This window comes from Panthera pardus, unplaced genomic scaffold (assembly GCF_024362965.1).
Source record: "Panthera pardus isolate Hobbes unplaced genomic scaffold, ASM2436296v1 HiC_scaffold_17, whole genome shotgun sequence".
NCBI classification, from domain to species: Eukaryota; Metazoa; Chordata; class Mammalia; order Carnivora; family Felidae; genus Panthera; species Panthera pardus.
The window spans coordinates 80893542-80965630 of record NW_026526732.1 but is presented as its reverse complement, the minus strand read 5'-3'; the positions used below and the strand labels follow the sequence as shown (position 1 = coordinate 80965630).

At 35.3% G+C, this 72089-nt stretch overlaps 2 long non-coding RNA genes and 1 other non-coding gene across 4 annotated transcripts in view; all 3 read right to left on the bottom strand.

Annotated features, from left to right (window-relative positions):
* Positions 1-3198, bottom strand: part of LOC109263270 (uncharacterized) — a 3902-nt gene extending 704 nt beyond the window's left edge. The window contains exons 1-3 of the long non-coding RNA XR_002078129.2: positions 2855-3198; positions 1390-1485; positions 1-104 (exon numbers count right to left, since the gene is read on the bottom strand). The exon at positions 1-104 is cut by the window's left edge and continues 704 nt beyond it. This is a non-coding gene — a long non-coding RNA (uncharacterized LOC109263270). The remainder of the gene's footprint in view (positions 105-1389; positions 1486-2854) is intronic.
* A 20430-nt stretch (positions 3199-23628) lies between these two features.
* On the bottom strand, positions 23629-71194 carry LOC128777682 (uncharacterized). 2 transcript variants are annotated; one of them, XR_008422975.1, is made up of 3 exons: positions 68142-71194; positions 34235-34305; positions 23629-25042 (listed from the first exon to the last, which is right to left on the bottom strand). It is a non-coding gene; the product is annotated as an uncharacterized LOC128777682 (long non-coding RNA). The 2 variants fall into 2 exon arrangements; XR_008422974.1 differs by lacking the exon at positions 68142-71194 and having other exon boundaries at positions 34235-38902.
* LOC128777868 (U6 spliceosomal RNA) lies at positions 27175-27280 on the bottom strand. Its single transcript, XR_008423185.1, has one exon. It is a non-coding gene; the product is annotated as a U6 spliceosomal RNA (small nuclear RNA).
* Positions 71195-72089: the final 895 nt, after the last annotated feature.

Sequence of the window (72089 nt, the reverse complement as noted above, 5' to 3'; positions counted from 1 at the left end):
GTAGGTTTTATTATGTTTCTTGAATCTGGGTATTCTGTGTCTTCTATCAATTCTGGATAATACTCATTTATATATTTAACCACTAGCTTTTTCCATTTCTACTCCTGTAAATAATAAGACATAGCATTGGCTCTTATATTCTGCCCACTCTGTCTACTAACCTTTTTTCTACATTAATCCACTTTGTATTTCTTCCCTGTTTCTAGAGAATTTCTTCATATATAAGATCCAGTTCACTAGCTTTCTCTTAACTTGTATCTAATTTTCTGCTTACTAATTCCACTGAGCTTTTAATTTGCATTATTTTTATTTCTGAACAATATATTTAGTTCTCTAAAATAAATTCCAGATAAATTTTGTTAGTCTCACCCTCCTTGACCATATTTTCAATTCCTTTTTATTTGTTTAAATGTTTTAATAATATTTTATATTTTAAATTTGATACATCCCAATTATTTAAATCATGCTTTTTCCAGCTATGCTATTTATTGTTTCTATTAACTCTTGCTAATGGTGGACTATTTTCTCATCTTTTTGTGATTTGAAGTATAAAACTGATATGTGTATGACCTTCAAGTATGAGAACCAAGAGCGGTCTGAGCTGAGTAGAGATTTCTTCAAGGGGGATATGAGTTAGCTTTTGCCAGGCATAACAGCTTTATGGAAGTAGGGCCACTCTGACTGTATTTCTTAGAGTGAGATTTTCTGGGTCAAATGGGACAAAGTTTTGCTTTCCTCCTTGGAGCCAAGTCCAGCAAAGACCAGTTCCAATGTTATGTCCCTTTGTTATTTGGCGAATGTCTTTTTCAGTTTCACTAAGTTGTAGATTTTTGATGTAAACATCATTACGGGTCCCCTTCCCCTCTTCTGCTGGGGTCAAAGGTTATTTGTTTTTTCTCATGTACTCTTCAAAGACCTTAAGACCCAAAGATCTAAGGTCCTGGTATAGCCAAATGTCCTCAAGACACCCCAGTGTTCCGCTTGTGATTTTTAAACTATTTTGTAGTTGCCCACTTCTTTTTTATTAAGGGTTTTCTTCCTTTCTTTTAGGCACAAATTTATAATTTAAAAGTTGTATGTTGTATTTTTTCAACCTGTTGGTGTTTTGTAATGGGGAAATTAAAAAAAATGTAAGGTTAATTTATTTTTGAGAGAGATAGAGAAGCAGAGAGAGGGAGACACAGAATCCGAACAGAGCCCAACACTGGGCTCAAGCTCACAAACACGGGGCTCAAGCTCAGATCAGGACCTGAGCTGAGTCAGATGCTTAATCGACTGAGCCACCCCGGCACTCCGTGGAATGGGAAAATTTTTAAAGTGAATTGCTGGAAACATAAACCTATAACCTTGTCTATACATGACACAAAGTCACAGATTGAAGTTACTTACAGCGACCATCGTGGAAATCTATTCTTTTCCAGTGCAAAATAGAGGAAAGATTATGCTCCTATGCCTGACAGTGTACTCTGCTCTTCTCTTTTCTCTCTTGGCATAAAAGATAAGGAACAAAGTCATTATGTAATTAAATTACTTTACAACAAACATTTACATAATCGATGTATTCCATGTATATCAATCAACAGAACTAGGACATAAATATTGTGAATTTTTAACATATTTGATTTGAAAAATAAGCAAATGTAAATTAATGCCAATTTTACTTCTGTTTTGGATTTCAGAAATCAAGTCTCCAAAAGAATATCCAGCAGACTAACTCCGTGGAGACTCTCTCCTCCATGCAAAATTCATAAACGTTAAAAAAACCACCTCTGCCCTTGGTTATTTTCAATTAATATATTTCAACACTTTGCCAAGATAAATGATGACAAGTATTTTTCCCTTGTTTACAGGGAGAGAGAAGATAACCTCATATGATTTTTCTTCAAGAGAAAGAAAGTATTTCCATCATACAAGTTTTGTTACTTTTAATCAAAATGACAGGATGAACACTCTTGACAGCTAATGATTGACAAGACAAGTCTCAGAGATATGACAGGGATCTGCTACTCTACATTACTTTTGTTGCACATCTCAATGTAAGGTCATTTCTCTTCTTTTTCAGATATGGATTATAATTTCATTACCTAATAAAACTAAGCAAAAATCATTCAAAACATGTTGCTACTCTTCTGTTTGCCTTAACGACAAAATAAAACATTAGAAGAGTTTTTATTTCTTTGTTGAGATAGTAAAAAATACACACAATATAATCAAGTGGAGTACTTTCTGTTTTTCTAGTGTAACGTAAAGAGAAGTAAAATCTGATCTACCTTAACCTGTGTTGCAGAGATCAACATGAAATAGCATGATGAAATAGAAATGTAATAGACTTAGACATTTACTCCTGGCTCTGCTATTCACTACTTAGGTGTCCTGGGAAAATACTGAACCTGTTACTACCTGAAGTTCCTCAATTATAAAAATTATTTTAAAAAATTAAAATACCAAACTGATAGAATTGTGGTGAGAGTTGACTAGATAAATCACCTGGAAGGTAGACTCTTATCAGTTACCTTTTTCTATGAAAGGTGTTTATGGAGGGCAAAACATAAACACACATACACATACACATATACATGCGAATGTGTACTTATGCATATGGGTTTATGTATTCATATATGTATATATCTTTGTGGATATGTTTGTGTATGTATATATCCAGGAAGCATTTCACAAAGAAATGTTCAGTGACTCATGACATAATTAATGAACAAAAAATTGGAATAACTTGTAAGTCCCTGAATAAATCATTCCTTGGGGGAAAGGATGCTCACCCTGTTCAGAAGGATAGGGTGTTCACTAGGGTTAGGGAGAAATGACTTCAGTTCTGATGAAAATTAGAAAACACACTTACCACAATCAAGGCAAAATCTGGACTCCAAAAAGAATGGGGGAGGGGTGGAATGGAGAAAAGAAGAACCACAGGTGTTATTATTTGCAGTATAATTAAGCCTTCACAAATCATAGTTCAGATGGCAATTTGTGATTGAGGATTATTTGAAAGCATCTCAACTGCAATGATCATTAAGGTATACTCTATCATCAATCTATTTAACAATAAATATCTGGAAGAGTTTTTAACTGGAGACTTTATAAAATAGCAGAAGCATGTATTTAATATGCCTGTGGAATAGGAACTATATATACACTGTTCAATATTAATAGGATGAGCTAAACATAATTACATAGAACACACTACAAAGCATATCAATGATGCTTTTTTTTAATGATGCTTTGATATAAGCATCTCACTCTTCCTCTCATGAAACATATAAAAATACCTATGTCATGAGTTCAAATGCACACAGGAGCCATGCAGGTATCATAAGTATATAAATGGGATGAATATTAGTTAGATAATAGAAAGTGACATAATAAGCTGGAAGTATTAATGCCACACTAAAGCATTTACATTCAAGTTTTTGAAACCTGTGCTAACTAAACAAACCAGTGTTGGGTGATATTTGGTAGAGGACCACCAATTGTTAGCCTGCTTTATTCAAACAGGGCTAGATTCTCCTGTTCAACTGATCTTCCCACATCCAACCTTTTTCTTGCCATAAGCTATCTTCTTTTGAAATGGTCACTCCTTTTATCCAAATCATTTGTGACTAACTGCAGGTGAATGAAGTTTTCAGTTGAATTAAGTTTGCTATTATGTAGAATCTTTCTTTTAACATCCACAGTTATTTATCAATTGTGCACAATTTCTATCTCTTTCTGGAGTCTTTTTCTGGAGACACTTTACTGGCTGTCTCCATGCGTCCTTTCTGACTTTTCTCAGTGCTAGCAACACCAGAACCATTCTCTTTATAAAAGAAACAAAGAACTTCCCTGATTTGGCAACAACTCTACCCCATACAAGCCTTTCCACCCCCATCCTTTGCACAGAACTGTTCATAATGCACTGCTTTGGTTTACCACTGGTATACATTCTTGCTGACCATAGTGGACTGAAGTTTCAATAATATAGAGCTCGGTCTTCTAGGTAAGGCTCCTCTTGCTAAAATATATAGTCCTACATGAAAGTATGTATTTTCTTAGACATGGGAGAAAAAAGATAACTTGATTTGACAATGGAGGACTAGACTGTGGAGGACCTGAGTATAAAAGTTTGTCAGGGTTTAGAAGGTGATTGGGAAATATTGCTGTGGTTTATTGTAGGATTTAAAATACTAACACTCTGGACTTCTGCAAGAGGGCAGCCTATGAAAATCCTGAAATCACTTCCTCCCACAGACACACCAAATATACCGCTACATATGAATAATTCCCTTTGAAAAAGATCTGAAAACTAGATGAACTGCTTCTCCACAATAAAGGATAAAAACCACATAGAGATGGGACAGGAGAGCCAGCACCAGTATCACAAAAACAAAAACAAAAACAAAAACAAAAAACAAAAAACAAAACCTACCCCTGATACACAATAGTGAGGGATTTCACCAAGACAGTGCAAGAAGTTGGTGCCCCACACCGGATATCCCACCCCCTGGGATCTGTACCAGACAGGTGAACCCCTAAAAAGTGTGGTTTGAAAAACTAATGGGGCTGATGTCCGAGTGATCCAACATGTTATAGAAAACTGACATTCCTCTTTCAAAGGAATCTTGTGCACCTCACTTGTCCAAGATATCAATGAAGAAGCAGCAGTTTGAAAAGTGCCTAGACAATTTGTTAAGGAGATTCATTTACTAATCTAAAATCATCTTGTGGAGGGGCGGGGGACAGTTGAAACTCCCCGGAGACAGAGATGCTGGCAGACATAATTTTTGCGCTCTCCACCTACCCTACTAGTACAGGTGTGAACTTGAACATGGCACCCTCCTGCCTCCTTACTAACAATGTGAGGAGTGGAATTTTCAAGCCACTGGGATATCAAAGGATGTGATTTCTCTCAGTCTCTGGGTAGCAAGAGAAGAGCGCTAAGCTAAGGGACAAGTAAGAACCCCCACAAAGTAACCAGGGCTGTTTATCTGTGCTACGAGCATTTCTAACGCCAGTCTGTCTGCAAGGTATGTCTTAGAAGTTACTTTACTCATATTTAAAAAGTTCCTTTTACTAATTCAAAAAGCAAAACAACTCAAGTAATTCTCTCACAAACCAACACCAATTTACATGCTGCTAGTAATACTATGCAGCTGGAAGAAACAGCAACCCTGGGGACCAAAAGAACTTCAGGATGTTTTGTATAAATGCCAGTTAGTTTTCCATGTTGAGCTAATATCTAGAGACCAAGTTAAGAACCAAGGCTAACATTTCAAATACAATCTCAGTAATTTTTTTCCAATCCTTTTTTATTGTTTCCACATTTTTAATGTTATTTAGAGATATACAAAGCTGAAATTGCTCTCAAATTGACTAAAAAAATTGTTCCAAAATTTTTACATTTTTTTCAAAAAGTGCAATTTAAATGTATATATATCTATCTTGGCATAATCATGATAGGCTTATACACAGAGATTAAATCAAAAATGAAAATCTAACTTTGGGTGGAAACAGCCCCCAAAGTCACAAAGACATATACTACAGCTTTGCCTGTTTTTCATAGGCACTGAAGCTTCCAACAATGCTGTGCATTTCCAGGGTTTCTTCTTCTTCTTTCTTTAAATATTCTTTTAATGTTTATTTATTTTTGAGAGAGAAAGACAGACATACAGACAGAGCATGGATGAGGGAGGGGCAGAGAGAGAGGGAGACACAGAATCAGAAGCAGGCTCTAGGCTCCGAGCTGTCAGCATAGAGTCCGATGCAGGGCTTGAATTCATAAGCTGGGAGATCATGACCTGAGCCAAAGTTGGATGCCCAACTGACTGAGCCACCCAGGTGCCCCTCTCCCTCTTCTTGAAAGGTGCTGATATTTTTTGGATTGTATTTCTTTTAGACAGAGACTAAAAAGCAGCATAGTTGTTCATTTATTCATTTACTTATTCCTATTTTCCACCCATCTTTTTTGAGCTCTCACTAAATGCCAGGCACAGTGCTGGAGATACCAATATAAAAAGGACAACCTGCCTCAGAGAGTAGAAAACCTCTCCTTCCTGATTTCTCTTTTATGCCATACCTTGAAAAAGAAGCAGGGTTTGTTTTTTCCCCTCTTCCCTTCTTTCTTTCTTTCTTTCTTTCTTTCTTTCTTTCTTTCTTTTTCTTTCTTTTTTTCCATCATTTTTCTTTTTTTTCCTCTCTCTTCTTATTAATTCATTTTTGGTCATTCAACAAATATTAGAAACCAACAATGTACTAGACACTATGTTAGGCACCGAGTCACCTGCAGCATAAAATCAAGTCCCAGCTTTCCCGAGGATTTTGGGTTCAGGAGAGTACTAGAAATACACAGGGGATCAAGTGGCTAGCACAATTATATACTATATTATCACTATAAAAGAGTTAGCTGTATTAGAGAATAATGAGGGTCCTAATTTGAATAGTCTGATGAAGGTTGGTCTCATGAGATATTTTGCCTGAGATTGTGTGTGTGTGTGTGTGTGTGTGTGTGTGTGTGCATGTGGGTATGTGTTTATTGAAGTATAGTTGACACACAATGCTACATTCATTTCAGATGTACAATATAGTGATTCTACACATCTATATGTTATGCTACGCTTACCACTGGTGCAGCTACTGTCTGTAGGTTAAGATTTGAAAAAAGAGACAGATCCATCTTTGGAAAGGATGTAGGAATAACTAGTCAATTTTTCCAGGCAGAAGAACAGGCAGCTACAAAGGCACTAAGCATGGAAACAATTTGGCATGTTTAAGAACCTAAAAGGGGAGAACAGTTGAAGCATAGTGGCCCAATGGGCAGTTTCAGAAGGAGGCAAAGACCAGATCATGTAAAAAGACATGTAGGCTACTGTAAGAAAGATAGATTTTGTTCTAATCAATGTGAAGCCACAAAATGGGTTCAAGCATGAAGTCAATTACAGTTATTAGCAATAAGAATACAAAAATACTAATAGCTTACATTTTCATATCACTTCTCACATAGTGGTAAGACAAAGAAAGGCAAGATACTGCTGATCCATTTCTTTGGATAATATATAACCATAATACTAACCCAAAAGATAATGTTTTGAGAAAGTGGAAGGAGGTTCCAACACATTTCTTTTAATATTTACAAACATATAGATTGATTTTAATTATTTTTAAATGTGCGGAGCTCACGGCTGGTCAACAGTGTCCAAGATGACAGTACTTGTAAGTGTGATTGTATTGTTACTACAAGGACACTGGAAATGTCATAGGAACATAGGATCAGACCTCTTACTTCTTTTTTTAATGTTTATTTATTCTTGAGACAGACAGACTGAGAGAGAGGGAGACAGAGGCAGAGCATGAGCAGGGAAGGAGCAGAGAGACAGAGAAAGAAAGAGGGAGACACAGAATCTAAAGCAGGCTCCAGGATCCAAGCTGTCAGCACAGAGCCCCACACGGGGCTCAAACCCACAAGCCGCGAGGTCATTACCTGAGCCAAAATTGGATGCTTAACCAACAGAGGCGCCCCAGACCTCTGACTTCTTAAATCTTCCCCTTACACCTGCTCACTCACAACAGAGCTAAGCACATTGAAGGAGCCTCCTGACTGATCAAAGTTGCCTCTTGACTCGAAAAATAACACCAACAGGAAGACAAGCGGCTGCTAAATTCACTTCTTCAGAAGGTACAGCACACAGCATTTGATCAATTTTGCCTTTGTATGAAGCTAGTGTGGAGAGAGCCCGTAACACTGTACTGTTGATTTTGTCACATATCAAAAGAACTATATGTTAGAAGAGAGGAATGTAGGAGTACGAGCTAAGGAAATGGGCCTTGGGAGTTTAAAAGAATACAGACTGAATGCCAGATGGGTAGGCACAAGTTATCACTTTTAAATCCTTTGGGAATTCTAGTCACAGTTTCACCATAGCTATCCTGAGAAGCTTCGGGCTTTTATTTTGCTGCTATGATCTCTGTGGAATTACTCTTCTCTGTTGATAGATACATCAAAATACAATCCTTTCAGGTAAGAATTTAAATGTAGGAAGAACCTTACTGGACAGGGTGTTTGAATGGAAATGAAAACAGTGTATGTTTTTTAACATTCTGCCTTTGTCAAGTTATCAAAACAATCTAAAACCAATATAATTATTCCAGACCTGCAGCACATGGTAATATGTTCCATTTTAACTTTCTGGAAACATTGTAGAAAGGTTATAGCAGGACACAGATCTTTGGAAGCAGGGACCTCTCCACTGCAGCAGTTATTTGGAACTACATTTCCCTACACAACAAAAACCCAGGTAGATCATAAAACAAGACACACACCCCCATTAAATTCTTTGGTGGCCACGTATGTTCTACAGACCAACAAATAATCCTGAAAAATGAAAAAGCAAATCACAAACTACAAATGAAAAGAAAAAACTAAACAGTTACCTACACTTGTGAAATAAATGTACATAATTAGAAGCTTTATTGAAGTTAAGTACTCACCTTACTCTTTGAATATACCTGGAAGAGTAAATATTAAATTTGACCATACCCTAATATGGGCTGGTCAGTAGATTTGCTATGTGGTGTTATATAAGTAAACTGAGATTAAAAATTTTCATGAACAGAATGCTAGAAACATATAAAGTCCCCCAAGATGTGTTTGGCGGCTGTATTAAAAGTAAAAACTAGCTTTAGAAATTGTGTCTATGATGTGTCATGGAAAATGCTTTAAAGTAAAAGTTAGAAATTTAGGTTTTTACCTGGATCTTTGACTTCTTTGTTGCACAACATTGGCAAGTTACAAAATACATTTATATCACATTGAAAAAAATTTAATGCCATGGGCAAGAATCAAAGTCCTCAGATGTATGTGTTTAAGAAATAGATTTTATATATTTGTCTCCTGTAAGTCAGTTTAATTTCTATTTCACTGGATTCATGGAAATTTAGTCTAATTATATTTATATTATATTCATATTAATATTCATATTATATTCCCCCTAGGTTGCACCTAAACTTCAAAAGTCTTACATAGATCAAGTCATGGAGTGTGTGTGTGTTGTGTGTATGTATGTGTGTGTGTGTATGATTTGGGGGAGAACGTGATATGGGGCCATGTTTTAGTCCATTTGGGCTGCTATGGCACAATATCTTGGAGTGGGTGGATGTAAGTAACAGAACTTTATTTCTCACAGTTCTGAAGGCAGGAAAGTCCAAGGTCAAGGCTCCAGAAGATTTTATGTCTGGTGAAAACCTGCTTTGTGATTTATACATGGCTGTCTTTTGACATAATAGAAGGGGTGTGGGAGCTCTCGAGTATTTTTTATAAGGGCACTCATCCTACTCATGAGGGCCCTGCCATCAAGACCTAACCATCTCCCAAAGGCCCCACTTCCAAACACCATCACATGGGGATATAGGCTTCAGAACATGAACATAGGAGAAACACAAACATTTAATAGATAGTAAGATACATCAGAATCTTGATGTAAAGTGACCAAGAATTGTCTTTAATTACACGCACTCTTTTCAAAATGTATGTCCCTGTTTACAAGTCTTCCTAGCTTGCTGTAAGATCTCACGTGTTCACGTTCATGAGACTATCTCTAGTATACAGGCTGCTGGCCACTTCTATGCCCTTCAAGGCTATAGTGGAATCATTGCTATGTTGCCAGGCCACACTGGATCAATGGAATTCTGGGCGGCTTCATGATACAGGCCTTTGCTTGTTGATGTCTCATAGCTTCTGAGAGCTCTACCCATACAAATGGAGATCAGGTATCCATTACTATCAGCAACCTCAAATCCAAGCTGCAATTCAGCCTTCTTTGGGACTTCGCCCAAGTCTCAGAGCACAGAAAATCCCCCTCAGGGCCACCAAAATTTGTGCCTCCTGATGCTTTCCCCCTTCTGTACAAAGAGAATTATTGCTCTGCTCTTATTCATGATGCTTTCTTCCTAATGTTTACTCTTTATATTTTTTCCATTTCTACTGGCTAGTGAAACAGCCTGAAAGGTACTTTTTCCCCTTATCTTTCTGCTCTTGTATGCCTTTCCTGAAACAATGAGTATATAATGGCCAAACATGAAGCGACTAAGTGATCTCTAAAGACCTTTAGTCTGTATTCAGAGTACAACCAATCTCTTTTTGCTAAATCTGGATAAACTGAAAAAAGAATTTTGGATGAATAGGAAAAGCCATTAAGATGACACAAAGATACTACTTTTTTAAAAAATACAAATAGTAAACTCTGTTATCCTATATAGTTAGTAAATGAGGTATGCTATTTAAGTATAAGTTTCTTCCACTATCCAGAAGTAGACCATTCCTATGAAAACTTATAAGCCAAAAGGGTATAAGGTAAAGTAATTACTACTTCATAAACATGAAAATACTCTTCAGATTTCTTTCAGTTAGTGAAAAATAGGTACCAATGTAGGTCTTTCATAAGAGCAGAGTGGAATAAAGTGAACTTTTGGATAGTGGGGGGAAACCTGTATATAATTTTGTTAATCTACAGTTCACATAATCTTCATAATATGACTCTCCAATTTGCACAAAATAGATACAATACAGACACAATAAATATTGGTTTATGCAAAGTTTATATTTCTTAGTCACTCAGAGGCAATACAGAATCATCTGACTTTTAAGAATTATATTTAATATGTTACCTGAAACATAAAGAAATATTAGTTAAGTTCAAGTAGAATGACACAATACTTATTCTATAAACCAACTGAGTAATCCAACAATGAAAAATTATATTCATGAGATGTGAGCAATTTGGTTGAAAAGAATTCTATAATTCAATGGATCCACAATACATTGCTTGACACTTTAAAGTAAATAGAACTAGTCAGCCAACTAAAATCCTCTTTGTAAGAAAATTAGGATGCAAATTTGAAAAAATAACTGAAAGTATAGCAAATATGAACAGAAATTGACTTATTAACTCTAAGGAAAGAAAAGTTATACCCCAATCCATAGAGTTGAATAATAAAGTGGCAGAATAGGCCTATAAATCCTCTAGATAAGTTGAGTTTAAATTCATGAATTCTAAACAAACATTCAAAATGTTTAACAGATAACTGTATCCAGTAACATTGCTAGTTAATTATTCCATGAAAAAGCAAGTGTTATTTTTGCTGCACTCGGTCTATCAGTAAACTTGAACCACTATAGGTGTTTGACACTGTGGTAGGCGTCAGAAACACAAATACTCAGGACAAAATCACTTAATTTAAATGGCTGATTAAGAAAAACAATAGTGGTGGCATTCTGGAAAAGATGGTGGAGTAGGAGGACCCTAAGCTCACCTTATCCCACAAATACACCTAGATAACACCCACAGCACTGTACATAACCCAGAAAATGACCTGAAGACTGGCAGAACAGACTCTCCACAGATAAACATAGAGAAAAGGCCATGTCAAAAATGGTAAAAAGGGCAGGCACACAACTGGGAACCAAACTGATCTGCAAGACTGTCTGCAGGAAGGAGGAACACTGCAAGTATGGTAAAGGGAGATGAGCAGATCCCATACTAGGTACTCCAAACATAGGGGACCTACACAGAGAAGACAAACTCCCACATTTGGGTTTGAACACCAGAGGAGCCTAATTTTTTGAGTCTTTATATACGTGGGGTTTAATAGTGGGAAATTAAAAAATCAGGAGCTCGGCTCTGGGAGAGCCAGGGGGCAATCAGAAACTGAGCACCCACCCTTAAAATGACAGCATAACAGCAACCCTGATGAGATACAGCATAGAAGCAGCAGTTTGAAAGGTGCCTGGGGTATAAAGGAAGGATATTTATTTACTAATTTCAGACCACGAGAAGGGGCACTGATCTTTAGGAGACTTCTCCAAAGACAAAAGAATTGTTGGGTGCCACTTCTCTCTCCTGACCCCATGCTCTCCTATGGACAAGCATCCTCCAATCCACCCTCATCTGGAGTCCATCCAAAGCAGCATCACAAGGTTGGCAGTGTGCAAATAGCTCCAACAAGGGTCAGCACCACTCCAAAGTGACTCCAGACCTGGGGAGAGGGGAAGATAAACACACATACAAGTTCTACTGTGACCTTGCAGTGGGATGGGGGAATAGAGATGGTCTGACTGCAGGCCCTGCCCACCAACAAAAGCTTCTCAGGGGACAGCTCAGGAAGAGCACCCTGAGTTCAGTGCCACCACAGTTCTGGCAAACGCTTGGCCTGACCCAACTCAAGCCCAAGGTGGCCTCAGACTGGCCCATTAGCAGTACAGGAAACAAACCCTGCCCGCAATAGGCAAAGAGAGCCATTGCAGATGACTGTGCTGAAGGCAAACATGGCTCAGCCACAAGAGTAGGGCATGTGCAACACATATTGGAGACACCTCTGAAGTGCCAGCTTCTGGTGAATAGGAGACATTATACCACAGGGCACTGCAGGACCTCTTCTTCATAAGGCCACCACTTTCAAGAGCAGGAGACCTATTTGACTTTCCTAAAACAAAGAAACAGATACAGAGGGACAAAATGAGGAGACAGAGGAATATGTACCAGATAAAAGAACATGACAAAATCACATCAAGGGACCTAAATAAAATGGAGATAATATGCCTAATAGAGAATTTAAAGTAATGATCATAAAGTTACACACTGAACTTTAGAAAAGAATGGAGGAATTCAGTGAGATGCTCAAGAAATAGAAAATATAAAAAAGAACCAATCATAGATGAAGAACTCAATCACTGAAATTAAAAATATAGTAGATGGAATAAATAGCAGAGTAGAGGAATAAAAAGAAATAAATCAGTAAGCTGGAAGACAGAAAATGGAAAATAATCAAGCTAACAGGAGAGAGGAAAAAATAATAAAAATAGATAGGGAATTCAGCAACACCATCAATCATAACAACATTGGCATGATAGGGACCCATAAAGGAGAAGAGAGAGAAAAGGAGGCAGAAAATTTATTTTAAGAAATAATAGATGAAAACTTCTCTGATCTGGGGAAGAAAACAGAAATCCAATCTAGGAGGCACAGAAAGCTGCCAACAATATCAACTCAAGGAGGTCTACACCAAGACACATAGTAATTTAATGGCAAGAGGTAATGATAAAGCAGCAAGAGAAAAGAAAACAGTTACATACAAGGAAAACCCATAAGGCTGAGTTTTCGGCAGAAACTTGGCAGGCCAGAAGGGAGTGGCATAATATCACGATATATTCAAAGTGCTTTAAAAAAAAAAAAAAGCCTCCAACCAAGAATACACTATCAAGCAAGGCTATCACTCAGGATAGAAGAAGAGATAAAGAGTTTCTCATACAAACAAAAGTTAAAGGAAATCATCACCCCTAAACCAGCCTTACAAGAAATATTAATGAGGATTCTTTGAATGGTAAGGAAAGACCATAAGCAGAAGTAAGAAAAGTAGGAAGTACAAACACAGTAAAACTAACTATATCTATAAAAAATTAGTCCAGGGATTCACAAAATAAGAGGATTAAAGTGTGACACCAAATACCTAAAATGTGGGCAGGGGGGAGAGGAATAAAACTTTAGTGCTTTTAAAATGGGTTCAAACTTAAGCAACCGCCAACTTAATTTAGACTGCTATATGCATAAGATGTCATATATAAACCTAATGATAACCACAAATCAAAAACCAGCAATAGATATGCAAAATACAAAGAGAGAAGAGTCCAAGTATAATACTATAGAAAGCCAGCAAGGCTCAAAAGAAGAAAGCAAAAGAAGGTACAGAGAACAGCTACAAAAACAATCATAAAACAAATTAACAAAATGGCAGTAAGTAAATACCTATAAATCAGCAGTTTGAATGTAAATGGGCTAAACATCCCAATCAAAAGACACAGGGTGATGGAATGGATAAAAAGCAAGACCCATCTATGCTGCCTATGAGAGACTCATTTCATACCTAATGACACATTCAGATTGAATGTGAAGGGATAGAAAAGCATTTATCATGCAAGTGGAAGTGAAGAAAACTGGGGTAGCAATACTTATATTGTAAAAATAGACTTTAAAACAAAGACTACAATAAGAGACAAATAAGGGCACTATATAATCATGAAAGGAACAATCCAATAAGAAGGTATAACAATTGTGAATATTTATGTACCCAACATGAGCACCCAACTACACAAAAGAGCTAATAACAAACATAAAGGAAGTAAATACAGTAATACAATAATAGTAGGGGACTTTAATACCCCACTTACATCAAGGGGTAGATCATCCATATAGAAAATCAACAAAGAAACAGTGGCTTTGAATGACACATTGGACGAGATGGATCTAACAGATATATTTAGGACATTCCATACTAAAACAGCAAAATACACACTCTTTCCAAGTGTACATGGAAAACTGTCCAAAAGAGATCACATGTTAGGCCATAAAACAAGTCTCAAGAAGTTCAAAAAAAATCAAAGTCATACCATGCATGCATCTTTTCTGACCACAATGCTATGGAAGTAGAAATGAACTGCAAGAAAAAATCTGGAAAGAACACAAATACATGGAAGTCAAATAACATGCTTCTAAATAATGAATGGGTCAGTCAATAAATCAAAGAGGAAACTAGAAAATACATGGAGACAAATGAAAGTGAAAACACAATGGTCCTAAATCTTTGAGATGCAGTAAAAGCTTTTCTAAGAGGGAAGTTTATAGCAATGCAGGCCTACCCCAAGAAGCAAGAGAAATCTCAAATAAACAACCTAACCATACACCCAAAGGAGCTAGGAAAAGAACAAACACAATACAAAACCAGTAGATGGAAGAAAATAATAAAGATTAGAGCAGAAATAAATGAAATAGAAACTAAAAAAACAATAGAACAGATCAATGAAACCAGGAGCTGGTTCTTTGAAAAGATAAACAAAATTGATAAAACATTATCCAGACTCATTGAGAGAGAGAGAGAGGACTCAAATTAACAAAATCAGAAATGAAAGGAGAAATAACAAACAACACCACAAAGATACAAAGGATTATAAGAGAAAATTATGAAAAATTTATGCCAAAAATTGGACAAACTAAAAGAAATGGATAAATTCCTAGATACATAATTTCCCAAAACTACATCAAGAAGAAATAGAAAATTTGAACAGACTAAGTAGTAGCAATGAAATTGAATCAGTAATTAAAAAGTTCCCAACAAACAAAAGTCCAGGACGAGATGGCTTCACAGATGAATTCTACCAAACATTTAAAGAAGAATTAATTCTATTCCCCCAAAACTATTATGAAAAAATAGAAGAGGAAGGGAAGCTTCAAACTCATTTTATGAGACCAGCATTACCCTGATAAGAAAACCAGATAGACTATACCAAAAAGGAGAACTACAGGCCAATATCTCTGATGAACATAGATGCAAAATCCTCAACAAAACATTAACCCAACAAAACATTTAAAAATCTTTCACAAAAAAATAATAACAAATAAAAAATCATTCATCATGATCAAGTGGGATTTATTCCTAAGATGCAAGGGTGGGTCAATATTCACAATTCAATCAACATGATACATTACATCAATAAGAGAAAGGATAAAAACCATTTGATCATTTCAATAGGTGCAGAAAAAGCATTTGACAAATTACAACATCCATTCATGTTACAAACCCTCAACAAAATAGGTTTAGAGAGAACATATATCAACATAATAAAGGTCATAAATAAAAAAGCCACCAATAACATCAAGCTCAATGGTGAAAAACTGAGAGCTTTTTTCCTAAGATCAAGAACAAGATAAAAATGTCCACTCTCAACACTTTTATTCAACATAGTACTGGAACACCTAGCTACTCCAGTCAGACAACAAAAAGAAATAAAAGGTATCCAAATTGGTAAGGAAGAAGTAAAACTTTCACTATTTGCAGATGACATGATACTATATAAAGAAAACCCTGAAGATTCCACCAAATATCTACTAGAACTGGTAAATGAAGTTAGTAGGTTGTAGGATACAAAATCAATGTACAGAAATCTGTTGCATTTCTATATACTAATAATGAAGCAGCAGAAAGAGAAATTAAGAAAACAATCCCGTTTATCAAAGAAACCCAAGTATCCTTTGATAGATGAATGAATAAAGAAGATATAAGAGAATATTACCCAGCCCTAAAAGAGAATGAAATCTTGCCATTTGCAACAATGTGAATGGATCTGAGAGTATAATGCTAAGTGAAATAAGTCAGAGAAAGACAAATGTCATATGATTTCACTCATGTCTGGAATTTAAGTAACAAAACAAATGAACAAGGGAAAAAAAGAGACAAACAAACCAAAAAAAAAACCCCAGACTCATAAATATAGAGAACAAACTGGTGGTTATCAGAGGGGAGGCAGGTGGGGGGATGGTTGAAATAGGTGAAGGGGATTAAGAGCACACTTATTGTGATGATCACTGAGTAATGTACAAAACTATTGAATCATTATATTATATACCTGAAACTAATAATATTGTATGTTAATTTTACTGGAATTTAGAAAAAGAAAGAAACTGCTAGTGGCTTACAACACAGTGGTTAGTCCTGTATCCATTCAATACATATTATTACTCTACTTAGTTTGAATCAGACACTAGGCTAAGTGCTATATTAAGGTACCTTCCTCTCCTAAAAGTTAGAGCCACTGGCCTACTAGGAGAGGTAACTTAGAAAATAATTATAATACATATGCTTAGATAAGGCTCCAAGTTCTATGAGAAATCCAGGAAAGGCACCATTGACTCCATGAAGAGAGTACTTCTAGCCGAGATCTAAAAGAAGCATAGATAGAAGATATCCAAATTAAAAGAAAGAGGAGCATGGGATTTAAAAAACAGACACTTAGTCATCATAAGAAGTTATTTAACATGATAGGAATTTAGAAGGTATGAAAGGAAATGTTCATAATAGGGAATGGGAGTATAAGGGAGATAGATTATGATCAAAATTGAAGTTTGCCACAGCCAGAATAAAGGTCCTCAAAATATGGATGTGCTGATCTCCTGAACCTGTGAATATGTTAAACTGCATGCAGAAGGGATTTTGCAAATACTTAGTAGCTACTGATCTTAAAACGGAAATTCTCCCATTTGGGGTTATCTTGGTAAACCTGATCCAATCACATGAGCCCTTAAAGGCAGAGGACTATCTCTGACCAGATGAAGAAAAAGAGGGACGACTGCAAGAGTCAATGCATGAGAAGGCCTCAACCAATCATTGTTAATTTTGAAGACAAAGGGGGCCACAAGCCAGGCAATGTGGTTTTAGAAGTTAAGAGCAGCCTTGACTGACAGCCAGCAAGAAAATGGGCACCTCGGTGCCACAACAGTAAGAAACTGATTTCAACTGACAACGGGAATGAACTTGAAATGGATTCTTTCCAAAGCTTCCAGATAGAGACTAGCATGACTAACACTTTGATTTCCCTTTTGTGAAACCCAAGCAGAGAAACTAACTTAGTCAACCTGGATTTCAGATTTACAGACTGTGAGATAGTACATCTGTGTTGTTTTGAGAAAACTAATACAAGGTTAAAATGTTAAGTAGAGACTAAACTATACAGGCCTTCATATGCCTGTTAGGCTATTAGAGAAGTTTTCTTCAAAACACAAAAAGGACTGGATTTTGCATGAAAAGTAAATTTTTCAGCAGTGTTTTGATCTAGTGTCTAGAGTAGACTAGTGTCTAGAGAAGAGGAAAGTAAAATCCTGTACCACAATGTAAGATCCATGAAGGCAGGGATTATTTTCTATACAATGCTATATCTCCATTCCCTAGAACAGTTCCAGTACTTAACAGGTACTCTGAAAATATTTGCTGTTGAATGAATCATGCTATCCTGTAGTAGAAAATATCAGTAAATTCGTGGTCAAATTTTGCCTATTGTAATTATGGGCATACTTGGGGAAAGGTGGTCAAAGTCTTCTTTATCTTTACTCACTATTTTCTGCCCACATTCTTTGCATTTTCACTAAAGAAATGTTTAGGCAAAAAAGTCACAATAGGTTTAGAAAATAGCACTAAGGTGGCAGTGAATACCGAGATTGAACTTGCCATCTTGTAAAGGGTAAGAAGGACAAGAGATGCATGGTGGGGATTTGGCTTGGCAGGAGGCCCATCTGGAACCAGGACTAAATATACTAGGAAGCTCTCTTAATAAGGATTTCTTTTTATTCCCCTTCTCATAATAGCTACATGTTCTGGATTTCTCACTCCCTAAATGAGGTGAAAATAAAACTACATTTCCAAGTTAGTCTTTAGAGTGAGACATTCCAAATAGACACCATAAAATGCCCTTCGGCAAACAAAAATAAAATAAAAGCCTAGTGAAAGTGGTTACTCAGACTTACTGGTTTAGGCCTTGGTAGTAAAATAAATTCAGTTTTTGGAAAATTATGTTTATCTTGTGTATTTTTCATGTTTTTAACCCTGGCCATTGTTTATATTGCAATTTCCACAAAGGAAAAGATGGAGTAAATCTTCATGCATCTTTACAAACACAGTTCAATACTCTGCACATAATGAATGTTCACGAAATAGTAACATCTCTCCTATTTATTTTAAAAAGTAGAAAACTAAAAACTAAAAACAGATCCCTCAGAAATTGGCAACTATACTTTCCCATAGTAATCTTAGATCTAGCTTTTCATTGTCCCATACTCAAAGACAGATAACAAGACAGTTCATTATTTTGATCATTTGATAATTAGTGAATACCTACCATGGGACAAGACACAATGCCACAGGGACGCAGTGATGATCAAATCAGATTTAGTGGGCCCCTGATAATACAGAGTTCACAGTCTACTTGGGGAAACAGGCTTGAATCAAGTAATCACACAAATATATACATCAATAAATTGAGTAACTGTTCTTAATATAAAGAACATTTCTTTTAGAAAAAAAAGATGGAAAATAATGCCAGGCAGATATTATTATGGAGTTCCTTGAAAGCATGACATTTTGGAGGAATTACAAGCTGTTTAGTAATGCTAGTACAGGAGGCTGGATATGATGAGGAGCTGAAGTTGGAGTTGGAGAAGCAAGCAAGCCAGAACACGTCCTGCTGAGTTCTCTGGACTTTATTCTATAGATGATGAGCACGCCCACTGTCCTGGGCCTTCCCTTTAATAAAGTAATCATTTAAATTTGCCATATAACTTACAAAATTATACACATACAAATTTCTATATTAATGAAATATTTACCTAAATAAATAATTGTATTAATAATAATTATGTCCCCTTTCCAGAAAAAATTATTGCACTTATATATTTCAGTTATACACACAGACACATATAGACACTCAGACAGACACGTACAGACACAAAGACACACACATATACGATCAATCTGGAAACTGCCCCCTTTGTTCCAGAACCCAAATTGTATAAATTGCGTAAACATTAAAAGGCAAGATTTTTTTTCCATCCCCTTTTAGTCCACTTTTAAACTCAACAGAAAATAAAAAATTTGCCACTCTAATAAATACAAACTAAACATAGTTAAAGACACCAGCTAGAGAACACAAAAGCCATTTCCATTCTGTAGAGAATTACAAAATGTTACATTTTAAATGAGAAAATAAAACTGTTCGTTTATATCAACATAATACTAGAAAATAGAAATAAAGAAGATTTAAATTAGCCTTTGTTATTACAATGGTAATCAATCTTACCCTTTGCTCAAAATAAACAATTTTGATTAAAATATAAACACAATCCAGAGTTTGAATGAAGAAATTTTAGTCCCTGAATTCATAAAATTTCTATCATATTAGTTGCTACTTAGCTGATTTTTTTTAAGTGGGGAAATATTGTTAGCCATTTTGTTTCATTTGCTTTTACTCTAACTCACTTTATTGTCCATGTAAGCAATACAAAATTGCAGTCTAAATATTTTCTAATAAAATATTTACGTGCTCAAATCACGTAACAGAAATGTGTGGAAGTTTGGGGTGGGGGCGTGTTGGAGAAAGAGGGACTTTTCACTGTTCTAAAATGGAACAGGTATTCTGCATTGGTTAGATAATGTTTCCTCTAATATTCTGAGATATCATCTATAAGGAAGCTGTTAAAGAATAGATTATTGTTTAAGCAAAGATTCATAAAAATGTGGAGCTGAGAGGACCTAAAAGTTGATCCCATCTACATTCTTATTATTCTTTGTGCTTCTTAATTTTTCCCAGACTCACTTGCACTTAGGTTGGAGCCTTGAGACTAGTTATAGTCAGTGGACTATGAATGAAAGTGATCCATTATTTGCCAGCTGAGCTCTTAAGATCTGTGCACTTCTTCCATCTCTCTCTTCTCTTCCTGTAGCTACCTACTAAACCATGGTTCCTCGTGCAACCTGGGTTCCCAAGTGACTAGCAGAGTGCCTTCTGCCATCTTGCATATTGGAAAAAAAAATGTGAGTAAGAAACCACTGTTGAACTACTGAGATTCTGGGGTTTGTCTGCTGTAGTAGTTAACATTATTTAATCCAACAGATATAGCATGAAATGTGCTTTGGTCTAACAAAGCCTAAAATATTTGACATTAACCTGAGATCAAAAGGCAAGGTAACTGATAGCAGCAAAGGAAGATACAATCATGCATAGGCTCTGTATTTGTTAATGCTAACAAAACAGAAGAGAGACCATGTACTATTTAACTTGTAACTGTTAGAGGAGGTCATGGAGAGGACATGATCTTCAGCTGACCTGTGAGCTATACCTGAACAATTGAGGCTCCTCATCCCCTTCCTTGTCCTTGGAATATACTGTTGCCATGGTGGAAGCTGTTCCAAGGACATAGCCTTAAGAGTAAGGTGTTGTTGAAACCATCTTCATGATGTATGTGATTGAACCCAGTTTGGGTCCTTATAAACTTTTAAGATTCTGGCAAGCAGATGAGGAGATCTGGTCATTTTGTAGCCACCCAAGACAAGCCTTGTGTGTAAGTTTCAGGCTTATTAAAACCTGCCACCTACCAATCTGGAGTGGTCTGCCTCTTGCTTTGGTCTCTCCTTGCCCTCTGCATATCAAGGGGCCGATTTGAGAACCAACAGTAGTTCCAGGGAGAGGATGGTCTATTAATTGGTACTGGCTGTGTTTCATAATATATTATGAGAAAGTTATTGGCATAGGAAGAATTAGCCAGTTTAAAAACAGCAATTTGGGCCTTGCATGATCAGAAAAACTGACAGCTTTCAGATTCTAATAGTAAGAGAACGGATTGAAATTGCCTTTGAGAGATCAAAACCAATATACCTTTTCTACTAAATAAAAAGAAACAGGAAAAGATCAGATTACAGGTGTAGCTGACATATGTTCCAGAGAACTTCAAGTTAGCATCCAATATTTGGGGGAGATCCATGGAATAAGAAAACAAAAAAGTAAAGAAGACTCCAAAATCATAACTCATGGAATTGACTGGAAGCAAATAAATCAGAAGTCTACTGCATTTTCAAAGGGATGCTTATAAGTTTGGACTATAGAACACCTCAGAATGTTCCAGGCTTAAACAGACAAACAAGAAAATACTGTGGGCCTTCAAAGTTATGTGGGAAAAAGTGGTTTTCTTGAGAAATCTTTTTATTGAGCAGAGTTTCCAATTCCTACTTCAGATGAACCAAGAATAATAGAAAAGAAGAAACATCCTAGAAGGCATAGCCAAAGAATAGGAAGAAAAATAGATATAGAAAATCTTCTGGAACATAACAAGAAACTTAATCAAGGAATCTCTGCTACTCAGGGTAAAAGTTCTTAAAATGTCTGTTCAATGGGATTTCAGAATTTCTCACTTGCCACCCGGTTTTCTTTTTTCCCTGTAGGATTTGTTTATTACAGATATCCTGGTCCTATTCCATTGTTAATATATAAAATGAGAAATTAATTCATAGCTAATTGATCCATAAGGAATATTTTTTGTTATCAACTATATTTAATATTTAAATTAATATGTATTTTTTGTAAAATATTAGCCGGTAAACTTTTCTGAGGTTTCAACAAAGGCACTCTATTTAAAAGTCAAAGTTTCTCCTTCAGAGCATGACAAAGATAATGACATCCTCAGAATATAAGTCAGCATGAATGCCCCAGAAGCCCTTCTTAGTTTTACTGCATTTAAAGGCCAGCCATCTGAAATTAGGATGTTAGATTTGAAATCTAAGCCAGGATAGCAGAGTGAATTGATGATATTCACTGAACATAGTTTTTGAAGTCTAATTGTATTAGTTCAAATTCTGTCTCTGACAATAACTAGTACAATCTCTTAAACTTCTCTATGTCCCGTTTTCCTCATTTTCTTCCATTTCTTAATATGGAGATAATAGTACTGACACATAGGATTATAAGGATTAAATATGATAATATATAACATATGGTAAATGCTCAATAGTTAGCTTGATTTATACAAAGAATAACTACTATAAATTCTCTTATTGAAAAAGAGAGACAATGGGAGACTTATAGGAGCTTGTCCCACAAGGCACATGTTAGAAATAAAAGCCAGGCCATGGTTCTTTGCTCTACACTCTGGGCCCTTAGTTCTGACCTTCTAGTCCTTCTTTCTTTGTCAGGAAATATAACCTGTGTTTATGGCTGAGTAATATTATCAGTTTAATTCCTGTATGTAAAATGGGGATCCAAATCCTCTTCTTATTCTGTACTGTTTCTGTCCCTTTCCGATCAAGCTAGCAGTGTTTCTGACTGTATAATGCTCTTAAAATTTCTTTGGTCCCTTATGAATCATATTGGGGTTCATTTCATTAGATAAAAGTCACACTCCTGGGCATCTTCAAGATGTTTTCTACCTTAGGCGGAAGCTGAGGCTACGAGAACAAAGCACCATTGTTCAACTGAATAGTTCTCTGAGTTATATCTTTCTGAGGTTTCAACACAGGATGTAATAGTTACATTTATGGATTTGTTTTTAAATCATAATTTCCTGACTTAAAAAAAAGCATTTATCATCTCTTACAGTTTCTGAGAATCACATATTCAGGGGCAACTCACCTGGATGATTTTGACTAAGTGTCTCTTATGAGGTTTTAGTCAAATGGGGGCCAGAGATACAGTTACCAGAAGCCATGACTGGCTTTGGAAAATCCACTCTCAAGGTAGATCACTCACTCAATCACTTGGCTGGCAAGTTGTTTCTCATTATTATGAAGAAGCCTCAGTTCATTCTCATACATCCCTTTCCATAAGGCTACTTGAATGTCCTTACAATAGGACAGATGGCTTTATCCAGAGTAAATGATCCAAGAGAGGACAAAGTAGAAACTGAAGTATTTTTTATGACCTAGTTTTGAGAATTATACAAAACCAATTCTACAGTATTCTATTTTTCACACAGACCACACACGATTCAAAGCGGGGGGAGTACCACAGCCAGATGCAAATACTAGAACTGGAACATAGGGGGCCATCTTGGAAGCTAGCTCCCACACTGCCTTCTAGTGATAGAAAATAGATATTAAACACAAGAAGTATAAATAAAGTACACAGTATGGTCAAAGATGTTAAGTGCTATGAATGAGAGGAAAGAAAAAAAGACCACAGTTAGGGAATGGAGAGAGCAGTTTGCAGTGATAGTCAGTGTTGGCCTTATTAAAAAGATGATAGTTTTGTAAAGACCTGAAGAAAGGAATTTTATAATGCTGATATTCTAATAATATACTGCCATATTTTATTTATTTCAAAGAGTATCATATTTTCAAGCACAGAATCAATTTGATGTATTAAGAAAACATATTTCTTATTATGTCTAAGGCTACATACAAAGCTTATAAAAGCCTCTTTCCAAGGATTTGGTGTTCACAGGCCTTGTATAAGAGGATTACAAGTTAGTAGTAAAAGGATTTACAGTGATTCTTAGTGATGTTATTTATTTGTAAATTCTTAACCATTTTTAAAAGTCATTGAGCTATTCCTCTTAAAAAGCAGCATCTAATATTTGAGGCATACAAAACAATGTATTTAACTAATAAAGTATAATAACACTTTATAAGATTTATTATATTTACTTTCTAATATTTACTCATATTTTTGTATATACTGTTTTTCACTCAAATTTACTTTATGTACCATATTCCATTGTGTGGAGAGAGCACAATTCATACTTTCTCTGGTCAATAAATGCATAGTTCCAGTCATCCTTGCCATTAAAAATAATCATTCTAGGAAAATTCTTAGACAAGCTTTTATTTTTTTTTAATATAATATATTGACAAGTTAGCTAACATACAGTGTATACAGTGTGCTCTTGGATTTGGGAGAAGATTCCCATGATTCATCACTTACATACAACACCCAGTGCTCATCCCAACAAGTGCCCTCCTCAATGCCCATCACCCATTTTCCTGTCTCCCTCTCTCCCTGTCATCAGCCTTTAGTTTGTTCTCTGTATTTAAGAGTCTGTTATGGTTTGTCTCTCTCTCTGTTTGAAACTATTTTTCCCCCGTCTCTTCCCCCATGGTCTTCTGTTAAGTTTCTCAAATTCCACATATGAGTGAAAATATATGATATCTGCCTTTGACTGACTTATTTTACTTAGCATTATATCCTCAAGTTCCATCCACATTGTTGCAAATGGCAGGATTTCATTCCTTCTCATTGCCAAGTAGCATTCCACTGTATATATAAATCACATCTTTATCCATTCATCAGTTGATGGATATAATTTGGCTATTGTTGAAAGTGCTGCTATAAACATTGGGGTACATGTGCCCCTATGAATCAGCACTCCTGTATCCTTTAAATAAATTCCTAGTAGTGCTATTGCTGGATTGTAGGGTAATTGTATTTTTAATTTTTTGAGGAAACTTCACACTGTTTTCCAGAGTGGCTGTACCAGTTTGCATTCCCACCAACAATGCAAGAGGGTTCCTGTTTCTCCATATCCTCATCAACATCTGTTGTTTCTTAAGTTGTTAATTTCAGTCACTCTGGCCAGTGTGAGGTGGTATCTCAATGTGGTTTTGATTTGTATTTCCCTGATGATGAGTGATGTTGAGCATCTCTTCATGTGTCTGTTGGCCATCTGAATGTCTTCTTTGGAAAGGCACTAGACAGGCTTTTCTAAGGTAGACATGAAGTAGGTCAAAACACCATTTATAGTAATAATAATAATAAAGATAGATACCAGGAACAAATTTAACAAATATTTTACACCTTTCTGTAGACAAATATAAATCCTCATTGAGACAAATAGAGATGTATACCATATTCATCAATTGACACAAAATTTCAATTCTTTTTAAATTAATGCTCTTTAATTGTAATTTCAATAAAAATCTTACATAGTTTCGAAGAAATTTCACAGCTGATTATAAATTAATTTGAACGTATGAAAAAATAAGAACAGCTAAAAATTCTTTTAAAATATTTATTTAATTAGTTTTGATAGAGAAAGAGAGACTGCGTGCACAGAGATAGGGCAGAAAGGATCCAAAGCAGGCTCCACGCTGACAGCAGAGAGCCTGATGCAGGGCTCAAACTCATGAACCGTGATATCATGACCTGAGCTAAAGTTGGACGCTTAACTGACTGAGCCATCCAGGTGCCCCAACAGCTAAAAAATTCTTAACAAAGAAAACAAGTAAGTTTTGGGAACTTTTCCTATCCAGATACAGTAGAGTTCAAAACCACCTGATTTTCATTATATATAATGATTACTTTTTTCCTTAGGTAGATTTATCATTCTGGAAGAAACAATCAATATCAAATGCATGTCAACATCTTAGTCTCATTGTATATCAAAATTGCAACTAAAAACTATTAAAACTCATTGTTAGTGTGTAAATTTTCCCTTGCTGGGACTAAATAACTACAAAGTAAAATTATTAAATTAATTTTATGTATAGGTTTTAATGATTTTTATCAGGGATATTTGTTTAATTTACAATAATAATTGACTGATGGTATTCTGATAGCATTCCCATAGACTCGTCAGAATCTTTTCTCTGAGGTGACTGTCAGTTTCAAACTGTGTGGTTTGAGAGACCTAAATGTCTTTGATCACATCCTTAAAGGATGTGGGAATAAGAACAAAGCCTAAATTTCCTATACACGGATGCCAGGTCCAACAGGAGCTCTATCACTTCACCTGATACATGCTTTGTTCTCTTCCCACCATAATAGGATCAGAGATTGTACTAAAATATTTTGATTTCTCCTCTAGCCAGGCACAAATTCAATATGGTTGCTTAATAAAATTTATTGTACACACTAATTTATAATAAAGGAAATTTTCAATCAGAATATAGCTTTCAAATATACATAAATGGACATGAAAATGACACATTTTCCATTGGCTTACAGGAAGAACATAATAACTAATGTTCCACTTCACACATTACCCATCTTAAATTTTATAATTTATGGTAGTAATATTTGCTTTTTGCCTCAAAAATGTTTCCCCTTTTTCTTGATTTAATTACTTTTTCTAGGAAGCCTTTCTAGGAACTCACTACCCTCTCTTTGTGTGATGCTTTTGTAGTTCCTTATTCCACTAAATTGTTCACATGACTGTTTTTCCTTACAGATTGTAATCTTTTGAGAACAGAGATGGCATCTTATTCATCTGTGTACACAACCAACTGGAAAGTAAAGGGCCTTCCTCACAAGGAATGTCAAATCCTTGAACTGTTATTTCTGCTACCACATCAACCATGATGTGTTTACTTTCATAATCAATTCTTTCACAGCTTCCATCTAGTTTTACTTACAGCCTTTTGAGGGTTGTTTTTCAGAAAATTATTGCATAACCTTTTGTTCACACCAATTTATGATGTCATTGGCCCATGCTACATTTTACTTAATGTTTCCCATATGTCAAGCACAGTGCTAAGTACTAGGTATATAAACATGAAGAAGACATAGCCTACCCTTAAATAATTCAAAGACCAGTCATACAGAATACAAAAACTAATAATTACAGTGCAATACAGTGCTATAACATAGACAGGAACAGAGTGATCTAGAAACATACATTTAGTGACTGGTTCTGGCTACTTGAGAAAAGATTCAAAGAGCTTAACAGATTGGCAGATGTTGCTACATAAAGAAGAAGGAAGCAAATTTGAGGAAGAATGTATGCAAAGACATGCAATCAAGAAAGGATGAGGCAGGTCTCGTGAATATGGAGCTGCTGTCAATGTTCGGAACACAGGGTATCTGATGTGGAGAGAAGAAATGTTGGGAAGTTGGTCAGTAAACTAGAACAAATCTTAGGGACCATGTTGTCCTTGCACAGGAGCCATGCTAATCTTCTTTATATTGTTCTAATTTTACTGTATGTGCTGCTGAAGCAAGCACTTAGAAGCAATGTTAAGGAATGTATGTTTTATCTGTGGTAACATAATGCTGGAGGCAGGATGAGGACAGGTTTGGAGGTGAGGAAGTTTGTGGCAGAAGGACCAATCAGGAGGCTTTTAAATCTTCTAGAGAAAACATGAGGTGACCTTTCAAATGGTGGAGGCATTGTGGGGCACAAAGATTAATTTGGTTGATGTTAATGAAATAAACTCAAATGAGCAAAATAGAAAGAAGAATCAGTAGGATAGAGAAGCTAAGGGTGATTCCTTGTTTCTTCTATGAAACACTGAACATGAGAAGAATCTCTCTAGGTTTAAATAATGTTTGGAGTGCCTGGAAGACAAACAGGCAGACATGTCTAGTAGATAATGCATCTAGAATTCAAGAATAAATTTGCGACTCACTGATTAGAAGTTTTCCCCTTATATCTGGTAATGAAAACCATGAAAGTAGATCAGATCACCCAAAGTTTAAATGGTAAATAAAAACTAAAGACAGAAAAGAGTAGAACTTGAGTCATCCACCAATATATAAATAGTGACCAGACAGAGGAAAAGGATCCTATGAAGAATCCCAAATAGACTAATCGAAATGATAAGTAGAAGCTGCGAGAGAATAGGAAATTACTGTTGAAAACTGCAAATCCCTCATATGAGAGAAAAGCTTAGTTAAATTTGTCAAATAAGAAGAAACTGCCATGAAGGTTGGAAAAGCCATTCAGGGAAGGGCAGGAGTCAGAGACTCAATAACCAAAGTTTGAGGACATTAAGTATTTCTTAATAAGAGTGATACTGAAAGGAAGGAGAGATATAAGTGCAGTCATTTGAGCAGGATAATGGAAGCCTGTTTGTTTTTGTTTTTGTTTTTTACAACCTGAAAAGAAAGAGGTAAAAGAATAGGCAAATTTTTGGTAGAGAAAATAGACAAGATAATGGGATAAAATCTCTTTATAAGTGATGGGAACTGAGATACTGGTGTATTAGTTTCATACTGATGTTGTATCTTGGTAGCCTACAACAACAAAAATTATTATCTTACAGTTCTGGAGGTCAGAAGTCCAAAATGGGTTTTATCAGGATAAAAAAATCAAGATGTTAGTAGGGCTGAGCTCCTTTCTGGAGGCTATAGAGGATGATCCATTTGCTTGCCTTTTGAAGCTTCTAGAAGCTATCTGCATTCCTTCGTTTATAGCTTCATCTCCATCTTTAAAGCCAGCAGCATGAGATCTTCAAATCTCTCTCTCTCTGTCTCTCTCTCTCTCTCTCTCTCTCTGTCTCTCTGTCTCTCTCTCTCTCTCTCTCTCTCACACACACACACACACACCCCTCAACTTCTGTTGTCAAATCTTCATATCGCCTCTGACTCTGACCTTGTATTTCCTTTTTACAAGGATCTTGTGAGCAAAGTGGGCCAACTCAGATAATCCAGAACAATCTCCTTATCTCAAGATTCTATACTTAATCATCTGCAAAGTCTCTTTTGTCATATAATTTTTTTTTAAGTTTTATTTATTTTTGAGACAGAGAGAGACAGAGCATGAACGGGGGAGGGTCAGAGAGAGGGAGACACAGAATCTGAAACAGGCTCCAGGCTCTGAGCTGTCAGCACAGAGCCCGAGACGGGGCTCGAACTCACGGACCGCGAGATCATGACCTGAGCCGAAGTCGGCCGCTTAACCGACTAAGCCACCCAGGCGCCACCTCTTTTGTCATATAAAGTAAAATATTTACAAGGGCCATATATGAAGATGTTGACATTTTGGGGGGAGCATTATTCTGTTTACCACACCGAGTAAGAGTGAGTGATTAAACTAGGAAAGGAAAATCAACTCCTCTTCTTTTAATAGGAAACAAGAAGGAGACCAGAGTATATGATGTCATATTCAAGTCAGAAACAAAGTTTGGAACTGGTCCTGTCTAATGGCCATATTTTCTTCTTGGCAGCATTGGGAGGGTGAAGTATGCCATTGACAAGAGGAACACATTTTTGGAAAACCCAGTAAAGTCAGTTGCAGAGAACACGATAAAAAAAGGGGAAGAGACCATGAAGAAGCATGCAGGAACTCCAGTGGAGCTAGAAAGCATAAGACCTATGTGGAGCTTATTGACTTAACTTGGAGATTTGTCCAGCAACACTTTGCAGCCTGGGAACAGAATCAAAGAAATGAATAGTTGGATTCATCAAGTGATGATGTCTGAAGGGTGGCTGTAGTTGGGAAAATAAGGATAAATGGAAGCAAGGATTCTGGTGAATATATATTATCATTGAAACCACTGATCCTAGCATTAGTCTTGGTCAGATTCATTCTTCCCTGATTTTGAAATTTTGTAAAAATGTATTTAATATACAAGCTATGTGTGTGTTTGTGTATGTGTGTATGTGTGTGTGTGTATGTGTATATGGGTGTGTGTGTGTGTATGAGAGACAGAGAGATTCCCAAGCCTTGGAAATGCAAATTTCTTAGCTATAGCATTGACAGATCAATATCCTTATGTATTCAAATTACAAAATCATGTCAGTAACCAAAGTAACTTGGTGGAAGCTGAAACATAAAAGTAGATTAGGATGATTAATAAAACCATCCTCATTCTTCTAGTACATCATATTAAATTTTTCTGAAATCAGTTTTTGACTGGCTGATTAATTTTACTGAAAGTTTGTTTAACAAAGTTTAAAGCAAATCAGCAAATAGAGTTTTCCCACTGGTACAGATAAAAATATAATTTACTACATAATTATTTTGTAATTACTTTGTCATCAGATATCTTTTATGAGAAATTTAACTCTATCTCCCATGTAATCTGTTCCATTTAGTTTAACTCTGGGTGTCATTATTCACATTTTATCAGTTATAATTCATTAAAATATTATGCCAATTTCATTAGCAGGTCAAAGCCTGTCAGTCAACATTCTAGAAAGCTACAATCATTTCATTATTGAACATTTTAATTCTAAATTTCCCTAACTAGGAATATACTGGCAAGCTCTTCACCCAGTATGAAAAATATTTGTGTTTAATTTGTGTTTTTTCCTTAAAATATTACATTATGTTTTGTTTATTTAACTACCCTACTACTTTCCCATTGTTCTTTTCTTGGCCTCATTTGCACAGACAACCAAGTGGATCTAATTAATTTAGAATATTTTAAACCACTTAGAAAATTAGGTGCATGTTAAAGTCACATAAAGAACTTTACAAAAATACAGATAGTGATGAGATCATTAAATGTTTTTGAAGATAAGAAACGCCATATTCAGTGCCCTAGATCAAGATTACTCTTATAGCAGCTGGCAGTAGATCAGAGGCAGGGACTCCAGACAGGAGCACATTCCCATAGCTAGTGTGCTAAGTAATGTAGTCCTAAACCAAGACTATGGCCATAATCATGACAAGATTATTAGAAATGGAAGAGAAATAGATAAAATAGGTCTCAAAGAAGCTGCCCTAACCATCCCACAGAGTTGTTCTGGAAACAGTGTGAAATTACAAAGGGAAAAAGTTAGAAAAGTCACAATTCTTTACATGTCTAAGTCCTCACATTATTCATTATGTAGGAACCCATTTCTCTCTCAGGGCTCTGTGCTTCACCGGAAAGGTTTTGTGAGAGAAGAGTTCATGCAAGCCACAACAAACTTCTGTAGTCAGTATTTATAGCCTGCTTTTGCAATGGGATATTAAGTATTTTTATTACCTCCTTAGAAAAATTATTTACATATTATCTTTTTAAAAATGAAAGCTGTTTGGGAAAAATATTTGTGTTGTTTAAATGTTTACATATATAACATCCAATATTATGCTCTGAGCCATTGTCTTTTTTTTGGAATAAAATTATGTGCCAGTATTCATAAATTTTGATAAATCAGAAAAGTAGCATTTCTCATTTTTTCTGCCATTTTATCCAAATGAATTAGTAATAAATTCAAGTTAATAAAATTTTAAAATGCAGCATAATAATAAAAGTATTCAATATTTAAATGTGACATCGATTTTTACTATTAGAGAATAAAGAAATGAAAATATACCAAAATTAGTTGTATCTAATGTCCGTGTTAGTTTTTCATCAAGTTTCCATGTCATGGAATTTTCCTTATTGTCCCTTGTTAGTGCTTATATCTGAGAATAATCTACTGAGTAACTATGACTTTAGAAGTTTGAAACTGAATGAGGGATAGTTAAAACATAAGGCATTAAATTTTGTGAACGATTAGTCAACAGATAATTAGTCATATTGGCAACAACTGCATTCACAGGGTATAAATGCCAGACAATGGCTGAAATAAGTGTGTTTCAGAGAATATCAGCTACAGGCAATCATTGTTACTATAGTAAACAAGAAAAATAAAACTGTATCACATTGCAATGCTTATTCCCAGAGGAAAAAAATACCTCTTATATGCTTATATACATATCAGATATCAAACCCAAATAAGCTACTTTAAATGGGCACTCAGGATTCGCTTTTAATTCAGCAAGAAGGTGCCACTGCAACATTAATATACAAAATATTTACTCACCTCTGCATACATTAATCTTTTTAAATTTTGATAAACATCACTCATCATCAGGGAAATACAAATCAAAACCACCATGAGATACCACCTTACACCTGTCAGAATGGCTAACATTAACAACTCAGGCAACAGCAGATGTTGGCGAGGATGCGGAGAAAGAGTATCTGTTTTGTATTGTTGGTGGGAATGCAAGCTGGTGCAGCCACTCTGGAAAACAGTATGGAGGTTCCTCAAAAAATTAAAAATAGAACTACCCTGTGACCCAGCAATTGCACCACTAGGCATTTATCCATGGGATACAGGTGTTTTGTTTCAAAGGGACACATGCACCCCTTGTTTATAGCAGCACTATCAACAATAGCCAAAGTATGGAAAGACCCCAAATGTCCATCAATGGATGAATGGATAAAGAAGATGTGGTATTTATATATAATGGAGTATTATTCGTCAATCAAAAAGAATGAAATCTTGCCATTTGCAACTACATGGATGGAACTGGAGGGTATTATGCTAAATGAAATTGGAGAAAGACATATGACTTCACTCATATGAAGACTTTAAGAGACAAAACAGATGAACATAAGGGAAGGGAAAAAAAAAAATAACATAAAAACAGGGAGGGGGACAAATCAGAAAAGACTCATAAATATGGAGAACAAACTGAGGGTTGCTGGAGGGGTTGTGGGAGGGGGGATGGGCTGAATGGGTAAGGGGCATTAAGGAATCTACTCCTAAAATCGTTTCACTATATGCTAACTAATTTGGATGTAAATTAAAAAAATAAATAAATAAAATTTAAAAAAATAAGTAAAACCGTAAAAATAAAATAAAATAAAAATAAACTATTATGAAACTATAAAAGAAGATAAATTATAATAATAAAAGAGTATGGGTCATTTTAAGTTAATTTATATATATATATATATATATATATATATATATATAAACAGTGGTGCCTGAGTGGCTCAGTCAGTTAAGCATCCGACTTTGCTCAGGTCATGATCTCACTGTTCCTGGGTTCAAGCACCACATCTGGCTCTGTGCTGACAGCTCAGAGCATGCAGCCTACTTCGGATTCTGTGTCTCCTCTCTCTGCTCCGCCCCCAATTGTGCTTTGTCTCTCTCTCTCTCTCAGAAGTAAATAAACATTAAAAAACTTAGAAAAACATAAACTAAATAAATTCAGAAAGTAATTTTCTTATTTTACTAAGGAGTCACCATCGGTTTCCTTTGAGTAGCCTCTCCATTAGTACATTTAAAATATAATAAACAGGGGTCCCTGGGTAGCTCAGTCAGGTAAACGTCAGACTCTTGATTTTGGCTCAGGTCATGATCGCACAGTTCATGATTTCAGGCCCCACACTGGGCTCTGTGCTGGCAGCAAGGAGCCTGCTTGAGATTCTCTGTGTCCTGTCTCCCTCTCTCTGCCCCTCCCCTGATCATGCTCTCAACAACAAATAAAGAAACTGAAAAAATATAATAAACAATAAATATGTATATATAATAAACAAAAATTTGACTAATATTTTCAGAAGTATCTATTCCAAAATGAGTTTATTTATTCTATTCTATTATATTTAGAATATAATTATATTATAGAGTTTATATATTCTATTTATTGTGTAAGTCCCTTTTAAACTGAGGAAATGAAGAACATGTTTTCCTAAAATATTTTTTGCTGATTTTTTCCCAATCAAATTAAGATTCAGCTATATTGAGAAGATAACTCTTACTTCAACATATTTCAAAATGGACACCAGAGACAATATCCATAATCCTGTTGGGTTTCACATCAGTTTATACTTTTAAGATTATCTCATGACTTTAAAGTTGAGGTAAACCTGTGTAATACATACCTCACACTTAAAAATTGGTGATTCAATCATAAATGTCTTCATTTTCCTGATTTTCATTTTGCTGTTTACTACCTAATTAACCAATAGCATTGCATGAAATATTTAACATAATTACTTCTATAAAATACCTCAGCCTAAAGTAAATCAACCTAATTTACAATTCCAACTTCATCCTAAACTGGGTATTTGTGAACTTGAATTATTTTAAAAACTTTTTCTAAATCCTAATTGGTTTCATTGTAGATAGCAAGGGAATAGAAGTTAAATTCCTTATATTTCTACTTTCCTCAGTCTCTCTCTTTAGCTACAACTCAATCTTTCTCTCTTGAGATAGTCCTAGAAATGATACAGAGATGAGATAATAATAGAGCTTTCCTTCTATTCCCAGAGGTGGTTATATTCTGACCCAAGAGAAATAGGAGAGTTATCACAATAATTCTGACTTTTTCCAAACTTCTTTTAAACTCTGAAGAGAATGACAAATAATAAACTCAACAACTCCAGAAGCCAACTTAGTTTACCTAATCTTCGATAATCAACTTGACAAATGGTATTTTCAGTATATTTAATTGTATAATTATGGTACCTTTTTTTCCATTTACAAGTCAATGCATTCAGCGAGCATGTGCATTTTTCTTTCCAAAATATTTAGTTACTCTAAAGAAAAAAAGAGACGTATTAGTGTATGAATTCCCTCTGAAATTTTTATTGCTTTTCCCATTACTCTTCTTAGTTATAGCTCCAAGTATGAAATTATCTACTCATCAATATATTAGGCAAAATTCAACCTAACTGGCACATTGAGAATAATTCACAATCTGTTGGATTAAATCACTGAAACTTTTGAGCAAATAATAATTAATTCTCTTGCTACAAAGAAGCACAAAACACACTTTCCATTGTAAACATAAAGGAAAGAATATGGTTTTAGATCTAGCCAGACTTGGGCAGTGACTTTAGGCAGTTTACTTGATTTTTTTGGACATCAGTTTTTTCATCTTTAAAATAGGGATAAAATGTCTACCTCGTAGGACTAAATAAAAATACACCTTGTGTCTGACCCATAATCATATTCAATAAATAAGAGCAGAAGAGGGGGAGGAAAAGGAGATGATTATTATGATGCAGCCATTACTATCTGAAGTCAAACAATCCCATTCCCTCCCTTAACCTCTCCTTCATTCACTCCCCTATCACTAAAAGTACCTACTTTCCTCAACCTTGGCCTTTCTCACATAACTGTAGAGTTTCTCAAAACTAGTGGAGTCTCTCTAGATTTGTAGACTCTTGACTTAGCCTGATACTAGTCAAGAATTTGGCAGATTCCAAAGGGTCCAACTATTTTTAGTTAGAGATGGAGGCCACATTAATAGAGTTCAGCCGGCTTCACCTCCTCCCTAATATGATTTAGTGCTAATATTTGGGGTGCAATGATTCAAAATGACTGACAATATGGTGCGCCTGGGTGGCTCAGTCAGTTAAGCGTCCAACTTCGGCTCAGGTCCTGATCTCGCGGTTTGTGAGTTCGAGCCCCGCGTCGGGCTCTGTGCTACAGCTCAGAGCCTGAAGTCTGCTTCAGATTCTGTGTCTCCCTCTCCCCCTGTCCCTCCCCTGCTCATGCTCTGACTCTGTCTTTAAATAATAAATAAACATTTTTTAAAAATTCAAAATGACTGACAATATGAACCAAGTCTAGTTCCCTAGAAAAGGTCAAGCTGACTATGTGTATTGTAATATTTTATTTGTTCTAGCTTCCTCCTAGACTCAGAGAAGTAGGATTCTTTGTTTTCCACAAGGAATCAATTCCCTCTACAAAAGCATTTTGGTTGCCACACTGTAGGTGGATATTAATTACTTTTAGATGTTTTGACTACAGATATTTGTCTCAATAGACTCAGGTAGATATAAACTCAGCTTTACAAGGTCCATTCTTTTCCATGCTAGTGGACACTATGCAGGCCTACACTCCTCAAAATTACTATGGCCTAAGTCAGATCCATCAGGAAATAGTGAGACAGAGATGTGTTTGCAAGAAGGTTACTGAGCAAGGCTCTTGAGACTAATACCTTTGAAAAGAATGCAGGAGGCCACAGTGAGCAGAGGGAGAGGTTAAATCACCACGAATGTGAAATAAAGGGCTCAGCTGAATTGGCAGGGAGATTTGGAGGTAGACTAGCCTTTTAGAGTCATCCAGGATTAAAGCAGAGTCCTGGCCTTTTTTCATCCTGCATTACTGGTTGCTTCCTTGGAAGAGGCTTTGCCCTGTGTTGCTGAAAGCAATTGCTGGGGAGGCACTCAGCTGTGAACAGTTGGTAGCCAACACACCTGGCAGTTTGAAGAATGCTTCATCGTAAAGGGAGGTGTGGATGGTGCACTGCAAAATTCACTACCTACTGCTAACCAACCATCATTTACTTTTAGTGCTTCAGAATAAAATATTTTATGGAAATTGGGGGGGAAAAGCATATATATTATGATGAAACTGTCTTTGTCATAGTGACATTTCAGTAACTTTACCAGGTGAAAATATAACAATCCTTTAAAGGGAGTATTTTTCTTTTATCCACACCACAAACTGGGGCTTCAGGGGCCAACCTGCAAATATAACAACTGATGATCACAGGCCTTGCTATTCTACAGCATTAAGGATTCCAGAGAGAATACTGACCAACTAACAGCAGTAAGAAGGCTGAGAATGGTGAATCATAGTAAGTTGAAGACGTGTGGAATAAATCAGGCCAGAAGTGCCTGAAAAATTGCAGGCAGTCTAGATTTTAGAAACTAATAAACCTAAAGACAATAGTGTAAACTGTGTCATAACTTGGTACTTACATTGGTATCTACAATCCTTATTCACCAGCAGCTCTTTCTACACCAGTGTTTCCCAGTGGACTCCTCCTGTGCACCAGTCTCAAAGGATAGTCATGAAAGGAAGTTCTAGGTCCAATGTGATTGGGAAACTCACCATTCGAAAATCCCCCTTTGAGGCTGCAGTGTTTGTTAGGATATTAAAGTCTCAAGAAGTCAGTCTGCCCACTTTTTTTCACCTCATCATTTTTCACATTCACACAGTTATACCATCTTTTTTCATGGAACCTTTATTATTCTAAAGAAATCATGTCCTGGAGAAATGAAGCTAGGTCATCCTTCTCCATATAATTCTAAAATGTATTATGGAAAAAAAATACTTCAATTAAGAAACAGTCTGCTTTGGGGCGCCTGGGTGGCTCAGTCGGTTGAGCGTCCGACTTTGGCTCAGGTCATGATCTCGCGGTCTGTGAGTTCAAGCCCCGCGTCGGGCTCTGTACTGACAACTCAGAGCCTGGAGCCTGCTTCAGATTCTGTGTCTCTCTCTCTCTCTGCCCCTCCCCCGCTCATGCTCTGTCTCTCTCTCTGTCAAAAATAAATAAACATTAAAAAAATTTTAAATAAAAAAAGAACAGTCTGCTTTGGGGCACGTGGGTGACTCAGTTAAGCGTCTGATTTCAGCTCAGATCATTACCTTGCGGTTTGTGAGTTAAAGCCCCACATCAGGCTCTATGCTGACAGCTCAGAGCCTGGAGCCTGCTTTGGATTCTGTGACTTCCTCTCCCTCTGCCCCTCCCCGACTCTCACTCTGTCTCTCTCTCTCTCTCTCCCTCTCTCTCTCTCTGTCCCTCCCCCACTTCATGCTCTGTCTCTCAAAAAGAGATAAACAAACAAAAAGAATTTGAAAAAAAAAAAAAAAAAAAGAAACAGCCTGCTTTGTCAGCACAATCAAAATATACTCTTGTGGATATCTTTTACTGAAATTCCTCTAGGAAATTTAGGCAAAACACATTGCAACTTCAGTGTCAACAAAATACTATTTCTGTCAGTGAGTCACATGTATCTACATACTTATTTTCTTACCTATTCAAAATAATCCAGTAAAACATGATTCACTTTTTCATATATACTAACATTAGAATGTCTATGTGTGTATCACTGCAGAAAAAGCCAGAAAAGCCAGAAAGGACTTTCTTAGTTGAGATGGGATGCAGCCAAAATAAACTGACAAGACCTTTCTACATGCCATGGCATGGGCAGAGAATATGTGTCACATGGAAGAAGCAGGGCTTTGCAGGGACACGATAAAGGGATCCAATTCCAATTTCATTCCCTATCCAGGTAACCTTGTCCAACTGGTTCACTCCTTTGATCTCAGGTTGCACACATGTAATACAAAGATGACATCATCTATTTTGAAAGTTATGCCGGAAATTAAACAAAATAACATTTGTATCGGGAAATAAACTCAATGAGACCTTGCTTAACAAACAGTACTGTTTTTTACCTAGCCCCTTTTCTTATTCCTGCTAGATGATTCAGAGGAATGAGAGGCAGATTTTTCCAAAAATTATTTTCTTCAAAACCTCCCTTTACTTCAAGTTATTTTTTTATTAAAGTTTTTTACTAATTTATTTTGAGAGAGAGAGGGAGAGATACAGCGAGCACAAGTGGGGGAGGGTCAGAGAGGAGAGAAGAATCCCAATCAGGCTCTCCACCATCAGCACAGAGCCCAGTGCAGGGCTTGAACTCCGAACTGTGGGATCATGACCTAAGCTGAGATCAAGAGTTGGACACTTAACCTACCATGTTAAGGCACCCCCAGATTTTGTAAAGTCATGTTTTTATTGATAGTATAGGCAAGTATAAGAACAGACATTGAAAGGAAAATTATCAGGATAGCATGAATCAGAAACATGATAATGGGCAGCTTAGAGACTAGAAAAGACAAAAGCCTTTATCCAAGGCTGTCCCTAACCTTCTGTCTCTTGAAGGTTTTTGCAAAAGGAGAAAGTCCTGTAACTACTTTATAATTTTGGTATTTTTCCTACAATTTAGACATTTTATCATTAATGGGTAGTTAATAACTATTTCTACCTGCCAATTAACAATAAATCCATTGCGCAGTTTGAATGTCTGTACCCTGACAGCATGAGTGCTCATAATATAAAATGCAAATTAAAAGTTAAAAGTCAGTACTCTTCACTTACCATATTGGCAAAAATCAGAAAGTTTGATAACATGCTGTGTTTGCAAAGGTTGATGTAAACCAAAATTGGTACAACATAGGGAAGACAACTTGGTAACAGTCGGCAAAATCTGAAATGCATCCTTCTTGACTCAGCAATACCATTTCTAGCAATTTATTGTGTAAATATTCTCTCATGTGCAAAACAAAGTGTGTTCCAATGTACAGCACCATTGATTATAATAAAAGCCTAAAAACAGCCTAAATTGTTATTATTTAAGAACTATTTAAATAGTTTAGTACATCTATAAGGTAGAGTAATATTTATTATTAACTGTATACCATTTATAATAATACTAGTCTTCAAGATACATTATAAAGTAAAAAAGCAAGTTAAAGAATATTGAAAAATATAAAATGTATCTACATCCAATAGGCATAGATTATCATCTCTGGAAAGACATCTAAGAACCTGACAGCAGTTGCCTTCAGGGAGGTATACAGTGACTAAGAAGGCCTTACAATTCCCTTAGCTTGACTACACCTTAGACAAGCTAATTCGTGACTCTAGACCCCTGACAACATTTTTCATAAAGCACTTACTTTAGAAAACTTATACTTGTAAATTCTTTATCTCTTTGAGAAGTAAATCTTTTAAAATGTCCTTTGCCTCTTTTTTAACCCAGAACCATCTTTCTCAAGGACCTGGGAGCCATCTCTTTGATATGTAACCATCAAGGAAGACAGCCCCTATCTCCCAGTTTCTATGGGAAGGTAGGAGACTAATACCTAGGGAGGTGACTTGCTCTGAGTTATGAAACTACTTCCTGTCATAAAGAAAAAGTTTAATTTTCCCTTGGGTAAGGTAAATTAGCAAATACAGGTGACCTATGATTTCTCCAGCCCAGATCCAAAAAACTCTCCTACTCCCCCTCCCTGCTCCCCGCCTTTTTTTTTTTTTTTAGTAGAATTGGGCTCAGACAGAGTTTTGGTATCTCTCCCTGTTGCAATAGCCTTGAATGAAGTCTTTGTTGCATGTTTATCAGCTGCAATTTTTGCTTTGACATTGGGATATAGGGTAACCTGATCAAGAGGGAGACTTACTTTCCACTTCAATATCTTTTTGTATATTTTTACATTTTTTCATAAGCATGGATTACCTACCTATTCAAAATGTTTCAATTAAACAACCTAACAGAATCCTTAGTGCAGTCTACAACCTCTGGAAATATAGGCTAAGTTATCCTGAAGAGATTCATCCAGCCACCTTTGGTTTTGAGATACTACGCAAAATATTCTAATGGGAAAATAAAATTTCCAATTAAACAATGTGAACTGAAACTAAAATGGGAACATGTCCTTAATTCCCTCAAATAGTGTTCTTAATACAGAGAAAATGTTTTAGTTTAGTTGCATGAAAATTACAATGAGCTCTTCAATGAGAACTTAATATTTTCCAGAGATGATACATAGACAATTATTCTTTATATCTATCCTATTTGGGTCACCCTAAGCTCAATATATATTTTAACTATTGAAGCCTTCAAGCTACAGGTATACATTCAATCAAGCCATTTACTTTGTGATGATTTGCATTCAAAGCAAAATAAGAAGGGATAAAGATTCATATTTACGAAGTCAATATAATCCATTTTTCAGAGACATATTCTGAAACATACAGTAAGAAAAAAAGTCCTCAGTTTTTATGGTCAGTTATGCTAGTCATGGTTTAAAAGTCCTTGGGGTGCCTGGGTGGCTCAGTCAGTTAAATTTCTGACTTCAGCTCAGGTCATGATCTCATGGTTGGTGGGCTTGAGCCCTGCATCAGGCTCTGTGCTGACAGCTCAGAGCCTAGAGCCTGCCTTGGAATCTGTGTCTCCCTCTCTCTCCGTCCCTCTCCTGCCCGTGCTCTGTCTCTGTCTCTCAAAATAAATAAATGTTAAAATTTTTTTTAAAAAGTCAGGTCCTTCTTTAAGAGGTAAACTTCAAACTCAGAGAACTTAGTAAGCAATTAGTTTGTCAATATTGAGGTTGTTATGTGAGAGTATTTTAACACTACTCTCAGTGGAAAATGGCTTTTTCCTTGACTCTATATTATCATCATCTGTGCTGTGGTGTATTATTTTTATCGCTAATTTTGTTTTTAAAAAAAGAAAGGGTATAGGATAATTGAAAAAGACTTTTAAGTATAATTTAAGATAAGGGAAGAGACAGATGCCCTTTAAATATAATATAACCTTTAATGTTTGATGTGCATACCTTGGAAACCCTTCACAGTGAGAGACGGTTGATTTTTTTTCACTGTCTGGAATTGACTAAAACTGAAAGCAAGCTGCCAACTGGAATCTGCACTACCTCTGGGGCTTCATCCTTTACAACTTCCTCTGAATCCATCCTATATAAAGCATGTTCCATGGATTAACAGCATTGGAATTACCTGGGACCTTGTTAAAGAAGAAGAAATCTCAGGCCCACCCCAAAATTCTTAATCAAAATCTGCACTTTAAACAAAATTTCCAGGTGATTTGTATGCACATTCAAGAATGAGAAGTAATACTCTAGATCTGAATGTCCTCTCCCTTCCTACTCAGCAAAGATTAGCTGTGATAGAGGCTTAAAGAGTTCTTAGACCAAAGAGGAAAAGATCCTATGGTCTCCCTGCCCACAGCCTCTCCCTTCTATTCTTACTGGCATGCCACTACCAAAATGGTCTTCCCAAAATATTGTTTGTGATATGTTCCTCATAACAACTACAATAACATACTCATTTGCAGTATTTTTTCAACTTACAAAGTGCTTTCAGGTAATTTGAGTTTTCATGCTGGACCATTACCCTGCCCTAACTTTCAATGATTCCTAATTGAATATTAAAGAAAATTCAATCTTCTGACCCAATCTGGCCCCACTGACCCCTCCTACCAACTATCTCAAAACCAACCCTTTAATTTGGCCTCACAACCCAGATGTACCCAGCTGGACTTCCTTGTTCACACATGTCTCTTTCTAAGAAATCAACACCATTCCAATTTCCTGAAATGCAGCTGAAAATCTAAAATAGCACCTTAATAGTTCCTTTAGAACTAGTAAAATTTCTGGTCCTTTCCTTCACATGTAAACCTCAAATTCAGAGAAATTAGTAGGTAATTAGTTTGTCACTATTAATAAGTAATTGATTTGTCAATATTAAGACTAAGTTGTCTTAGTCTCTTTCAGCCACTATAACAAAATACCACAGACTGAGTTGTTTGTAAACAACAGAAAATTATTTCTCATAGTTGTGGAGGTTGGAAGTCCAAGAAAAGAAAAGTCCAAGAAAAGACTTCTCATTGTAACTTCACATGGTGAAAGAAGCTAGGGAGCTCCATGGAGCCTCATTTGTAAGGGCATTAATATCACTCATGAGGGTTTTTCCTTCATGACCTAATCAACTCCCAAAGACTTCCACCTCTTAATTCCATCACCTTTGGGGTTTAAGATTTCAACAAATAATGTTGGGGGGGGGGCACAAACATTCAGATGATAGAAAATACCAAATAAATTAATTATAAAATATTTGAAAAAGGCATTTACCATTCTTTGTGATCATGACTGTTGCCTGCTACTTATAAGCCAAATGTAAAATGGACAGAACGAAAACACTACAATATAAATAGAAAATGAAAACAAAATTCAAAATTATTAACATAGTAAAAAATAGGTAAAAGGAAGCATGCTTTGGGTGTCTCAGTCAGTTGAGTATCTGACTCTTGATTTGGACTCAGGTCATGATCTTATGGTTTATGGAATCGAGCCCTGTGTCAAGCTCTGTGCTGATAGTGCAAACCTGCTTCGGATTCTCTCTCTCCCTCTCTCTCTGCCCCTCACCCACTCATTCTCTCTCCCTCTCTCTCTGCCCCTCACTCACTCATTCTCTCTCCCTCTCTCTCTCTCTCAAAATAAGTTAATGAACTTTAAAAAAAATAAAACATAAATAAAATTACATAATTAGCTTAAATGCTGGGGAGAAGAAATAAAAGTATAGTTTTTGTATGCAATTGAAGTTAAATGGCTAAAAATAGACTTAAAATAGATTAAAGTAGACTTTTACAACTGTGAGATGTTTTATGTAAGCCTTATGATAACTACAAAAAAGAAACCTTGAATAGATGCACAACTATAACAAGAAAGGAATCAAAGCATACCACTACTAAAAAAATCAAGAAAGAAATCACAAAGGAAGACAGCAAAAAGAAAAGAGAAATTACAAACAGAAAATGACAACAGTGTACCCTTACCTATCAATAATTTGTTTAAATGTAAATGGATTGAGTTCTCCAGTCAAAAGACACGGAGTGGCTAAATGGATTAAAAAACAGTAGGCAACAACATGCTACTAACATGAAACTCACTTTAAGGACACTCATGGACTGAAAGTAAAAGGATGCAGAAAGATATTCCATGCAAATGGAAACCAAAAGAGAACAGAGTAGGCTATACTTATATCAGACAAAATAGACTTTCAGTCAAAATTGAACAAAAGAGACAAAAAGAAGTTCACTATATTATAAAGGGCCAATTAATCAAGATGATATAACAGTTGTAAATATACATGCACCCAACAATGGAGCATGTAAACATATTAAGCAAACATTATCAGAACTAAAGAAAACAATAGATAGCAGTAACAGAAGGGGACTTTAATACCAACTTGCATCAATGGATAGACCTTACAGACAGAAAAGCAATTAAAAAAAAAAACAGCAGATTTGAATAACATTTTAAACTATATTGGCCTAACAGATATCTACAAAACATTCCATCCAAAATAATTAGAATATACATTATTCTCAAGCACACATAGGATGTTATCCAGGATAAATCACATCCTGGGTCACAAAACAAGTCTTAATAATTTAAGAAAATTGAAATCATATCAAGTATCTTTTTTGATCACAATGGTATAAAACTACAAATCAACTATAAAAAGGAAAACTGAAAAATTCACAAAAATGTATGGAGATTAAACATGTTACTGAATAACCAGTGGATCAAAGAAGAAATTTTAAAAATTCCTAAAATATCTTGAGACAAATGAAAATGGAAATACAGTACACTAAATTTATGGGATGCAGCAAAAGCAGTTCTAAGAAGACTGTTCATAGCTGTAACTGCCTACATCCGTTCCGTTCCGTTCCCTTCCCTTCCGTTCCCTTCCATTCCCTTCTGTTCCCTTCCCTTCCTTCAGGAGCTCATAATCTCTTGATCTTTCCTGTGTCTGTCTGTGGTACTGCAGGTTCTCTACAGGTGTCTCAAGCTGTCTTGCTTTCTTGTTCTCTGTAGCCTGAAGACTTCTAGAGTATGCCAGATCCCATCAGTACTCCAAGTGAGGCAAGACAGAAAGCAATCCCTTGGGAAGCCCCCACAAATCTAGAAGGTTTGATGCATGCATCACTGTCCCCTTTCCCATGAGGAAGAAGTCACCAAACTATATCATTTTTTGTCTGCTATCACATGGGTTCTCTGGAGTAGCAGCAAAATACCCAACTATCTTTTGTTTTTATCAGCTCCTAGCCATCTAGGTCATGCCAGGTTCCAAGAGCATTCCAAGATAGGTGAGGCAGAAAACAGTCCCCCAGTTGGCCCCCCAAAATCTGGAATGTTGGACACATAATCCAACTCTCCCTCCTGTGGAAGAAGTCATGAGTTGGGGGTTTTCTCCTACTTGTTCAATGCTGAATTGGGGAGAACTACAGCAAGTGAATGTGTGCTCAAAGGCACAAACCTTTGTTTTCAGTGACCCCCAATTTGCCCTTTCCTATCAGCACTTAGATTTAGGCAAGATAAACATCAGTCCCTGAGTAGCCCCCCAGAAAGTTTACAAGTTTGGTATATGTTCTAGTCTTCAGGAAAATGCTAGAAGCTGAGAGTGCTCTCAGGGTAACACTGCACTGAACTGGGGACAGGGATTATGGCAACTGATCACCAAGAATTTTCCTACTGGCTTTGATGTAGCTGGTTTTGTGTTCAGATGGAGTGTAAGAGCCTCTTAACTGGTAATTGTACTTCTCACGATGGGAATTTGTCTGTCTATTGTTATTGAATCCTTGTTTCCATGGGAGGAAGGAGAAACTAGAACCATGTTCCTGACATTACTACCCTAATATATTCTGTTATTATTCTACCTTTGAGACGTGTTAACTGAATGTGAGGAGTTAGGACACTCCTCAGGCCACTTGGGCTAATGGGCTGATTGCTAGAGCAGAGATTAAACCTAGGTCTTTGATTCCTAAGCCTTTACTCTCAAACCACTATGAACCACCATCATCATACACAGGGATGTATAAGAGGAAAAGACATGATTATAAAATTTGTTTTAAAAAATAATTATTCAAATCATATCAAGGATGGAAAAGAAGGCAATGTTTGAGATTTCTCTAACCTTCCTCCATGACTTAGTACTCTCTTGCCTAGACTTGCCAATTATCAAAATTACAATAATTACTGGTCTATTTTTTAAACCACCTTTAATAAGCACAGCTCAAGGAAAAGTAATAACTTCAATGTTATTTTCAGTATGGGGCCAAGGTTATTTTAAAATTATACTATTCACATATTCTTAAGAAAGGCTTCTTGCTTTGGAAATTATGACTGGAAAATATGAACCAAAATGTATCTTCCATCTGTTACTGCTAAGAGAAGATAGAACTATACCTCATTTCTCTCTGATGAGTGTCTTAATGACTGACAGGAAGCTCTATTGTTTATACACTACAACTCAAATTCATTTTTTAAAAGACTACCTGATGAGCCATTAGGATCAGAAAAATCTGAAAAATATACTACTTGCTGGAACAGATCATTAGATTCAGAGTGGTCTCCTGATATAGTCTCTTTCCTTAATTCAGGACAATGATTCTATTTTTTTTCCATATGTTGTCTATGGAGCAAAATAAGGATAAATTATCTTATTTCAAATATCTCTAAGAATTTGAATGTAGCAATGTCACCACATTATCAGAATCATATGGAAGAATCATAGAAAGTTTAAAAATATGCCAGAATGTATAGACAAAACAATTTTCTAACATATGTAATATTCAGAATTCATTTCAAATACATTTTAAACATTAAATTTTAATATTTTATTTTAAAATATTTTATCAGTGGATTTACTCAGTGTTTTTCCTACAGTAAAAGAAAATTTATAAAAACCAAGATAACTGGACAGTAAATGCTCATATCTTCATGCAAGATACATCTCAAATTTATTTGGCATTTCGAGTAGAATACAAAAATGGAAAATATTTCCTATAAAGTGAAAATTTTAATAAATCTGATAATAATTAAGAATTCACTTACTCATTAACCTCAACCATCTAATCAGTACACATTTCATTGCCACATATAGTTCAAAGTTCCTCTTTTTTAAAGTTCTGATACCTAATATATCACTTTGATTATGCTCCACATTACAATTTTTTAAATACTAGAAGGCCTTGTTAGCAACATAGATCCCTGAGACCACTGTAAGAGGTATTGTGTCTTAGTCTTAAAGGACAAGCCAGGGACCAATTTTCATTAATTCAACATATACTTATTGAGTGTTTGCTATGTACCAGGCACTATTCGAAGCTTTTGGGGACACAGAAGTGAAAAAACAAACTAAGATCGTGCTCTCATGGAGTTTACCTTCTAGAAGGGGAAGGTATACAATAAACAACATAAGAACAAAAAAACTTAATAGAGAATATGTCAATAATAAGTCTTATATAAGAATTAAACCAGGGTAAAGGGGTTGAGGGGGACAGAGGGAATCCTTCCTGATAAGGAAACATGGGAGTAGAGTTACAAAGGATGTGAAGGAGTGAGCCACACAGACCTCCAGAGGAAGAATATTACAGATAGGAAGTGGAGAAAGTCCACAGACACTGAGATGAGTTACGACTGACCTTTTCATAGGGAGTAGGAGTGAGTTAAGAGAGGTTTTAGGGGCTACACCGTGTACATTTTTGAGATCATAGTAAAGACTTCAGATTTTAATGTGAGTAAGAAGCAGATGAAAAATTTTAGCAGACAAAAATTTTGAAAAATTTCCTCCTTTTCCAAGAGTGGTGACAAGGATGCCATTGGAAACTACTGCAATAATCCAGATAAATGTTAATGGTGGCATGGACTAAGGTCCATTTCAGATATATATAGAGGGTAGAGCAGAAAGGATTTGCAAGGATGCCAGAAAAAAAAAAGAGGGAGTTAAAGATTACACTAAGGTTTCTGGTAAAGGCATCTGTAAATATAAGTTGTCATGTGGTGACATTGGTAAACTATAGAAAGAGCTAATGTATATTTTAGAGGGAAAGCATTGGAATCAGAAGTATTATTTTTCAATTTAAGTTTGAGGAGATACTTTTAAATGTTCACATACGAATGATGAATAAGCATTTCATGTCTGACTGATATTCAAGAAAGACATCAAATTAGAGATAAATATACTGGATTCATCAGCATATTACTGGTGTTTAAAGCACCATTAAGAGGTCAGGAAGATAAGAAAGTAGCCAAGGAGGTTAGAGACAAACAAGGATAGTGTGTGTCCTGGAATCCAAGTAAAGAAAGAGTTTCAAGGATGAAGTTGTGATTGTTTGAGCCAAATGCTGCTGATAGGTAATCTAGGATAAGAACCTGGAAAAGATTTGCCAGATTTGGTAACTTGGAGGCTGTTGATAAACTCCACAAGAGTAGTTTCAATGGAATGGTTGAGACAACATTCTGAGTAGAGTAGGTTCAAAAGAGAATAGGAGGGGAAGCAGTAGAGGCAATCAATATGGATAACTCTTCAGGGTGGTTTCAATTTAAATGGATCTGAGAAATGAGATAAGTACATGGGCTAAGACATGAGATCTAAAAGGGTAGGTGGTTTGTAAATATTTCATTGGGAATGATCTAGTCAGGTAGGGGAAAGTAAAGATGAGAGGAGAGAAGGGAGAATGGTAGGAGCAATGTAGGTTAGAGAAGATGGGCACCAGTGTACAGAAAAGGGGTGAGCCTTAGATGGAGCATAGTTCATTCATATTTAAAAGACTGAAGGCAGAGCTTGAGAGCACAAATTATATAAGTGCATGTAGTTTTGGTTTTAGAAGATGAAACTTTTCTTTCCTGCCTTTTTTTTCTTTGTAAAATAACAAAGTTATTAACTGAGAGTGAAGAGGTGAAAGTGGAGTTGGAGACTTGATGAAAGAGGAGAAGGTACAGACTAATTGTCTAGAAAAGTGGAAAAGTGAATTGATTAGGGAAAAGTGGTAGGATTTCTAGGCAGCACTAAGGACCTCTTTATAGTTAGTCATAAATTTTATCAATTTTTTCCCCAGCCATGTTGAGTTTGTGTGATGACACAGAGAATGTCACGCGGAGACAGAAACAGAGGTTGTATGATTCATCTACAAGCCAAGGAATACCAAAGGTTGCTAGCCCTCACAAGTAACTGAGAAGCACATAATGGATTCTCTCTCATAGTCCTCAGAAGAACCAACTCTGCCAAAAATGTGATTTTGGACTTCTAGCTTTCAGAATTGTGAGAAAATTACTTTCTGTTCTTTTAGGCCACCCAGCTTGTGATACTTTGCTATGGCAGCCTCGTGAAATATAGGTGGTAAGGACAAACATCAGTGAATTCATAAATTTGGATTGGATTTTTCTCTGAACATATGAATTTTCACTTGCAGTTACAAAATTTTGCTCATCAAGTGCTTATCCTAAATGCAGCCTGAAGAATGCCCCAATCATCTTAAGAGAACTATTATTTGTAAATTCAAATTTCACTGTGTGCTTTCTCTTTTGGATCTTTTCATAACAATGTATTATAAAGCATCATTCCCATCCCTGAAGTACCTCACTGCAAACACTTTTTTATTCTTCTTATTCTCACTGTTTGCCTCCTGTCTTCTCACTGTTTACTTCCTGTCTTCAAATCTGTTTTCTATACTTGATGAAGCATTTCCTTACACGACTTTTAAAAAACTAAAATGATTCAATTAATAAAATATGATCATGCATTTACATAAGAGCATTAAACTTATGTATGCAGTACCAGTAGAATTCATATGCTATTAAAATAAAGTTACTGAGGCTAATAATCTAATAGAGATGAAAAATTTCTATTAACAACACATAATTCAAAGTGATACTCTAAAATCCAGAGTGCAAATTCTAATTAGCATCCTATAATTCTGCTACAAAATCATTGGCTTATTAAATTCAGATATCAGCTTCATCTTGCTAACAATTCATGCAATAAATTCTGAGAAGCAAGATGTATAAATTCAGGCTGATATATCCTCTATTTTTCTAGCATATATGCATATATCTATCACATATGTTAGATAGCATATATCTAACACAAAATTAACATATGTGAAAGTCTCACTTAGCTGATAAATGACAATTTTCATGTTGCAAATATTCATTGAAGAGGTGTGACTATGGCCTTGCATCTAAAATTTGACTTTGATGATTGTGCTCCATATTTAATAACCATCAAATTTAAATGAAGGCAAATTTTACTCAACACAATGAAAAGAACCCAACTTCTAATATTCTCTAATGACTATGTTATAGTAAGTACTATTTTCAGTTTGTAAATACTAAGATCTCTTCTTTTTTCTGCAGGACTCTTAGACCTAATTATTTTCTTAGAGGCTAATACTATTCTATAACAGTATTTTTAAAAAAGTTATCAAGTTTAGTCAATGACCTCTAACTTAATCATCTGGTTTTACCAAAAGATAAAAAGATTATCTTTAATTTTAATTATAACTAAGTACATTATAACAATAACAAAATCTACATGAAGTGACTATTTAACTAACATGGTAATTCATATTTATAACAAAACATCTCTATCCATCTTCTATTAAAAAGGAATACTATTCAGTGATGAAAAAAATGAAATCTTGCCATTTGCAACAACACGGTTGGAACTAGAGGGTATTATGCTCAGTGAAATAAGTCAGCCAGAGAAAGACAGATACATGATTTCACTCATAAATGGAATTTGAGAAACTTAACAGAAGATCATAGGGGAAGGGAAGGAAAAATAAGTTACAAACAGAAAGGGAGGCAAACCATAAAAGACTCTTAAATACAGAAAACAAACTGAGGGTTGATGGGGTAAGGGGTTAAGAGGATGAGGGAGGTGGTTGATGGCCATTGAGGAGGACACTTGTTGGGATGAGCACTGGGTGTTGTATGTAAGTGATGAATCACGGGAACCTATTCCTGAAGCCAAGGCTACAACTGTATGTTACCTAACTTGACAATAAATTTTTAAAAAAGGGGGGGGATTTATGAGCACAGGATAGTGGGTGAAGAAGAGAAAGAAGTAATTTTCAAGATTTACTATTTCAATGGGAAGTAGCCCTTGAGTAACCCAAACTAACAATCAGTTAAAATTACTTCTCTAGTTGTATTCAGCAAACAAGTGCAACTGAAGATTAAATTTACAACTTTTTATCAAGTTCTTCCTGAATGATTTGTCTTAAATATTCTTCTCTGTATATAATTAACAAAAGCGTAACTATTCTGGAGATTTGTCAGATAGTCAGTATTATAATCCTGCAAAATATACAGAAGTTTAGATAGGAACACTTTGCATTAATGACATGAGTTATTGAAAGAGAAAGAATCTCCTCTTCAGGGGACAGTTTTAAGACAGTGCATATCCTATTTAACTTGAGAGTGAAATCCTAAAAATTCTTAATAACTTCTGAAGATTTTTTTCAACCTTGTAATAATCTCCAATAATTTTTACCTATAGTTATATATAACAGAGAAAGTTATGTCATTTAATAGCTTATTAAAACCAAAATTTGAGCACTTACATGATTACATAGATAATAAATTATACCAACTTTCCAAAAATTGCAATATATCAAACCACATATTTAGGGAAATAATGCTTCTCTTCAAGTATTTGACCCCTCACCCTCTTATTCCCCAAATTTGCAGAGATACACATGACATACAAAAAATTGCACATAATTAATGTATACAACTTGGTGGATTTGAGCATATGTATGCACTTATATTACTATCACCATAATAAAATAAGATACCCATCAACTCCAAGTTTCCTTGTGCCATTTTGTTTTGTTTTGCTAAGAACACTTAGTATGATACCTGTCCTTTAAAAATTTTAAGTGTACGGGGCACCTTGGTGACTCAGTCAGTTAAGCGTCTGACTTCAGCTCAGGGCATGATCTCACTGCTCATGAGTCGGAGCCCCGTGTCCAGCTCTGTGTTGACAGTTCCAAGCCTGAAGCCTGCTTCAGATTCTGTCTCCGTCTCTCTGCCCCTTCCCTGCTCATGCTCTGTCTGTCTCTCTCTCAAATATAAAATAAAAAACATTTTAAGTGTATAATACCTTATTGTTAATTATGGGTACTTTATTGTACAGCAGATCTCTGGAATGTACTCATGTTGTATAACTGTAACTTTATACCCATTTAACAACAATTCTTCAATACCTCTCCCTGCCATCTTTGAGTAACTACCATTGTATTGTTTACTTCTATATGGTTGGCCATTATAGATGCCTCATTTAAGAGCAATAATGCAGTATTTACCCTTGTGTGACTGATGTAATTCACTTAGCACAATGTCTTCCAGGTCCATCAATGTTATTGTAAATGGTAGGATTTCCTTCTTTTTAAAGGCGGAATAAATTCTAGTGTGTGTATATACCACATTTTCTTTATGCATGCATCTTGTCAATTGACATTTGAGTGGTTTTTATATCCTAGATACTATGAATGATGCTGTAATGAACATGAAGTTTCAAATACTTCTCTAAGATCCTGATTTCAATTCTTTTGGGGATTTACCCAGAAGTGGCATTGCTGGATCATATTCTGGTTCTATTGTTAATTTTTTGAGGAACTGCCATACTGTTTTCCATAGTGGCTACACCATTTTACACTAGAACCTGGAACTTCCAATTTCTCCAAAACATCATCAATACTTTTTTTTTTTTTTTTTTTTTTTTGCTCTTTGAAAATAACCATCCTAACAGATGTGTGGGGATATCTTTTGATTTGCATTTTCCTGACATTTAGTAATGTTGAGAATATTTTCATATACCTGTTGGCCATTTGTATGTCTTCTTTGTAGAAGTGCCTATTCAACTCCTCTCCCCAATTTTTTAATCAAATTATTTGTTTTGAGTTTTGGGGGGGGGGGTTGTTTTTGTCTTTTTGTGTGTTTGGTTTTGCTTTTTTTTTTTTTTTTTTGCTATTGAGTTTTAGGAGTTTCTTACATATTTTGGAAATTACTCCCCTTTCAGATATTTGGCTTGCAGAGATTTTCTTTCCTTTTATAGACTGCCTTCTCATATTATTGGTTGTTTTCCTTTGCTGTGCAAAAGCTTTAAGTTTGATAGACTCTTTTCACTTAATTTTGCTTTGGTTGTTTGTACTTTTGGCATCATATCCAAAAAATCATTGTCAAAATAAACATTGAGAAGGTTTTACCTACATTTTTTCCTTTTTTTTTTAATTTTAATTCAAGTGTAGTTAACAGTGTTATATTAGTTTCAGGTGTACAATATAGTGAGTCAGCAATTCCATACATTACTCAGTGCTCATCATGATCAGTGTACTTTTAGTCCCCTTCACCTATTTCACCCATCACCTCACCCATCTCCCCTCTGGTAACCCTCTGTTTGTTCTCTAAAGTTAAGAATCTGTTTTTTGGTTTGTCTTTTCCCCCTTTGTTCATTTGTTTTAGTACTTAAATTCCACATATGAGTGAAATCATATGGTATTTTTCTTTCTTTGACTGACTTATGCTTAGTATTATACTCTCTAGATCCATCCATGTTGTTGAAAATGACTAGATTTCATTCTCTTTTATTAGCTGAGTAATATTCCATTGTATATGTATACCACATCTTTTTTATCCATTCATCTATCAATGAACACTTGGACTGCTTCCATAATTTGGCTACTGTAATTAATGCTGCAATAAACATCAGGGCACATATATCCCTTCAAATTAGTGTTTTTACATTTTTGAGTAAATATCCAGTAGTGCAATTACTGGATCGTGAAAAAAAGTAATAACAATTTTTTTATTGTTTTATTTATTTTTGAGAGAGAGAGGGAGACAGAGAGTGAACAGGGGAGGGGAAGAGAGAGAGGGAGATGCAGAATCAGAGACAGGCTCCAGGCTCTGAACTGTCAGCACAGAGTCTGACGTAGGGCTTGAACTCACAAACCGGGAGATCATGACCTGAGCTGAAGTCGGATGCTTAACCAACTGAGCCACCCAGGCACCCCTAATTTTTTGAGGAAACTTCATACTGTCTTCCATAATGGCTCCACCAGTTTGCATTCCCACCAATAGTGTACAAGGGTTCTTTTTCTCCACATCCTCACCAACACTTATGATTTCTTGTGTTTTTGATTTTAGCCCTTCTAATAGGTGAAGATGGTATCTCATTGTAGTTTTGATTTGCGTTTTCCTGATGATGAGTGATGTTGGGCACCTTTTCTATGTCTGTTGGCCATCTGTATGTCTTCTTTAGAGAAATGTCTGTCCATGTCTTCTGCCATTTTTAATTGGATTATTTTGGGCGGGGGGGTGTTGAGTTGCATAAGTTCTTTATGTATTTTGGAGACTAACCCTTTATCAGGTATGTCATTTGCAAATATCTTTTCCCACGCTGTAAGTTGTCTTTTAGGTGTTTTTGTTTTGTTTTGCTTTGTTTCCTGTGCTGTGCAAAAGCTTTTTATTTTGATGTAGTCCCAATAGTTTATTTTTGCTTTTGTTTTCCTGGTCTCAGGAGATATGTCTAGAAAATACAGGCAATGTCAGAGAAATTACTGCCTATGCTTTCTTCAAGGATATTTATAGTTTCAGGTTTCACATTTACGTCCTTAATCCTTTGAGTTTATTTTTGTGTATGGTGTAAGAAAGCAGTCCAATTTCATTCTTTTGCAAGTAGCTGTCCAGTTTTCCTAACACCATTTATTAAAGAGACTATCTTTTTCCCAATGCATATTCTTGTCTCCTGAGTGAAAGATTATCCCTATGTTTTCTTCTAGGAGTTTTATGGTTTCATGTCTCATGTTTAAGTCTTTAATCCATTTAAAGTTCGTTTTCCTTTGACCTCTGACCAGATTCTTCAGCTGTAACATCAAATAGAATTTCTCCAATGGCAGGTCAACCAAATTGGAATTTTCCAAAACACTGTAGATTAGGTAGACAGAAATCTAATTTTTTTCATCTCTTACTTGCTGTATTAATTAGCAAATATTTTCTTGCATATAACTACTAAATAGAAGATAAATAATAGAGATTAAGTTATTTGTTCAATAAACAGTAAATAAGGCCTTTGTCTTCAGTGTAGAGTTGGATCATTTCCACAAAAAAGGCCATTAAATTTTCAAGCTATCAAGTTTCCGTACCCAGTTTCCACAGTGACAGAAATATATTTCTTACTCTTGTTGGTCTCCAAACCAATTTAAAAACATAGCAAGTGTATAGGACACCAAAAATACTCCACAATTTTCTGTTACAGTTTAACCAATTTTCAGTTAACAAGAATATCAACTACTCTACATTTAGATTTTCTTGTGTTTATTTCCATTAACTGAGGAATTATATTTGTTACTCAATTAATCTTTGTACAAATTATGTTAAATGTTGGTTACAGAAATATGGAAATAAAGAGCAATTCTAAATTTCATAAAGTCCACTTGTAATACATCTTGGAAACAGTTTAATGAGCTCATTGTGCTCTATTGAACTGTATCATCAATTGAAATTTGGTAGGATGAAGATTTATAATTTGAGTTGGGAAGTTTTTATATTGATTTGGGAAGTTTTTATATTGAACCAATGGGATATATTTATGTAAAGATTTTTCTCAGTCCAGTTGTTGAATTATTTTCATATTCTGTGCATAACTTTGTATTTATGTTTTAAATAAAACCATGCTTTTAAATCTCAGAAATTTAGCTGTAGTTGTCATTATCTTTCAACTCAGATAATAGTTATTATTGTCTGAGAGAGGCGGAATTATTTGATGGTTGGGTAGGGGTTGAGAAAGCTGCATGTGAAAATTATAGCATTTACATCATTTATTAGAAGACTTAAAAATAAAACTGGCCATCTAAAATCTGTACCCACTGAATATGTCATATCTAACGCTTCAAAAAGTGTTGTCTTTGTACTGGATGATTATAAAAAGACCAAAATGAAGAAAGTCTGAATGAGTACCTAAGGAAAGCATGAAAATAATGAGGGCTATATGGAAGGTTGAAGGTAGTAATGGGTCACTGGACTTCGATGAATGATCATCAACCCACAATTAATATCAAAATGGGAGTGAGTTCTATAAGGTAGATTCCTTTTACTAGGAGTTCTAACAGCTCTGTTTTCTTCGTCCAAGGGAAACCAAACAATGTTATAGTAACAAAGTTGAAAAACTAAATTGCAATTAAACAAACATACAGCAAAATACTCTGTAAAATGTGCGCCCCCCCCCCCCAACACACAAAATATTTTACAGGAAGAGAAAGTATGTAGACTTTTAAAAAATAATTAGAGTTACCAGGGAGATGATGCATTCAAGACAAACACCACACAAACCCTTGGCTTTTAAGTAAAAATGATGCCTTAAATTACACACAATCAGGGTTATTTAAAAAGAGGCCTCAAACACAGCCTTCCTTCTAGTCAAAAACTCAGAAAACTCCATCTGTTTTGCATTTGTTTTCATCTCTGGGACCAAATTGTGGACTGTTGACTCTCACTTCAGTTAGAGTTCTGATTTTTTATGTCTTAAACACTCTCCAGTTGACTTTCTTTATCTTAGCTTTCTCGTACAATTTTAGCTATAGTTTCTTTATTTATCATTTCACTGGTAGTTGTTTGGGCTGAGAACTTCCCAATTCAACTCTTGGGCCTGAGAAATCCCAACTTTACTGGATTTTGCCCCAAGACCCTGACAAAGGAAAGGACAGATCAGAGATTTTAAAAGATTATATTTGAGAGTAGGCAACATAAAGGACACATGCATTTGGAAAGAAGACAACTCAGCAAGGGATTTCATATTTACCTACCCAACTACCAATGGGGTAACCATCTATCTTATCATCCAAACTGGGATACCATTGAGAATAAAAAGAAGCACTAACTAAACAAGATGCCAGATAGAATGTATAAACAGAAGCCTCTAGGGCAAACTGAGAATGAATGGTTACCTTAGCTTGAAATTAATCTAAGACCACACCAATGATCCCAGAAAGGAAAACCAAGATGGGGGAAGAGACTGCAGAGAGTAACCCACTGTCATTGTTAAGGAAGCCAGACATGGTTTCACATTACAACTTGACAGAATCTTAGGCATTAAAATATCTTTGGTGGTGTGCTCTTCAAAAATCTGTAAGAAGGAAGCACACTCAAAAGTTAGGGCTCAAGCTAAGAAAAATGTAATAACTTCCAAGAATGTGATCCAAGTCACTGGAGATACAGGGATCTTTGATAGATGAATTCAACCATAGATTACATGTTATAAAAATACATTTTTATAAAAGGATAACCATATCCCACATAAATCCATTATGTTTCATATAATGAAACATAAATGGAAATTTGATTTTAGAAGTTATGAGAGGCATTATTGAAAGTGGAAGACTTGTGATATTTCAAAATTTCTCCTTCACTAGTTTTTAAATTACTGATGGGCTGTGTCTACTGGTAAGACAGACAAATCATAATGTTTCCTGTAAGCCAGATGTTGAAGTAATATAGAAAAATGGATATGTCAGTAATAATTCCTAAAGCTGCAATAATGAGAGGAACTGTGTTCTTGTGATTGAAGCTTCCTGCCATTGTTGCTGATTCTATAATATCAGTAGACTGTTTTTCACTTTTCTTTTGACATTCAACTAAATCTTAAACTCGATTATAACAGTCATAAGAAAAAGCGATTTCAAATTTTGTCAAAATGGTTTTGTCTTTAAGGTTTTCTCCTAAAATAAAGCTCACATTTAGTGAAACTTAATTTTCATCAAGATAAACCATTATTAGAGATATATGTGAGGTAGAGCTTCCTTGTATTCCATGTCCCCATAATGTAATTTTAATCTTAGGTACTGAAGTGCTGGGTGACTTTGACCACAAGTGAAATTGTCAAATGTCAGTTGACCTCTTAAATAGAGGTCTGTGCTGAAGATCCAAATTTAGACATATTAGCATATCATTATTACTTAGAAGAAGTGAGGATGGACAAGACTTGACCAGGAAGTATATATATAGAATGAATAGCAGCTTAAAAAATGGAACACCAAGGAAATAAGCAACAAAGAATGTTAACACTTAGATATCAGATACAGGAAGATAAGCTGGCAAAGGAAAGGAAAAGAAATTTTCTTTTTTTTAAAATATAACTTATTGTCAAATTGGCTTCCATACAACACCCATGCTCATCCCAATAAGTGCCCTCCTCAATGCCCACCACCCACTCCCCCGCCACCCATCATCAACCTTCAGTTGTTCTCTGTATTTAAGAGTATCTTATGGTTTGCCTCCCTCCTTCTCTGTTTGTAACTTTTTTTTCCCCTTCCCCTCCTCCATGGTCTTCTGTTAAGTTTCTCAAGATCCACATATGAGTGAAAACATATGGTATCTGTCTTTCTCTGACTGACTTATTTCACTTAGCATAATACCCTCCAGTTCCATCCACATTGCTGCAAATGGCAAGATTTCATTCATTCTCATTGCCAAGTAGTATTCCATTGTATATATAAGCCACATCTTCTTTATCCATTCATCAGTTGATGGACATTTAGACTCTTTCCATAATTTCGATATTGTTGAAAGTGCTGCTATAAACATTGGGGTACATGTGCCCCTATGCATCAGCACTCCTGTATCCCTTGGGTAAATTCCTAGCAGGGCTATTACTGGGTCATGGGGTAGTTCTATTTTTAATTTTTTGAGGAACCTCCACCCTGTTTTCCAGAGCAGCTGCACCAGTTTGCATTCCTACCAACAGTGCAAGAGGGTTCCCATTTCTCCACATCCTCTCCAGCATCTATAGTCTCCTGATTTGTTCATTTGAGCCACTCTGACTGGCGTGGGGTGGTATCTCATTATGGTTTTGATTTGTATTTCCCTGAAAAGAAATTTTCAAAGAGAAAAGGAAAGCCAAAAGAGAAAGTATTTGCTTCAAGGAGAACAGAGTGGAAAACTGTGTCAAATGTTGTTAAACAGTCAAGAAAGCTAAGAACAGAAATGTGTTCTCTGGATTTGGCAACAGGGGATTAGTTTGTAACTAATGGCAAAAGCTCTTTCAAAGAATGATGGTAGAGAAGCCAGAGGGAGGGGAAGTGTGAAGTGAATGAAGGTTGGGGAAGTAGAAACAGATGAGTAGACAACACTTTCAAGAAGCAGGACTATGAAACCTACTGGAAAAATTGAGTGGAGAAATGGAGAAAAGAGCTGGAGAGGGTTGAAGGGGCTGAGATTCTTCTTTAAGATGATAGCTTTTGAACATATGTGTATAATAAAAATCCAGTAGAGAAAAGATGATAATACAAAGGTGATAGGAAATCTATGAAAGAGAAAAGTCTTTCTGAAAACAAGAAAGGATCAGATTTACCCAGGACACAAATGGAAGAGCAGGTCTTGGGTAGGAAAAAGGAGTTCCCTGTAATTTTAGGGGAGGACAAAGAAACTTGTGGCATCATTACATTTGTGAGTTTGCAATTGGAACACCTTTTGGAGCTACCATTGAATGTTTTCTACTTTCTTAAAGGCAACAAAACAAAGTCACCTGCAGAGGTTGGTAAAAGTGAGAGAGAGTATGAGGAACAAAGAAAAAATATAAAATCACCATAAAAAACAATGAAGATTAGTGCTTAAACAAACAAAAAAACTGCAAAACAAAACAAACAAACAAAACAAACAATAATTCAATGAACTACTCTCTTCCCCTCATAGTCTCCAATTGACCCCTCCTTCAGCCTAGAGGTGCTGAGAAAAAAAATAAAGTGGGGAAAAAGCACATTCAGGACCTATACTGATTTGGGTCACTTAGCAGAGAATTCAGAATCCTGAGCATATGGAATGTGACCCAGGGTTGAGGCAGGAGATCACAGGTTCCAAAATGACATGACTTCTTGACTCCAACAACTCTCCAGCCCATAGGGAAAGGTAATCAGGGTCGAGTGCTCTGAAGAACAGAGCCCAGAGCAGAGCCTGCTGTGACCCAAATCCAAGGGCAATACTGACTGCAAAGTCATACATTCATTTCTAGAACATGGATCCCTAAAAGTGGAATTGCTGGGTAAAAAATAATATCATTTTTTATTTGAAAAAAAAAATCCTATCAGATGCATCAAGCATTGCTGGTTATTTATATTCAACTGACAATGTATAAGAATTTGTTTTTTGTTTTTATTTTTGTTTTTTTTCCAGGGTGCCTGGGTGGCTGTCAGTTGGGCATCCGACTTCGGCTCAGGTCATGATCTTACCGTCCGTAACTTCGAGCTCTGCGTTGGGCTCTGTGCTGACAGCTCAGAGCCTGGAGCCTGCTTTGGATTCTGTGTCTCCCTCTTTCTCTGCTCCTCCCCTGCTCATGCTCTGTATATTCTCTTTTGATTGCCTATTCACATTCTTTGTCTTTCTTGAGAGAAATATTGTTTTTATTTAGCCAATAATTCTTACTCTTTCACTTTATGTTCCATTAATTTCAGCATTTATCTTTACTGATTCTGTTCTCCAAATTTTAGTTGTACTACATTTAATGTTTCTAATTTCTTAAGGTTTGTTTCAATCTTTTCAATTTTGTTTTCAATCTTTGTTTTCAATCTTGTTTTTTTAATTAAAGTTTTTATGTTTTAATGTTTATTTATTTTGAGAGAGAGAGACAGAGAGCACAAGTAAGGGAGGGAAAGTCGGGGGGTGGGGGGAGAGAGAGAGAATCCCAGTCAGGCTCTGTGCTGTCAGTGCAGAGTCTGACATGGAGCTCAATCTCACAAACCATGAGATTCTGACCTGAGTTGAAATCAAGAGTGGGACACTTAATTGACTGAGCCACCAAGGTGCCCCTTAATTAAAACTTTTAAAGTCATACATTTTAACCTAAATACAAGCATTATCTATGTTATATTGGTATTCATCAAATTATTCATATTTTCATTAATTTCTATATAATTGACATTTCATTTCAGTTGATTTTTGATCCACAGATTTAATTTTAAAGGGGTTAATGTTTTCTAATTTATTCATTCTTTGTACTAACTGAATTATTGTGACCAGAAACTATGACTTGTGAAAGTCCTACTTTGGTAATTTATCATAACGCTTTTTTGACATAGTACCTGATTAATTTTACTAAATATTCCATTGGCAAAAGATCCAATATGGACTATGGATAGGAAATGTGTGTGTTTGGGCACAAGATACTAAATGTATACACAGCAAAAAAGTAAGCGTAGAAGACTGCTATTCCAAAGAAAGGCCACTGAGGTGTAACTATAAAAATTGGGTTTGTGACCGATCAGCTTAAAAGAATAGAAAAGAACAAATAAGCAGATATCAAAGCAGCATCTAAGATTTTAGCATGTATATCCAAAAAGGAAAGAAACCTATAATCAATATACACAAACAATAGAGTTGACTGGACTTAGGAATCAAGGATTCTCCCAATGGGAAAATTAGATTTCAGAGACAGAAAACTCCCTGACAAAATACAGAGTGTAAGTCAGCAAAGCTCAAAGCAGAAAGACAGACTTATTCTGAGTTAGTAATAGGAAGCTTCTTATATTTCTCCCATTTATAGCATAATTATTCCTAGAAAAGCTAGTAGAAATAACATGATCTTTTTCTCATTTTTCTTATTTGAAACTATTTTTAAAATCTTTATCTTTAAAAATATAGTTATGTTTACTTCAATTCCAAAACTTTCAGTATGTTCCTTACCACATATGTGTAACACAAGAGTTGATATTGAGCCTATTCAACAGAACAACTGTTAAACTTGAGTTTTATGAGAGACAGGAAGGATCAGGAAAATTGTTCAGTTACCATATGGAACACTCTTCAGTGAAAACACTCAAAGAAGAGACTATAGTAACAAGAAGTTCCAAAGTTCCTAGCCTTAGGTATAGACAGACCTAGATTTCAATATCATTCTGCCAATTTGAATATTTTTCTCTATGTAGAAATCTCCTATAAATATTTGGCTAGTGACAGGAAACCTTTATCTATGGCACATATGATGAAAACATACTTCCTGCCCCTTCTCCATATAGTACATTGAGAACTCTCTCCTCTCCGTTACCTCCTTCTTCTCTTCCCCTTCTCCTTCTCCAGGTCACCTTTTTTTTCCCTTTTGCTCTCCTAGATCCTTTAACTCTTCTGTAACCAATATCCTACTTGAAATCCCAAGGGAAGTTTTGTTTTCAAAATTGTTCTCACAAGCTTTGACATGAATTCTAATCATAATTGGGCCAATATTAAATCACACAATTTTTTTAAATTACAAATAAAGAGAAATTCCTTTGTTCCCTTGATTCATGTATTTAATCAACATATATTTACTGAGAAATTGTGAGAGTTGGATTGCTGATAGGTCTTATATAAGTTCATAAGGATAAAAAGACTTGAACTAAAGAAGAGTAACAAACAGAATTGAGCAAATGGTAAAAACTTAAATTTCCCAAGTCACAGGTCTTTCATCAATAATATGAGGATAAATATAAAAACTCATAGGACTACTATGAGGATTTAGTTTATTAAAATGCATCATTCTAGAAAATTCTCATTTGTCCTTCTCTTCTCTCATGCTTCCCTACACGCTGTTTCATCTGTCTCTGATGCCAGTACTTTCTTTATTATACTTTTTTCCTACATACAAAATTTTTGTTCATTTTTTAAGGCTCAGCTGAGGAATTATCAATTCAAGTAAGGTTTTGCCAACTTCTCTAGGCAGGTTTAGTGTTCTATGGGTTTAACATTCTTCTAATCTACCACTCTTATAGGACTTAGTTGCACTTTCAATATCTATCACATTTCTATCTCAAGAACTGTACCTTCTTTATCTATTTCATACCATGTCTTTCATATTGCCTGGTAGGTTACCAATAAATGTTACCCGAATAAATGAATAAACAGAGCTTTGGTACTATCCATCTAGATTTTTGATGAAATATTAGACCTAATAAAAATTCAGTGAGTTTCAGATCCTGGAAGAATTGAGAAATAGTATAAAAAGGACAATTGTGGTAACAGTGAAAATGTAGATTTCAGAGATTATTATCAGAATGAGTTTGTTTTTTTTCCAAAGATTTCCCAAGTGGTATAAATGATATCTTCTTTAGAATAAGAAATTACTTCAAAGAAACTTTCTATGAATGCTTACTTGGAAGAGATTCTTAGTATTGTAGTTTCATATTTTTCATCCATGGATAGCACGGAATGAGACTCAAAGGAATGACAAGCAAAATACAAATATTGAGTGCTAAAAGCAATTAACCTAAGCACACTCTGATTCTAAGTTTACTATTATTACTTATTCAAAAAACATTTAAGTTTTAAGAAAAACTAAACAGACATTTTGCTTTGGAAGGCAGTTTTTAACCTCTGTATTCTTTTTAGCTTCTTTTGTTTTAATGTTTATTTTTGAGAGGGAGAGAGAGAGCACATGCACAAGTGGGGGAGGGGCAGAGAGAGAAGGAGGACAGAATCCAAAGCAGGCTCCAGGCTCTGAGCTGTCAGCACAGAGCACCACGCAGGGCTCGAACTCATGAACTGTGAGATCATGACCTGAGCTGAAGGTGGACACTTTGACTGAGCCACCCAGGTGCACCAAATTCTTTTCAGCTTCTAAAGAGCAGATGGAAATTGGGTACCTTAAAACATGTATTTTCTAGGTGACCACTATATCGCTGTGTTTGGCTCTGAGGTTTCCTTCATCTATGATTCTGCTAACATTTTGGACATTTTGTTTATATCATGTTTTCCAAATCAATAATGTTGTACATATATGTTTAAGCACCATTTTGTTCTCAAATTCAAATACTCACAGGCAATGAAAAAACTAGACATTTTGGGTAATTAAGCATATACTTGGCTTGTCAGGGAAGGCTGGGAATTGAGAATTACCTGAAGAGAAACTAAAGCTTTAGTTTGTATTTTGTTCTAAGAACAGCATATGAATTTTAAAAGGGAGCTCTCTCAAATCAGACCAACATGAGTGCTATGAAAATGCAATCTAGGGATACAAAGCTTGAACTCTAGAGTCTAACAGACATGGATTAATATCCTATATCAACCTCCCTTATTCACTATGTATGCCGTGAAATGTCCTTAACTTTTGCATCTGTAAGCTGGCAGCAAGAATACCCACCTAGTAAGGCTAGCATAGGGATCTAGTATATGTAAAACATTAGCGCAGGGCTTGAACATAGTATCAGAGAATAATACTGTTGTTGCTGTTGTTATTACTGATTACAGAGAGCCTCATTACCAGCCACATACCAGGTTCTGACCGGTAAAATGGTTTTAAACCTGAGTCTACTATGGGCAGACTCTGGAATCCAGACGTTGTCTATTAGGAAGTGTTCAGCAACAAAAATGAAACTTCTGACTCAATTCAGATAAAATAAAATAAAATAAAATAAAATAAAATAAAATAAAATAAAATAAAATAATAAAATAAAACAAAATATAAAATAAAATAAAATAAAATAAAATAAAATAAAATAAAATAAAATAAAATAAATAAAAATTTTGCTGCATCATAATTAAGTTCAGAGGTAGAACTGTTTTGGGCTTGATTAATTAAGATGCTCAACTTTATCATCAAGAACTCAGGTTCCTATTGAGATAATCATTTTTTTCTCTCATTCTATTAATGTGATATATTCACATTGATTGATCTGTGTATGTTGCTCAATCCTTGCATCCCACTTGGCATAAATCCTACTTGATCATGGTGAATGATCCTTTTAATGTGCTCCTGAATTTGGCTGGTTGGTATTATTATTATTAGTAGTAGTATTAATTATTAATTATTTTATTTTATTTTAGAGGCAGAGAGAGCATACATGAATGGAGGGGAGGGGAAAAAGGAGAAAGAGATAATCTTAAGCAGGCTCCACACTTAGCATGGAGCCTGATGCAGGGCTCAATCTCACAACCCTGAGATCATGACCTGAGTTAATATCAAGAGGTGGATACTCAACTGACTGAGCTACCCAGGTGACCCTGGCTGGCCAGTGTTTGCAAATTTTTGTAACTATATTCATCAGGAATATTGGATTATTGTTTTTTGTTTTGTTTTGTTTTTCTGATAATGTCCTTTTCTGACTTTAGTATCAGGGTGATGCTGACCTATAAAATGAATTTGAGAGTGTTTCCTCCTCTTTAGTTTTCGAAATGGTTTGAGGAGCATTGGCATTAATTCTTCTTTAAATGTTTAGTAAACTTCACCATGTAGTTCTGGGATTTTCTGCATTATGAGATTTTTTATTACTGATTCAATCTTCTTACTAGTAAGTGACCTATTCAGACTTTCTATTTCTTTCTGATTTCAGTCTTGATACATTGTATATTTCTAAAAAACATATGCCAAAAATGCATTTGACAAAATCAGTTACATTCAGGACGATAACTTAACAAATTATGTATAAAATGGATGTACCTCAACATAAGCCCACAGCTAATATAATACCAAAGATGAAAAATTGAAATCTTTTTCTCTAAGATCAAGAACAAGATAAGGGTGTTCATTCTTACCACTCCTATTCAACATGATACTGGAAGTCCTTGCAGAGTAATCAGATAAGAAAAAGAAATAAAGGCATCAGAACTGGAAAGAAAGAGGTAAAATTATCTCTATCTGCAGATGACATTATTTTGTATATAGAAAATCTGAAATGTTTCACCAAAAAAAATCCTGTTAGATCTAATCAACAAATTCAGTAAATTTGAAGGATGCAAAATTAACATACAAAAATCAGTAGCATTTCTAAGTGCTAACAATGAATTATCCGAAAAAGAATTAAAGAAAACAATCCCATTTACAACAGCATTAAAAATTAATAAACACTTAGGAATAAACTTAAAAAATAGGGTGAAAAATCTCGACTTGGAAAAATATAAAACATTGATGAAAGAAATTGAAGAAGACACACAAAAAATGGAAAGGTATCTTGTGTTTATGGGTTGAAATAATTAATACTGTTAAAATGCTAATACTACCAAAAGCTATCCAAAAATTTAATGCAATCTCTATACAGATTCCAATGGCATTTTTAACAGAAGTAGGAAAAAAATCCTAAAATTTATATGGAACTACAAAATACCCTGAATAACCAAGGCAATCCTAAGAAAGAAAAAAGTGGAAAGCATCACACTTCCTGATTTCAGACACAATGGTATATTTATCAGCCATGAAACACAATGAAATCTTGCCATTTGAGACAACATGGATGAACCTAGAGGATATTATGATAAGTGAAATAAGTTAGAGAAAGAAAAATACCATATTATTCCACTAACATGTAGAATCTAAAATCAAATGAACCTACAAAACAAAATAGAAACAAGCTCATACATACAGGAAACAACCACTGATTACCAGAGGGGTGGAATGTTATGCTAAGTAAAATAAGTCAAACAGAGAAAGACAAATACTGGTATGATCTCACTTATATGTGGAAGCTAAGGTGGGGAAAAGCCAGACACCAAGCAAATAAGTGGTGGTAGGCAGTGGAGGAGGGCAATGGAAGAAGGTGGTCAAAAGGTATAAACTTTCAGTTATAAAATAAGTAAGTACTAAGGATGTAATATACAACATGATGACTATAGCTAGCACTTTTATGACATAGTAAAGTTGTAAGAGAATAAATCTTAAGAGTTCTCAACACAATTTTTTTCTTTTTTTTAATTTTTTATTGTATCTATATGATGCTAACTAAAATTACTGAAGTAATTATTTCACAATATATGTAACACAGACCATTATGCTATACACCTTAAACTTCTACACTGATATGTGTTCAATTATGCCCCAGTGAGACTGGGAGAAAAGAAAGAACTCAGGTTCTTTCCATTGCCCTACTCTACCATACATGAGATCTATACTGTCCTATGGCTGTCTTTATTTTTTTAGAATGGCTGTCAGAAAAAAAATAGAGCAAAATGACCCTTGCTCAAGTAGGAAGAAAGTGACAGAGAGAGATCAATTGATTGATTCCAGGAACCCAAACAATCCTCTCCCTTTGGGTCATTCTCTGTTCTTTTTTTTCTCCTTTTCTTTCTTCTTCCATTTATTCTGTCTGTCCATTTTTCTCTCTCTTCCTCCCCTTCTCCCTTATTTCTTTCCTTCTTTCATCTTTTTTTTCTGCTCTATCATTCTTTTTTCAACAACTATTTATGAGTGTCTACCATAGGCCTGTCACTAAGTTACAGGGATACATCAATGCACACAACTGTCAAAAATCTTGCCCTCATATAACTTACATTTTAGTGGAGCCAAGTTGCTGCCACAACTAAACAAACCACTGGCCAGAAGAATGAGATTACAATGGTTAGAGGCTAACCAGTTGCAGTGGAATAAATGCTGGGGAGTCTACCACATTGGCTCAAAATGTTTTAAAATATATTCTTGGTATCTCATGTAGACATCAAATCTCCAAGCACCTTATAGTGTATCGCATAGAAAAACCATGCCCTTTTCCTAAATATCTGCCTTATTTTCTGCTTCTCAGACAAAAAAAAAATAGTTGTTCAATGGTGTATCCTACACAGTCATTACCAGACATATTTGTTTATTTTATGTGACAATATGTTATTAATAAAATTTAAGCTCATTTGCTTTGTCATTTTAAAATCCCAGACCTTGCATTTATCTTGGTTTATTATGTAAAAATAATTTAATGTTTTAATTATAGACTACATGATATACTATAATGGTAATCTTTAAATGTCCATTTCATTAAAATTTTATATTGCACAAAAGACCTATAAGTCCCTGCTGCTACAAAATCATTTCATAACTTCATCTAATAACAATGTCGGGTGGTGATTTTCAGTTAAATTGAGTCACTCATAATGCATTAGAGTAACTGGATCTGAGCCAAGTGTTGCTGATTCCACTTATAATGTGATTTCACAATCATGCCAAAGTAATTTTGCCTCTGTTTCCACCAAATCTTGACTCCCATCAGAGGAAAGCAACATTTAAATGAAATTGTAAGTTGTTTTTTAAGGATAGAGTATTTCATTTATTTTGTTCATCTAGAGCACTAAAATAATAGTCTGTGCTATGTACTTGTGGACCAAAATTGGATTCCAGTAAGGATTCCCTCATGCTATAGTCAACCACACTCATCTTTTGTGTAACTCCTGGTCAAGGCAGAGAGAGCTGGAAGGAATCCAAAGGTGTCACACAGTAACCTAAGAAAAGAAGGTTAATGGTTTTACTTTGAAACATTAGTGAGCTATGAGCTTGTACCATGTGTAACTCCTTTGTTGCCATATGTTTTCTGTCACTGTCATACAATAACAAAAGTGATGGTAGAAGAGGACAGAAGGTGGCATGGTTAAGATCATCCTTTTTTAAAAGTATCTATTATGTAGTTGGCTCTCAGTATATGTTATTATTTCATTTAACCCTTATAGAAACTTCAGGAGGTTAATACTATGAACCTCATCTTATAAATAAAGAGTCTTAGCTCACAGAAATTAAGATATTTGCCCAAAGTGCTGTATACTTTTTCCCAGCCTAGCATGCAGTTAAGAACATCAGAACCAATGTTCATATTATGATTTATTCCAAGAATCTATATGTTGAAGACAAACAGTATATCTAATAAGAAAAATGAAAGTCTCCTTTGAAAAGCAAATAATTATAATAATAATTTGGCTTTGTGAAACTAAAAGCTAAAAAATAATACAATTAGCAACTGGGGAACCAATATAAAATTCATTCCTTTAATGAGGTAAACAAAATTTTGAGTCCGCTTTTTTAATGTTTTGGAAGTTCTTAAATTTCATTTCATTGATACCCACTAGAAATTAACAAAGCAAAATTGTCCAGAGCAGCAACAACCATTCTTAAAGATATCATGTGGAAAGGGAGAAAATTATTATCTTTAAAATCAGTGCACAGGGAGAGGTGGGATTTGCACAGAATGGTTTCCATGGGCCTTTTCAACCTTCACTTTTCCGTAAACTGCAGGATTCCAACATACCTGCATGTCATAGGTGGTGGAATCATCTCACCTAAATACCATCTAACAAAAAAAATCATATGATTATGTAAAAGTTCTTAAAATAAGTATAACTACAATTAACAAAAGTTAGAAGTCAATCAGAGGAAAGTAGTCTCTATTCCAGGAGCAAGGAAGTAATACAAAAACGAAAACTCTGTAAATTCAAAGATAACACATGAAGCCAATAATGTGAGAGAGGTTTTAGCCTTTAATTTAATAATAACGAAACTGACCTCTTCAAGAGGCACCTCATCTTAGGGTGCCTGGGTGGCTCAGTTGGTTAAGCATCAGACTTGGCTCAGGTCATGATCTCACAGTTTGTGGGTTTGAGCCCCACATCGGGCTCTGTGCTGACAGCTCAGATCCTGGAGCCTGCTTCAGAGTCTGTGTTTCGCTCTCTCTCTGCCTCTCCCCCACTTGCACTCTCTATCTCTCTCAAAAATAAATAAACATTAAAAAAATTTTTAAAAAGAGGCACCTCATCTCAAACTTACCTTGTTGTAACTCTTATAATGCACTATATTCCATAAATAAGTCAGGTTTATTCACAAACCATTTATAGAAGAAGAACTATAAAATTATTTCAAAGAAATGACTCAGAAGACTCACTGCATCAACTATTGTTGGTACTATCACTCATTTAAAAAATCATACTGATGTATGAGTAGGCAGATCTGCCACTCAATGGGTAAGCTTAAAATAGCAGCTATTTTCTGTTCTCATTGGTTGGACGTCCATTTTAATTGACTAATGTGCATGCCATACATGAGGTTGATAAATGTTTCATATATTATTTCTGTACATCTGTACTATTGTAAGCAAGTCATTGTTTGCAGTGACTAAAATAGCAATTTATTGAAATGCATTACTTAAATATAAATCAGACATAAAAATCTGTGATAAGATCAATAATTCAAATTGCTGAGAGATTTCAAAATTGAAAGACCATTTTCATTGTCAATTTTATTTCAGTGTGTGTCACCTAGGTAATACAAATCACCAACTTTGCAGAATTTTGGCACTATTGGGTATAAATCATGTATTAGTCTGCTAAGACCACCATTACAAAATATCATGGGCTGGGTGGCATTTAAAAAAAAAACCAAAAAACTTATTTCTCACAATTCTGGAGGCTGGAAGTTCAGATTACTTTCTGGCAGGGTTTAGTTTCTGCTGATAACTCTTTTCCTCACTTTCAGATAGCTGCCTTCTTGCTGCAGTACTCACACCGCCTTTCCTCTGAGCACATGGATGTGGAGAGAGACTTCTCTTTTCTTCTTATAAGGCCATCAGTCTTGTCAGATTAGAGCCTCACCTTTATGACCTAATTGAACCTTAATTATCTCCTAAAGGCTCTATCTCCAAAGGCAGACAATTGGGGATTAGGGCTTCAACACATGAATTTGGTTGATATTCAGTCCAAGCAGGTCAATAGACTCTGTACCATCATCCTAACTACTTTGGAATCCAAAAGTTTTGTGGGAACTATTTTATTAACTTGGCTAAATTCAAGTAAAATATTATATGTAATTCATAGCAAAAGTCTATCAAGTAGTTGATCTTGTGTGATAAACTGACTGACATAGGTTAAGATGATTGTATAGATTTTGAGTGATTGGGGATTGTGTCTACAGCATCTAGTAAAATGATAGAAACAAATCAAAGTTCACACTCCACTTCTGCGGATTACTATATCAGGTATAATAACCACACTAAAATTTGACACAATAGTGAGCCTTCTAATGTGGATTGATAGAGAAATGTTATGTAGAAACCTAATGTGTTTTAAGTATAAGAGACACAGGGATAGAGTTATAATTTAGCAATAAATCTGTGGGCTTAAAACAGATTCTTGGTTATTTTAACAAACAGGTAAAGATGACACAGTAATTTACAGTAGAAACAGCTCATAAAACAAATAAAATGAGTGCCACTTTCTAGAAGAGTTGCCAAAAAAAAAACAGTGGAAAAAACAAACATAAATATAAAACTACTCACCTTAGCAACTTAATAATTTCTCATAGGTTCATTGGGCAAGTCACTATCATATTTTCTTTTTTTCTAAATGTTTATTTTTGAGAGACAGAGTGAGAGAGTATGCATGGGCAGAGGAGGGGCAGACAGAGAGGGGGACAGAGAATCCAAAGCAGGCTCTGTGCTGACAGCAGAGAGCCCAATGTAGGGCTCGAACTCATGAACCATGAAATCATGACCTGAGACAAAGTTGGACACTTAACTGACTGAGCCACTCAGCTGCCCCTACCATATTTTCTAAATACCTCATGAAACATGCTCTTCTGGTAAAGACATTTGTCTTTACTAAACATATTTACTAAACACTGAATTGTATTAATATAGTTATATGTACACAATATTATATTTATTATATTAAATCATATCACATTGTTCTCTTCTTGCTTTTATTATCTACAGACTTGGTGACCATTAAAAGAGGAATAGAAAAAAATTGGGAGTATTGATTTATTTTATTGTGTGGTTTTATATTTTTGGAGATTACATATGATTTGGAAATCAAGTTGCTTATGATTATGTGCTATTAATATTAACAGAGGTAACCAATGCAAGGCAGGGTAGATATGAGCATTTACACCTACACTTTGATAGAATGTTAATAGCACTGTAAATATATGTGCTTTCTGCTTTTGACAAGGATAACTGGGAAAGACTTGTAACACTTTAGGGGGTACCTGGATTTAATATGAGTATAGAATTGCATCACAGCAGGGCATACTCCTGTACCAGAATGGCTGTTCTTATGAGCAAAAACAGTAAATCCTTACTTTAAACAGTAAATAAAATGGACGAAATAAATACAATAAAAAATAATTATGTATTTTCATCCTGAGGGCCCAACTTACATTTGGGGTCCAGAGTCACAGTTTCTGTAGAGAGAAAGCTACAGCTAACATTTTTCCACTGACTAGGACATTTCAACTTCAGAAACAAACTATTACAAATGAATCAATAAGGTATATATTATTAAAAGATCGTTTACAGCATAATATTTATCATAAACAAAACTATAACAAGAAGGTTGATGCACAGAGAAAACAACAAATGATGTTGCAAATTAAATTCTTCAGCATAATTTCATAGACATAAGTGAAGGGAAAGTTTTTTTCTTTACTTTCAAGATTTTATTTAAATTCAAGTTAGTTAACATGTAGTGTAGTTTTAGTTTCGGGGGTAGAATTTAGTGATCCATCACTAGCATATAACATCCGGTGATCATTCATTACAAGTGCCTTCCTTAATTCCCATTATATATTTAACCCATCCTCCCACCTCCCTCCCCTCCAGCAACCCTCAGCTTGTTGTCTATAGTTATTAGTCTCTTATGGTTTGTCTCCTTCTCTGTTTTTATCCTATTTTATTTTTCCTTCCCTTCCCCTATGTTCATCTGTTTTCCTTCTTAAATTCCACATATGTGTGAAATCATATGGTATTTATCTTTCTCTGACTAACTTATTTCACTCAGCATAATACACTCCAGTTCCATCCATGTCATTGCAAATGGCAAGATTTCATTCTTCTTGATGGTTGAGTAATATTCCATTATATATATATACATACATACACACACACACACACCACATATTCTTTATCCATTCATCAGTCGGTGGACATTTAGGCTCTTTATGTATTTTGGCTATTGCAAATAGTGCTGTTATAAACAATGGGATGTGTGTGCCATTTCAAATCACTATCTTTATATCCTTTGGATAAATACCTAGTAGTGCAATTGCTGGGTCATAGGGTAGTTCTATTATTAACTGTTTGAAGAATCTCTATACTATTTTCCAGAGTGGCTACATCACTTTGCATTCCCACCAACAGAGTAAGAGGGTTCCCCTTTCTCTGCATCCTCATCAACATCTGTTGTTTCCTGGGTTGTTAATTTTAGCCATTCTGACCTGTGTGACGTGGTATCTCATTGTGATTTTGATTTGCATTTTCCTATGATGAGTGATGTTGAGCATCTTTTAATGTATCTGCTTTCCATCTGGATGTCTTCCTTGGAAAAGTGTCTATTCATGTCTTTTTCCCATTTCTTAACTGATTTTTTTTTTTATTTTTTGGGTGGTGGGTTTGATAAGTTCTTTATAGATTTTGGATACCAGCCCTTTACCCAATATGTCATTTGCAAATATCTTCTTCCA